We start from the raw sequence: 51080 nt of genomic DNA on the forward strand, positions 1-51080 counted from the left end.
CAACCTGCAGCCCTCCTCTAGCAGCTTGGGCCTACAACTCCCAGAATGCCTGTCCATCGAAGAAGCCGGTGAGGACTTCTGGGAGTTGGAGGCCTACACCGGTAGAGGAGGGCTGCAGCCACTGGATCCTCATCAAGGGTCCCCGGAAGCTGAATAAACGGGGGGGGGGGGGAAGAGAGTATGACAGTATTCCGACGCGGCCGTGTTCTGCGGGCATCCTCTTCGCGGGGCATCCCAGGCGAGCGGCAGGTGCCACAGGCAAGAATGCTGTCACTCCGGCGCCGCAGCCAATGATTATCTCTCAGGGGCGGGGCTTAGGAAAGCTGGCTCCCTGATTGGCGGTGCGCCGGACCGCCGCAGTAGCAGTAGTCTCATCATCAGTGAGGGGAAGAAGCAGGAGCATCTTCCCGTTGCGCCCTCGCCGCCGCTCTACCTTCCTCCCTCCCTCCCTTCCTCACTCACACCGGAGGCCGCGATGCTGGAGATCCACCTGGACGATGGGGTGGGGGGCGTCGTGGGCGGGGTGGGGGGCGCCGCCTACGCGGGCGACGACTACTGCTCGGGCTCGGTGATGTCGGAGCGCGTCTCGGGCCTGGCCAACAGCATCTACCGCGAGTTCGAGCGCCTCATCCGCTGCTACGACGAGGAGGTGGTCAAGGAGCTGATGCCGCTGGTGGTGACCGTGCTGGAGAACCTGGACTCCGTCCTCACCGACAACCAGGAGCACGAGGTGGAGCTGGAGCTGCTGCGCGAGGACAACGAGCAGCTCCTCACCCAGTACGAGCGCGAGAAGGCCCTCCGCAAGCAGGCCGAGGAGGTCAGTGGGCCTCGCCGGGAGGGAGGGAGGGAGGAGGTTGGCGGGCCTACCCTCAAGGGGCTTCGGAGGGAAAAGAGACCAGCCAGGGCCTACCTCCGAGGGAGGGAGCTTTGATGTATCATGGACTCCAGGCAGGGACTCTCCTTCGAAGGAAGCCCAGGCCTACCTCTGAAGGACCTTTAAGGACGAGGGAGTCCAGTCAAGGCCTGCCTCTGAGGAAAAAGGGGGCCTCTCCTTCAGGGGAAATATCAGAGGGACCTTTGATGGAGGGTGGGCCTACCTCTGAGGGACTTCAGAGGAACCTTTTATGGATCATGGACTCCAAACAGGGCCTCTCCTTCAGAGGAAGCTGAGGCCTACCTCCGAAGGACCTTTAAGGACAAGGGAGTCCAGTCAAGGCCTGCCTCTGAGGGAAAAGGGGGCCTCTCCTTCAGGGGAAATCTTTAAGAAACCTTTTATGAGGGTGGACCTACCTCTGAGGGACATTTTTATGGATAATGGAGTCCAGATAGGGCCTTTCTTTTGGGGGAAGCCAGGGCCTACCTCTGAGGGACATTTAAGGATGAGGGAGTCCAGTCAAGGCATGCCTCTGAGGGAAAAGGGGGCCTCTCCTTCAGGGGAAATCTCTGGGGAACCTTTTATGAGGGTGGACCTACCTCTGAGGGACATTTTTATGGATAATGGAGTCCAGATAGAGCCTTTCTTTTGGGGGAAGTCAGGGCCTACCTCTGAGGGACCTTTAAGGATGAGGGAGTCCAGTCAAGGCATGCCTCTGAGGGAAAAGGGGGCCTCTCCTTCAAGGGAAATCTCTGGGGAACCTTTTATGAGGGTGGACCTACCTCTGAGGGACATTTTTATGGATAATGGAGTCCAGATAGAGCCTTTCTTTTGGGGGAAGTCAGGGCTTACCTCTGAGGGACCTTTAAGGATGAGGGAGTCCAGTCAAGGCATGCCTCTGAGGGAAAAGGGGGCCTCTCCTTCAGGGGAAATCTCTGGGGAACCTTTTATGAGGGTGGACCTACCTCTGAGGGACATTTTTATGGATAATGGAGTCCAGATAGGGCCTTTCTTTTGGGGGAAGCCAGGGCCTACCTCTGAGGGACCTTTAAGGATGAGGGAGTCCAGTCAAGGCATGCCTCTGAGGGAAAAGGGGGCCTCTCCTTCAGGGAAATCTCTGAGGGATCTTTTATGCCTCTGAGGAAAAAGGAGGTCCGGTCAGTGGCCCTTTATGGACCATAGGCCTACCTATGAGGGACTTCTGAGGGACCTTTTATGGCTAATGGAGTCCAGCCAGGGCCTTCCCTTCAGAGAAAACCCAGGGGCCTACCTCTGAGGGACCGTTTATGGAGGATGGAATCCAGTCAGGACCTGTCTTTCAGGGGAAACCTCTGAGGGACCATTTAAAAAGGATGGGCCTGCCTCTGAGGGACTTCTTAGGGAAAAGGGGGGGGGGTCCAGTCAGGGCCTCTCCTTCAAGGGAAACCCAGGGGCCTACCTCTGAGGGACCTTTAAAGATGAGGGAGTCCAGTCAATGCCTCTCCTTCAGGGGAAGCAGGGCCTTCCTCCGAGGGACCTTTTAGAAAGGCCCAGCCCTTGCCTTGGGACACCTGCCTCCACAAAGGCAGACCTGGGCCCTCCTCTGCTGGACACAAGGGCCACCTGCCTAGGTTTCCACCTCCTCTTCTTGAGGTTCCTCTGTCCAACGCCTGCTCCCTGAATTGCCTACAAGGCTCGCTGCAGGGCCAGCCCTCCCTCTCTCCCTCCCTCCCTCCTCAGCCATTTGCTTCTGCATTTGTTTTCTAAAGAAACACAAACCATCATCATCATAAATAATGCATTTAAACACATACACCAAACACAGGTTCAGAAATCAACATTTAGCAGCAATAAAATGCAAAAAAAAAACCTTACGCTTGGAAGCTGATGGGTGGAGGCTGCCAGAAGAGAAAGGTCTTCATTTGGGTTTTAAGAAGGATGGGGGTCCTAACTATCACCATCCACTCGGGCCCCATTTGCACTTCTGTATACAGACAGTCCCCACATTACAAACAAGTCAGAATGTATGTAAGTCAGAACAGGGACATTTTTGAAGTGTCACTTTTGCCCAACCTGCAGCCCTCCAATTGTTTGGGGCTCCAACTCCCAGATGCCCCTATTTCCAGCTTGTCCAGTGGTCAAGAATTATGGGAACTGAAGTCCCAAACACCTGGAGAGCCACCAGTTGGGCAGGCCTGAATTATAGGAAGCCTGTAAAATCCACTGTTCAGTTAATTAGTGGTCAAATAAGGCAAAGCGAAGCAATGTGGTGTATTCACAGCATATGGACAATTTCTGAGCACAAATGTAATTTATTTGCTTACTGTGAGTATTTATAGATTGACAATGTTTTTTTCCAGTCAGGACCTCTTTGCCTCTCCATCATTCTTCCTTGGGTGCACCAAGGAAGATCTGTTGTGGGATCTTAGTCCACTTTGAGACCTCTCTTACTGCTTTATAGTTCTCTGGAGGACCATCACACCCCCTTGAATCCCAGTGCCATCATCTGCTGACCATTACCCAGTTTGCTGATGGGGTCACCTGGGTTTAGGCACATTTTCCCCAATACTCTATTTCTCAGTATTCTCTCCCCCCCCCTTCCTTCTCTGGAATCTCATCTTTCTCCCCCTGCCTTCAGGGTTCCCCTTTCCCAGCCCAGTGAAAAATAAGGGACAATCTATGGTGTGTGGAGCAGCAGATGATGAATGAGCCTCTGCCATGTTTTGTTTCTGTCATTATGTTGTGCAAAGGACACATTTGTAGACATGAAATAAGGAACCACAATATGTCAATGGCAGGATGAACTGAAGGTTTAATCTGCTGGTATACCACCTATCTTTGTATTAATGTTGTATTTATTTGATCAGCTCCAGGAGAGTGGTGGAGGAGATTTTTCCTTGTTGAGGATGTTGTTATAGGTTGTTGTTGATTCTTTTCATTGGACTTGGATTACTCTTTGCCTTGAATTGATTTCTGGTCCTTTGTGCCAGTTACTTGGTATTGCAGCACAGGATGAGCCTCTTAAAATAATTCTGTTAGATATTTCTCTAATTCCTTTATTTTTCTAAATTAAAAACAAATTGGACAATAATTGTTCATGTTTATATTATTGTTATTCTTAATTGTTGCAATCTTGCTTTCTGTTGGAATAGAGATCATAAAATGCTGGTTAGTAAGTCTGGCTTCTAAGTATCTGTAGAACTGTAGGCCTTCAAACGTCTTACTCCCATAATCTCTAAGCATAGCTACATTGATAATGGGAACTGTAAGCATAGCCACAGGGAGAAATTGAATTGTAGCCCAACCATACATGTTCCCCATCCCTCTGTTAAATCATCTGTGGGGAAAGGTGCAAGTTTATGCCCCTAAGAGCAGAAATAATTCCCACCATCTTTAGTGGAACTTACAAGTTTCATGGCTCACCCAAATTCTAAACATGCAAACTGTGTTGCCATATTGGCAGAATCTGGACCTTCTACCTGCAAATTGGTTCCTTTACTATTGAATTAGGACCCTTTGTCAAGCAGGGGTATGTATTTTGCCTGGCCAGGGAAAGGTTGTCCACTGCTGAGATTCCCACAGGAAAGTAGACATTTGCCTTGCAGAGATTATGATGTGAGAGAAAATAATCCCCTTCTAGTTCTTAAAGACTGTCGTTTTGCAAGTGGCCAAAACCATGGGATTTTTCCATTTTGAAATATTGCTTGTATGTATCAATTCTTGTAAGTATCACAGATGGCGATAATAGTGTCTCTTTACATCTACATTATTTATTTATACATCACTCATCTTGCCAAGATATTGCTTGCTGGCTTTGCTGGCTTTGCTTTCTGTCTGTTCAGAAGTGTTTTGGATGGGAGTGCAAGGGCAATAGGCTTCTCCTCCCCATCTGAAAAAGGAACTTACACAAGCTGCATTCATATACACAAGTCACTAATATGATGCTGGCAATCTATTCTTCTTCAGTCTGAAGCCAGTAAGTGGAACTCTCTGAGAAACTAATGCAAGCAGTGAAGGCGGTTTGAAATTAAACAAAATGTTGTGATGCTGTGATGGAGTCTGCAGAATTGCCTCAAGCAACTACAAGTCTTGTAGTTCCTTGAGGCAATTCTGCAAATTCCATCACAGAACTTATCAGACCAACAAGTGGACTTTAAGTTCTTGATGCAATTTGTATTGTTTACGTGGGTCTTAAAGGGTGCCTTACAGAGTAAATTTGTAACTACTACAGGCAGTCCCTGAGTTACAAGCATCCAACTTACAAATGACTGATAGTTCCAAATGAGGATAAGAAAACAGGAAGTGAGAGAAATCTCCCTCTCGGAAAGGAAATTAACTCCTGGAAGAGATATTATCGGGGGAAAAGGGGTCTCCACTGAAGCTTTATGTCTAATCCTTGTTTCCATAACAAGCCAAAAATTTCAAAATCCAATTATGACAGGGACAGAAAGTGAGATGAAAGCCTCCAAACAGGGGTACAGATAGCAAAACAAACACCATTGGGAGGTTAACACTTCCATATGCTATCTATCTATCTTATCTATCTGCCTATCTATCCGTCTGGAGTTTCACTTAAAATGTACCTGTTCCGACTTACAATTTAAACTTATGAACAAACCTACAGAATCTATCTTGTTCATAACCGTCTGTACTTTCCTCACGCAGAAATGTATGGGTTTCATTAAATCATAAAGGAGAGTGGTTTTGCAAAAGCAGTCATCATAATAAAGAGCGCAGGAAATGGTGCAAGAACCTGTTGTGTGCCTTCAAGTTGTTTCCGACTTATGGTGACTGCTAGGTGAAACTACCATGGAATTTTTCTTGGCAAGATTTGTTTGGGGGGCATTTGCTTTTGCCTTTCTCTGAGGTTGAGAAAGTGTGACTTGCTCAAGGTCACCCAGTAGGAAGCCCTGTCCAAACTCTGTCAAGTCAAATGCTGTGGCTTTTGAATGTTTATACCCAGTTTCTTTGCTTATTGTTTCCCATGTTAGAAGTTCATTGAATTTGAAGATGCACTGGAGCAGGAGAAAAAAGAATTGCAGATACAGGTTGAGCACCTTGAATTTCAGACACGGCAGCTGGAGTTGAAGGCCAAGAATTATTCAGACCAGAGTAAGTGTACATAGTCATGTACAAATTGTGTTCAGTTCAGTGGATCTCACCTGTGTGTAAAATGGAGAGCCAAGGATGTGTAATTAATAGAGAATAGGATGTCTATTCATAAACATAAATTTCAGTTTCAGAGAGAAGCTTTAGTTAAAGGATACATTTATTGTTATATTCTCAGCCTGTGAACCAAAGATTTGGTATGAATTATGAAAAATCTTCTGGAGGAAATAATATGCCGTGGCTAGAGAATTTTATGTTGCTTGTTAAATAAAAATGGTTACATTGTGGCGCTATTCAGTGTTGTTAATACTGTAACATAATAAAATAGAACATTGCCCTTTCAACAAACTCATCAAAGAAAAAAAAACAATGCAACAAAATCGTCAAAGAAAAAACCGGTAGAAAGTCTGACTTGTTACACCAGTGGACACATTTTGTTATGATACTTTGTGACACTTTTGTAATAGAAATGCCTTTTGCTCATTTTACCAAGAAAAAAAAGATGAGTCACTGGAAGTAAAACATGTAGCATTTCCGTGGTTAAATTATTTTTTAATTCCTCTAGCTAGAAATTGACACAGTGTTGTACTTTTTTGGCATTCTTGGGCAATGGAAATATATTTTACTAGCTTTACCCGTCACGCGTTGCTGTGGCCAGCCTTCTCTCCCTCTTTCTTTGCTTCTTTCACTCCTTCCTTCATTCCGTTTTCTTCTTTCCTTTCTTCCTTCTCTACCTGTTTACTTCCTTCCTTAGCTGTTTGCTTTCATCCTTCCTTCTCCTTATTTATTTCCTTCCCTGCGTCTTTCTCTCCTTCTTTCTCTTTTTCCTTTGCTGCGTCTTTCCTCCCTTCCCTTTTTTCTTTCCTTCTCTCCTCCTTCCTTCTGTACCTCTTTCCTTCCTCCTCCCTTTTTCTTTTCCTTCCTCTTTGTCTCCTTTCTTCCCTCTCTTTCTCTTTCCTTCCTTCCTTCGCTCTGTAGTTCCATACTTCCTTTTCTTTCTTTCTTTCCTTCCCCCCCTTTCTCTTCTTCATTTGCTTTCTTTCCTCCCTTCCCTTTTCTTCTGTCCTTTCTTCCTTCCTTTCCTTCGTTCCTACACCTTCCCTTCCGCTCCTTTCTTCTTCCTTCCTTCCTTCCTTCCTTTCTCCCTTCTTTCCCATGCTCCTACTCTCTCTTTCTTCTTTCTTTCCTACCTTTCTTCCCTCATATACTTTCCCAACTTCTCCTTCCTTCCTTTTTTCATACACCTTCCCTTCCCCTTCCCTCCTTTTGTTTATTTCCTACCTTTCTTCTCTGATATAACTGCCTTCCTTCTTTCCTTCCTTCCTTCCTTCCTTTCTATTTACACCCCTTCCCCTCATTTCCGTCCTTCCTTCCCTCACCTGCTTCCTTCCCTCCTTCCTCATTGTCCCCGATGGCGGCGTCCTTCCTTCCCTGGAGCCAGACGCCAGTGTGTGGGGGTGGTCTGGGCCGGGCGTGGCGGAGGCCGAAGGGCTGTCCTCAGGAGAGGCGGGTCGCAGCCTCTCCCGGGTGGGCCATGAAGGCGCGCAGCGGGGGCCTCCTGGGCAGCCTCTGCTGGTACAGCCCCGGGAAGGCCACCAGCTGTCCGGGCCCATGGAAGGTGGACAGCCCCCCGCGCTGCACGTGCACCAGGCCGGCTCCCAGCGCGCACAGGCGGGCGAGCTCCCACTCCCAGGCTGGGACTTCAGCGTCACGCGTAGGCCGTGCTCGATTTGGCATGGGGGAAGGGGCGGGGTGGCGATGGGAGGGGGTGTGGCTTGCGCAGAGGGGGCATGGTACGGGCATATGTGCGCGCCGGGCGACTCGCGCCGGGACTCCTCTGCGCATGCTCCGTTTGGTTGTGTAATTGCGAGTTTGTTGTTATGTTTTTTTGAGTTGTGATGAGTGTTCTGCATACCTTGTAGTTTGAAGTATGCGTACGCCAAGTTTGGTGATTTTTCATCTGGGGGTTTTCGCGTTTTGCGGCCCCTAACGACGCCCTTTTGGATTTTATATATATAGATTAGATACAGCACTAATGTAAAGTATATCTTGCTTGTCCAGCCGCCATTCACATAATAGGCCTTACTGACAGATTTGGATCTTTAATGTCCTTGGTCTGATGTACATCTGTGTCAGCTCTTAGTTTATAGTTGCTGAGAGCTTATACCTTTCATTTTCAATATGCATTTTCAGTTTCTGGCTATTTTCATTAGGTACCAATGCCTTTTGTTCCGGAAGTGTTTTTTTTCTTCTTCCTTGAAAGAACACAGCTTCTGCAAAATATTGAAATGTATTTGCCTGGGTAGTGATGTGATAGCTAGGCTGCCATTCAGCAAAGGAGCCAAGTCTGTGCTTTGTTGCTCCAGAGACCAGAACACAAGTGAATGAGGTTCCTGCAATGGCAGAAGGTTGACTGCGTGATCCTCCTTGTCCTTTTCTTTTAAATGATTCTACAATTCAATGAAGTAAATTTGCTACTTTTCATTACATTACTTTTAAAGTTTGACTTGCATCATCATACAAGTAGTAACTCAAAAAAGAAGTTAAGTACTGGAAAGTGTATCATATAGACCTTATTAATTCCAAGTTCTGTTCTCAATAGTGAAAGTTACATTTTGATTGTGTAAGTTCACTTCACATACAGAGGATTCCGAGTTCCAGTTGTGGAGTTTATTTGTTTTGTTTTTTTAAACCAATTGAAAAAATTGAAAAATGAGTTATAGGTGGCAGCACATTGTTGGCTAGGAGTAGAATATTCTATACAGACCAAAACTATCAAAATGTATCAGATCACTTCAGTACAGGGTTTGGAAAATTGCATTTTATAGCAAAATAATGCATAGCTTTAGCAATTTTTTCAATTTCTGTAAAATCTGATCAGTTAGATTTGAGACCTTTCGGAAACAAAGCTTCAGAACGACAGACTCTCTAAACAGGACTTGGAAAAGCTTCTATCTGAAATTCTGAAGACCATTGTCAGTCCATCCTGAAATAAATGTCAAATGTTCTAACTTTTGCCAGTGGTCTTTGCTGAGCCTAACTGGAAATGTTAGAGATTGGACCTTTCTGCATATAATAAGCAATGATTTCTAAAAGCAAAATGGAACTGTTCCACTCTTTTGCTATTGTTCGTGAGTACGAGGGGAGTACTAGGGGATAGTAGTTAATCAGACTGATTAATCTCATGTTCTCTCAAGTCTTTTGGATGATCACTTGTTGCTGCTGTTACTGTTGTTTTTCTTCTGGGATTTATAGATCAGATTCTCCTTCTCTAATTCCCCCTCTTCTTCCCTTTTTCCTCAATGAACAGTTTCCCGGTTGGAGGAACGTGAATCTGAAATGAAGAAAGAGTATAATGCTCTTCACCAGCGACACACAGAGGTATTTAATTTTATCTTTCCTAGGTGCAGGCAGCTATTTTCACTCCAGATGTGTTGTACAATAACTCATATAATCCCTAAATACCAGATGTGCTGGTTGAGGCTGATGTGCATTGGAGTCCAACAGCATCCATAATACTTCAGGTCCTAAAAAGGAACTGCATCATTCACAGCTTTGTGTTCTCAATGGAAATAAATTGCTTTAAGAAAATTGGGTGACCAGAACACTAAGCAATGGATTGTTTTAAATTCTGTGGTACAAGGAGGATCTGAGCTGACCATTGCATTTCTCTCTTTCTTTTGCAGATGATCCAGACCTACGTGGAACACATTGAGCGGTCCAAACTGCAGCAAGTTGCTGCTGGAAACAGTCAAAATGACAGTGGCCTACCTGGGAGGAGGTAGGGCTGTACCCTGATTTTCCCCAGAAAGAGCTTGTGAGTGATTTCCAAATAGGTTGAGCAAAGTTGCACATTAAGAACCATGGAGATTCTGGGAGCTGTAGAAAAAGGCTATCCAGTCCAACCCCTGCTTTGCAGAAATAAACAAATGAAAGAATTCCCAACATGTGGTTATCCATCCTCTACTTAAAAATCCCCAGATGACATCCTTTTCAAATATGTAAATATTATTCTTATCTCTCTCTTCTCCATAGTTATAATATACCCAGCTCCCTAAACCACTCCTTATTAATGGCTTTCAGACCATTTACCGTTTTGGTAGCCCTTCTCCTGAAACATTTCAGTTTGTCAGTATCATTCTTGAATTGGGCACAGTATTCTAAGTGAGGTCTGGTCAAAGCAGAATAGAGAGATATTATTACTTCCATCAATTTAGACGCTCCTGTTGAATCAGCTTAAAATTGCATTGGCTTTTTTAGCTGCCTCATACTGTAGAGTAGAATCTTCCTTAGTATTCACATCAGGGTGAGTCCTGGTGTTTTTTTGTTTTGTTTTTTTAAATGGAACAACATTTTTTTCTTCTCCAGTCTGCTGGACTTTCTCCTGTTCTCCATGAATTCTCAAAGAAAATTGACAGTGGGTCTGAAAGTACTTCTGCTAGCTCTTTTAAAATCCTGGATGCCATCCATCTGTTTCTGGAAAGTTGAATTCATTTAGTTTAGCTAGATATTCCTGTGCTGCCTCTTTACCTACTCTGGGCTGCATTTTCCCTACTGTATCTGCTCCATTTCCCTCAGGTTGAACACTATTTTACTTTTGGGAGAACACTGAGGGAAAGAAGGTGTTGAGTAGTTCTATAGTTTTTTCCTGCCCTCTGTTAGCATTGGCCATGTTTTCCATGCAGTGGGCCTGCCCTTTCCTTTGTTCTTCAGGTGATACTAAATGGTCATGCTTAAGATGATAAGGTTGGAAAATTTACTTCTACAAAGCTATACATATGTTAATTGGCATCTATTACAATTTTAATAGAAGTATCTGTATCAGTATAGTACAGTGGTTCCAAACCTTTGGGCTTCCAGGTGTTTTGGACTTCAGCTCCCACAGTTCCTAACAGCTGGTAATCTGGCTGGGTTTTCTGGGAGTTGAAGTCCAAAACACCTGGAGGCCCAAAGGTTGGGAACCACTGATATAGTATCTTGTCAGCATCAGCATTTCTGGGCAGTTTTATCGATTATCAGGAACAGCATAACTTGGAGGCTATATTAAACTCTTTTCTTCATATGTAGGAGACTGGCAGAAGCAGTCTGATAGCTATGTCCTCTTGGTTTCTATTATTCTCTTCCATAATCCCCACCCAGCTATCCAAGTACTGCTGGTATACAATCCCAGGACTCCATAGCATTGAATTATGGCATTTAAAGTGGTGCCAGACTGCATTAATTCCATAGTGTATATGTCCCCTGAAATATGGGGGAATCCTCTGCTGAGGACAGCATTGCTTATCCCCTCCTGCCTATGAGACAGAAGATAGGGAGGCAGCACTGGAGGGAATACACCTGTATATAGCTAAATGTGCTTCCTGAGCACTTCTGATCCTTGCAAAGTGTCCTCTATCAATGTACCTTTGAAGAAACAGGCACTATCTTTGATCAGGAGATAGCAACATGATGTTATTTTAAGTATTATTGTCTTCTGGACCCATTGCATGCTTATGAGTCTGCATGTCAACATCTCCATCTCTGCTCAAGTGAGCATTTGGTTGTGAGCACAGGACTACTTGTGTAAGTGTCTTTGCATGATTGTTGCACTCTAATGATTGTTGTTCTCTTGTCTTGCTTCTTGTGCGTGACCTCTCTTGTGTTGGGTGTTTTCTGTTTGTCACGTCAGTCACCGCCAGTCATGGAGGAAAAGGTAATTTGGGGACAGCTGTGTATAGCGGGCTGGGAGGCAGCTGGAGGTGCTGTTGTTGGCTTTGTCTTTCTCTGTCACTATCAGAAGCATTTTCTTTTTCTGTATTGACTTGGGTCAAACTGGTGAATGGAAATGGGGCAATCTGTTTTTTCATTTCTAAAGAGCAGGGATGGACAACATTTTGCTCTCCAAAGTGGGGCAGCTGGTGACTTCCATATCAATCTCTTCCTACATGTGCCTGCCCAGATTCTAAGATCTTCCTGGTACATTTGATAGAAACACAGGAATTGGCTTTCTCAGCAACTCCTGCCCTTGGAAGGCTAGAGAGCCAGTAGGCCTTAAGTTTACATTGATATGGGAATGTTCAGATGCCCCTGAATAGCTTTCATTGTATTCAAAATGACGGGTTGTTTTGATGCATTCTCCATTTTGAGGATTTGCTTCTTTCTCTGACTATTTCCTACCCTTGCTCTCTCCCTCCTTCTCTGCTTTCTTGCTCTAGTGTGAAGAGGCGTCCTAACTCTCTGAACATCCCCCTTACAGATGATATGGTACGTGGGCAGGGTGGGGGCAAGATCATCCCCGCAGTGGACCACTGGCACTTCAGTGACCTCGGCCAGCTGCAGTCCAACTCCAGCTACAAGGTTCCTTTAACACCATCATGGAAATGAGGGCTTTATCCCTACATGTGTCTCTATAACCCTTTGCAGCCAAGATATATTCCCTTCTAAGGGTGGGCAGCTATAGCTGGACACACATTCTTGGAGTGTCACTCACTAAGAGTGTAACTAGGGTCGGAACTGGGAATGTTTCTTTAAAAAGTGACTTGGTCTCTGTTACAAGTGTTATTAGTAGTGTGTTACTCTTATAGTTGCAGTTTTCAATAATAACATTACTGAAATGAACTATTGAACAGTTCATAATGAAATAATTTTAGTTCATTTAATTCAATCAGCCACTCAAATGCTACAGAACCTGTGGGGAACACAGCCCAATATCACTTGATATTTTCCTCTTCCACCATTTCCTGAGCCCACAAAAGAAGAGAGGTTTGAAGAAGCAAGTAATTAGAATATAAAATAATTCATTCCAATTAATTGGGAAGAAGCTAACTATAAGTAACTCATTTCCAATAGATTATTTCCAAGCTGTGGCTAGAGCCAAAGAGAATTACTGTGAAACAACACCTAAAGGGCCTGTAGTGCTTTGAAAGGGGTATCCTTTCTTTTCCTGGTCCAGTGCAGAAGATTTTCACAGTAAATTTTGCACACTTAATACTAGCAAACAGAGTCAAAGATAAGGGAGATCATGATGTTGAGGCATAAAATCACAAAACACAGACTAGATATAGTGGCAAAGAATAACAGAGTTGGAAGGGACTTCAAACATAATCTGTCCTGCCTCCCTGCTGCTGTAGCTCTCCTGCACCTCATCTCTAATGTGTGTTCAGTCAACTTCTGTTTCAAAGCCACTAATGAAAGAAGCCCCACCCATTTATGAAATGGTCTCTTCTGTTGACAAATGTGTGCTGTCAAGAAATGAACTGCACCAATGAATGACACGTGCCTCGAAAGGAAAGGACCTGGGGATCTTAATAAATCACAAACTTCCATTCCAATCATGAGATTTGTTCCAAGATATTTCAGCAATGGCTATGAAATCATATATTTCTTCTCTTAAGATTTCAGGTTTGTCAAGTTTCTTAGTGTCAAGGCATTTAAGACGTGTGGTTATCTCTGGCTGATATTTTTTCCTTTCTTCCTACTATTGGCTTCTTGCACCATTGGCCCAGTATCCCCTGTGTCATTAAGCTATTGTCCATTATACTTGTATCTCCCTGCCCTCTGGAACATCATCTCCCTTCCCCAAGTATCTTCTGATCAGGTTTGTGAGACTCCTAGCAAATGAATTCTTATCAACTGTTGTGAGGTTCAAGCCATGTCTTGCAAGAAGCATGAGGCTCTCTTGTTTCTGTTCCTTTGCCTCATCATCACTGATTAATGGTGATGGTTGATTGTGTAGCTCCAAATTGATTGTGTAGCTCCAAACATCCAATATGGGCCATGTTGTTCAAAGTATCTGCTTCCTGTGCTTGGCAATTGCCCCCTTCCTTACTAGCATCCCCTTTTAGGAGACTTTGCTCCATTCTTTCCAGAATGCTTCATTCTACCAATAATAAACTATAGATACATCACTCTCAAGATCCTGTACCTTTTTTCCAAAAGGGCAAATTATTTGAACTTATTGTGGATCTAGCCTTGTATACGCTACACATGGCATACTTATTTAGACACATATACATGACTTCAAATTCTGTTTTCCTTCAAATCTGGGCATGTTGCCTTTAAGAAATATATGGCTGCAAAGAGTTCAGTAGCTATATTTACATAGTCTTCATCATCATTCTGCTGCTTATGTGTGTTTGTGCCCTGCAAAATTCTAGCAGACATTGCAGTCAGAGAATTATGTACTCAATAATGGATCCTTCAAAAGTTATTTTTTGAAGTATAATATGGAGAATTCTCATTTGTTTGGGAGATTCTGGGAATTCTTCAAAGAAATAACTTTTAATTGGCTGGACAGAAAATAATGATGATTGGGTGTGGATATAGGTGCCACACGTAGCTCAAGAAAAGAGAGTCCCCCTTTTTCCAGGACTAGCCTGTGCCTGCAGTAGCCTTACAGGCGCACACCCACAGTCCTATCAGAAACTACTTGAAGCTGATCATGTAGTTGAAGCATCGTCAGTATTTAGTATTGTTGTAGCTGGATAGGTGGAAACCCACCTTTAATCTCATTAAGAGAAATCATAGTATGGATACCCAATGGGATTTCATAGCAATTGTTGTGGGATAGGGACAGCTCAAACTGTTTTACTGCAATAAGGCAGCCACCGAAACGTGGCACCCCAAATGTGTTGGACTACATAATCCTCAATCAGCATGGCCATGTTTGTTCCATGTGATAAGAGTTGCTAAGCTGATGCAATGAAATGGCAATGGACTGGGAAAAAACCGCTCAGGGGCCCATCTGTTTTGCTGTCTTCTTCATGCCACCATCTGCCAAGATCTGCGTTTTCTCTTTAAGATTCCACCCTGCCATTGTGTTCCTTTTCTACTCTTTTATACAAGCCAACTAGAATAAATTGTGATTTACCCTATTCCCTTTTGTAGAACAAGGTGGAAAGGAGCATGTGTATCTTGAATCTTAGAATTGTCCTGCCTTGGGCCATCCCTCAGAAATGTTCCAATGATAAAGTCCTATTTTCCCTCTCCTTAGGCAGGACCCATGGAGTAATGTTGTAATCTAACTGGGAAAGGATGCTATGGGGTGTGACTGGCAGGGATGATGTTATTAAAATGTCTTACAAGTCATAAGACCCTTGACTAGTGTCCAGATATAACTGAGGTGCCACTTCAGGCCAAGCAGGGGCCAGTATGCCTCAGTGAGTAGGAGTGTTCAGCCCCTTCTAACTGATAGTGCCTCCAGACAACTGTATCTTACCACTACCAAGTTCTACAGTTCTTCTTTCTTTCCTTTCTTCATGATTTTGTGCTTATTGTAAGAACAAAGTGGTAAACTGGTGGGGAAAGTATAAGAATACTACAAAGAGAAGGTGTTTCTTTCTGGGATGCTTTGAGAAAGGGCAATTGGACAACAAAGTATCTGTAAACACTTACTGTGTTTTCTTTAAACCTTACACAATCATAACAGGTGTTCTTCATAACCTACTCAAGCTGCCTTCCCGGGTAGCAGTTCTCTATCTGGTCTTTTGAGGAAGACCTTTCATTTCAGAGAAGGGTAGCTGAGAGAAGTGGAAAATCTGCTTAGCCCAAATCTCCCATGATGCTTTTCTTTCATTTTCCTCAGAAAACTTTAATACTGAAAGGCATAGCTGTGTTAATTTATTTCAATGCAGAAAGGTATAAAAGAATCCCGTAGAACCTTTGAGGCTGAGAAATTTTGTCGACATTGATCCACTTCATCAGAAGCTTATTCTAGACATGGGGAACCTATGAAATTCCAAGTGAGATGAACTTTAATTTCAGTAATTTTTCACTGATGGTCATTCAGAATGGTGAAAGTTGAAATCCAAAACATTTGGAAGAGCATCAGTTCCTTCCCACCAAGTTAGTAATTAGATTTACTAGAAAACTGTTGAGTGAAGTGAATGTTTTAGCAGTGGGAGGAAAGTGGTCTCTTCCATTGTCCAGAATGAACTGCCAACAAAATCCATGGTCACATGAGTTACATTCTCTCTTATATTCAAGTTGGCATCTGTTGGTGGGCAATTTGCACTCTCAGCTGAATTTGGCCGTGGGCATCTTTCAACAGATTGCCAGGTGAATGTAGGATATGATTAGGAGCCTCTCCTTTCCAAGAGGCTGTTGAACTGCAGCTTGCATTGGTCAGCTTTAGCTGTATGGTCAGTGATCAGGAATGATGGGGCATACTTCAACAATATTTGGATGGCCACATGTTCTGTTTATCTCCTCATATTAAGGCAGTTACTTGAGTTGTAGTCCAAAAAAGGATGGAGAAAAAACTCTATCATACTTCATCTCATCCATTTTAATTACATTAGCTTCTAGATTCTAACAGATTTCCCTCGAGGGAATGTAGCCATGAACAGCAAAAAGGTACTCCTTACTGTTGAACAATGCAAAACTGCCCTCCGTTGTTCATTTTGTTGTTGTCATTCCAGTATGCATAGTTTTCATATATCACAATGCTACAAAGCAGCCACTAAGTGAAAAAAAATGACTAATACCTTTGGATGCCTTTTCCTCCTTTCTTCCTATCTTCTCCGTCCTACACCCCTCCAAACAATACTGTACACTAGTGCCCGCCTGATGAAATGTCTGAATCGGGGCAGTCTTCTGCAGCTGCAACACCAAGCACCACTGGAACAAAATCCAATACACCCACCTCATCTGTTCCTTCTGCTGCGGTCACTCCCCTAAATGAGAGTCTTCAGCCCATGAATGACTACGTCACATCAAAGAACAACAAGCGGTCCCGGGAAAAACGGAACAGTCGAAATATGGAGGTCCAGGTGGTCCAGGAGACAAGAAATGTGAGCATAGGTATGCCTGACATGTAGCCCATTTACATGAACCTGTTTCAAAATGCAATAGGCCCCCCACTTTGGTGGGTACCACATTCACAGATTTGATTATTCGTGTGTTGTTTGCTGCCACCTCTGCTGCTGTCCTATCCCATTTTGAATAGGGACTGTAAGTCACGTGATATTGAGGCAGACCACAAACACGCTACAAGTCAAGAGTAGCAGCAGAGGAAAGCGGGGGGGGGGGGGGGGGGAATAGAGAGTATTCCACAAGAATTTGTGGAATACTCTTGACTGAAAAGGCATAATTCTTTATTTTTTGGAAAATCACTTACCTTTCCCTAAAAGCAGAACATAAAAGATAAACTAGGGCTCCAGACTAATAAAATGAAAATGAGAAAAGAAGAGAATTCTACACCTGATGCTTTTTGATCCACTGACATATTCACATTTTCATGCTTTCTCATTGGTCTCATTTCCCTCCTCTGTAAAATTGAGTTCTATATTGGTAGATGCAAGTCAAAAGAAGAAGTGCACTACTTTTCTTTCTAGTTCAAAGAAACCACAACCCCTTTATGGTTCTAGGATGTTAGGGCACAGAGCCAACAAAGTGGTATGGTATGCTATTTGGTTGCTTCTCCATACTGTTTTGCTGTATGATAGTTAACTAAACCCATCACAGCAATTTCCACTTATTCTAGAAGCCAAAACATGTAAGGTGAGAAATTATACTCTTTTTCAACAATAAGCAATGTTTTGGCTGTGTACGAAACAAGCCATAGATCCATGTCTCCACATTCCTTTCCATAGGCTAATGGTGTACACCCCATTGTTCCCAGTATCCTAGATCACTGAACCATAACAGCAGGAACATTCCAGTATCACAGATGTATCCCCTCCCTTTTTTTCGTTGCATCCTACAGGCATGGGAAGCAGTGATGAAGGATCAGATTTCCAAGATATTGACTCTACTCCAGAGTTGGAGACATGCCAGGATCCCAGACTGGAGCGCACAGGAAACAGGTCAGAGAGGTTTTGTTGGAGACATTTTCGTTAGATAAGCTTCCCTGGATTTTGCCGGGCCTGACTATTACGATATCCATTGCTAAGTCAAAGATGGTCTACAAAATCATGGTATGAAGCAGAAAATCAGTAGAAAAAAAGCAGTGATTAGCTTTTCCCCTCTTCTGCCTGTAAGTTCTTATGCTCCCGACTGTCTGCATATTTCCTTCTTGGTCTGTACTAAATGCTGTAGGTCAGATCTACATGTTTGGTTGCTTCCCTGTGGTCATCCTCCTCCATGTTCAGATTTCTCTTCTTCACATTCCTCTAACATGAAAATGGTTTGCTTGGAACACATATAAGGCTCTGTTGTTGTTAGGCTGGGATTTTGAAGAAAACAATGAAAATCTTCCAGTTTTAACACAGACATATTGCTATTGGTGGAGGCTCCTTCTTTGGAAGCTTTTAAACAGAGGCTGGATGGCCATCTGTCAGGGGTGATTTGAATGCAATATTCCTGCTTCTTGGCAGGGGGTTGGACTGGATGGCCCATGAGGTCTCTTCCAACTTTGATTCTATGATTCTAGATAAAAACATTACTGTTGCATTTCTCCAACAGCCCTACCCAGGGGATTGTGAACAAAGCCTTCGGCATCAACACTGACTCGCTTTATACTGAACTTACGGAAGTGGGCTCAGAAGCCATTGGGGATGTGGATGAAGGAGCAGACCTGCTAGGTAAAGGATGCCCGAGAAAGTGGTGCTTTAAAAACTATTATGTTGCTTATTTTCACAACATTCTTTTGAGGTAGCCTAAGCTGAAAGAGAATGATTTTGGTAAAGAGCTGGAGGAGATTCAAGCAGATAAAGTGTCTCTAACCTAATACTTTCTCATTATCATAAAACTATAACTTGAATTGAAGTGTCCCTTCTTTAGAGAGTACAAAGACAAATGGTCTAGATCACTACTTCTTAAACTGTGGGTCCTACCTCCAAATTAAGTCCCCTTAGATCAGTGTTGGGGTCCCAAAAATTTGGCAATGGATAAAGTTTTCTGAACATCACCTAGTGACTGTTTTAGACATTTACATAATGCATTGTGTGGTGTTTACAATAGACTCTGCAGAAGATGCTTCAGCTGTTCTTTATAAACATAAAGATTAGCCTGTTTAGCAAGCTGTAGAAATGCTTTGTTGTCAGTAAATGTTGGATTTGTATACCTATTTTACGTACTTATATGCCCCCAGTCACAATTTATTGAGCAGAAAGGGGTCCCAAGTGGATAAGTTCAAGAAGATCTGATCTAGATCAATTATCCCTAATCTGGCAATTTCAGTTGTGCTAGATGACAATTCCCATCACCATCAGGGTAGCACAACTACTGGTCAAGCTTTTTTTTTGGGGGGGGGGGATATGGGCATTTTAACCCAACTCAGGCTGTCAGGCTGGAAAGACAGCCTGAGTGTGAATTCTAGTTTGGGGGCACTGAAATGAGTGGAATGTGTCACAGAGCAAAAAGAAAAACAAATACATCATTTAAATCTTTGCTTGGCTTAAAATGTGTGACCATCCCTGTACCATTTCATTTTAAATCAAGCTTCCTTGAATTGGTGTCTTCCAGATGTGTTCATCAACTCCCACATCTTCATCCAGTAAATCCACTGACCATGCTGGTTGGTCAGGAGGGAATATATCATCCAATATCATTCTGTCTCAAAAGTACATAGGGAGATGGTTGAAAACTAATCTATTATTCTTTCAACAACTGCTAGAATTGATTGTGACAAGCTAGTGAGATGGCTAAGGGGATATGGGCTAGTGTGGGAAAACAATTACAATTGGCTTAACAATTTGGGGGCCTAAAGGCTTAAGAGGGAATGTTTGGTGACGAGAAGGAACCCAGAGGATGTTTAAGTGGTAAGTATGGCCCTGTCTTTCTTAAAGAAACAGATATTAACTTTAAAGTTTAATATTATGTTGCTAATGCAGACCTATGTGAATTGCAGCCCACTTAGCTATGCACAATTCTCCACTATTGTATGCAGCCAACCAGTGATAATTAATAAACCTTCAAAAGAAAATAATATGGGAGAGTGACAGTAACCCTTTAAAAAGGCACTTGCTTCCCATACAGAAGGTTCTGGGTTCTAAATGTTCTATGCCCTCAGGTTGAAGGGAAATTGGAAAGATGTCTGTGTGAGAACAAATCTTGGGGCCATTTCAACCAAATGTTTAGTTAGCATGGGCACTTGCACAGTAGTCCAGCAGCATAACTATTCTGAAACTTGCATGAGATCTTCATGAGTTGCTGCTCCTCATCAGGACAAACATTCACTGGGTTACATATGTTAACCACTGTACCGGACATAAGACTATTTCCTATGTTTTGGAGATCAGGTACCTGGCTCATAGTTCATCAATGATGAGGTTGTATATACCTTGCTGGGTCTCAAGATCTTCCAGCTTGTTCCCCCATTCTTGATTATTCAGATATCATGCCATAGTGACAGTGGGCTTCTTCTCTGGTTGTTTTGGGCTGCAACCTTTGTTATTCCCAGCCAGAAGAGTTATTCATGCTGGAGGAGAACTCCAGGAGTTTTCATCTAACACATTTGGAAAGTATCAGGTTGGGAAATGCTACACCAAAGAGTTCAATTTAACATCATCGAATGTTGGTTGCAAAATATTGTGTATGTATGTTTTATTAAATAAACTGCTAAGCATATAAAAGCAACTTGAGGAGACAACAGCTTCCAGAATCTGCACCAGCATGACCACTGTTCGAGGGATTTTGGGAACTGTAGTCATAATGTCTCCAAGCTTTAGAACTTGAACTGTGATCAAACTAAACCAGAAATCAACTCTGTAACCTATAGTTTTATTAGAAAGTATCCTGGGAAATATTTTTTAAAGGGTCAACCAGGATTTCTAAAACATGTCTTGGATCCTTACCTCATTATGGAAACCAAACCTCTCCATATCCCTCACTCCCAAGTGTACCCTATGTAGATTCATGCTATTTGCAGTCATGGCAGGTCCTGTTTTTACTATTTCATGCCTTTTGACACTGAAACAGCAAGATCATTGTTAATTTTCTTTTGTTTTATTTAAAAATCCAGATTTTCCCTTATTTTGTTGGTTTCAGTCACTGATGGATTCTTTCTTCCCCCCACACTCCCTCCACCCTCCTCCTGTTTCTCTGTGCTTCGCTGGACATGGCCCTTAGGGGAGTTCTCAGGTGTGTATCTCTCCTCTGTTCAAGCTCCTTATTTGTTTCCTCTTCTTTTCTTCTTTTCCTTGCCCATTTTTTCTAATTTTAAATGGAATGATGTGGGTATACACATGTGATACTCCCCTGCTCTTGTCCAATCACAGTTGGCTTTGCAGACTTGGCCCTACCTTACACTCCAGTTCTGAAACCTGAAGAACATCCTCTGCTTCATGCACACTTCTTCTACATCTCAATAGAGCTTTTGCCTTTGATTTCTGGCCTTTTGCAGCCTCCCTCCACTCTCTCTGCCTTCCCTGTTTGGAAATGGGCGGGAGGTAGGGAAAATGCTGTTAATTTATATAACCTGTGGGATGGAACATTTTTTGGTTTCTGTCTTCCTTTGTTTGCTTAGGGCAGGCAATGCATTGAAAGAATTAAATTAGAATCCTTATTCTGAAGTTAAATTGAAAATTAGAAGTTTCTTGATCTTAGTCTGTTACGTTCCTCAAGGTGACTTTCAGGTATAGCTGAGGGTTTAGATGCAATACTTGCACAAATAGGGACTAAAGATCAGTTCTGACAGGTGACAAGGTGATTTATCGTACAGAATTTTGGGTGAAAATGAATAATGCAGGTCGAAAGAGTACTTTAGGTGGAGTGAAGTAGTGGCAGCCATTTTTAATAAGCTCCTCCTGCATAAGGTTCTCTACAGAGAGATTGAGGCAGCCATTTTAATAGGGTCTTACAGTAAAAGAATGCGAGGAAGTAGGAAGGGCTGCCTTTCTTTCTCTGGTTTGGGCAAGGGAGGGTTGGTGGGGTGGGAGTACTTCTTGTCAATGCCTCTGCACTGGGTACCAACCTTATATTAAACAGACCTCTCCTTCTCTTTAGTTCTTCTTAAGTATGTTCCCTCTGTGCATTTTTAAAAAGACAAGGGGAAATTGTTGTTTCACCCAGAATTTCACTCTCAACTTCAAGTAAAATCCACAATTTTGGTCCCAAAGTATGCCCTCGACTTGTACACGAAATTGACTTCTTAATATATATGGCAACACTGCACTTATAAATATATCTGGGTAACATAACTTTTTCCATCAGCAGTCCTTCTGAAAATCGTAACAGGAAATCTAACAATATCCTCAGAAGGTTGCTGTGAGTTTTCTGGGCTATCCTCAAGCTTTTTTTGTTTTGTCTCCTTCTCTTTATGTCTTCCCACTACATATTCTTTACTCTGTCAGTTTTTGTTACTCCTGTAAAGAACGTTAGGCCGTTGTGTCACCAGAATAATGAAAGAAGATAGAACCAGACCTTGCTCCTTGGGTTGATTGTTTTGAAGCCTTAACGTCTTCTTCCCTGTCCTATCAAGCTGGATTAGGGAGGGCAGACAGAGAATGGCTCTTGCTACACCATAAACTGATTTTGGCACATATACATGCTTTAAGAGAGCACCACCATTTTGCCGTTGACAGATTTGTATTTAATAGCTGCTTTCTCTCTTCTTCCCCTTTTTTTTCTCTTGTCTCCTTCTCTTTCTGAATCTCTGCCCTTCTCTCTTCCTTTTTTTCTCATATGCAATGACTGTCATAGTGCGGGATGATTTCTTTGGTAAGGCGAAGGCCATTTTTAAACATATAGGTGTTTTCCCCCTTTCTGTTCACTCAGCATCTTTTCATCCTTTTTGTTTCATACTTGGTACTTGTTTTGTTCCTGTGATGGCGATGAGATGGCTTTCCTGGAAAGAAGTCGGCCATTCTTCAGTTGTCATTGTCTGGGACACAATCTCCATTCCTTTGAGGATATAGGTGCTTATCCACTTTGATGTTTCAAGCAACTCACAACACTGATGGATGTTATTCCATTCTGTAGAACACATTACTAAAAAACCTGGCACCTTTGTTGGGAAGATTCAATTCAGCTGATCCACTGTGGTCTTCTTCACATGCTATGACATGCAGTGTGAAGATTGTGATTTTAATATTTCAACACCCCCCCCCCCCACCCCGCTTTTAAAGAAATTGCTTGCATTCAAGGTGGCATATCAGGAGAAAGGTTAAGCTACCTTTCCATACTGCTTACTTTCTCCAGATAAGGAGCATTTGTTCATGGTTTCTTTCTGTTCCATATTCTCAAACAGTAGCAGGGAGAGTCTGTGTATTAAATATTTAGATTACACTGGCCAACCCACATGTTGGTGCCTAATATGTTAGCCCTGTTTCTGGGTATATTTGACCTGCTGATTCCAAAATTTGCATTAGTTTTGCCTTCTAACAGTCACCATCTGCTTCCCCATAGAAAATCATGATAACCATATCTAAGAAACAAGAGCTAATGCAGGGTATCCATTGCAATTTTCTGAATCAGTGCTCCATATAACCCTAGAAACAGGCCTAAAAACTAATTGTTTGTCTGGCTGTGTTATCTTTAGTTTTGGTTATATACAATCCTAAAGAAATCTTTGTAAAGTCAAGGTGAACAGAAGATAGTTTTGGGATCTACTGATAGTGTTCTGAATTATTTGCAATGGTTTGGCAAATATTTCCAAGTCTCTGTTGTTTCAAGGAAGCATCCAAACAAAGCATTTTTGTATCTTAATTGGACTGCTAGTTTAAATATAGCTTGCCAGTGTAGCCTAGGTATCATTACACAGAGGTCAGTAAGTGGAGCTTACCAGTTAAGGGTGCAGATGTAGATATAGCTATTTACTACAGAAAGTTCCATCTGCATTTGTGTGCCCCAACCTACAGAGCTAATCTTTCTGCTTTCCTGCGAGACATATTGAACCTTCTTACTGTGCACCTGGCTGTAGTTGGTAGTTATTGGCATCCATATAAAAAGTCAGTGTGTCTTGTGTTTTAAGAAGAAATAAGGATTGCATGCCACAGTGAAGCAAATCCTGTTCCATGAAACCTATTTTGAATTATACAGACTGAATATTTGCATATACTAACTTATTTTGTATAATTTATTTCGTTTCTAATACATAAAAATAGGCAACCTTTGGCCCAGTAGATGCTGATAATTAACATTAGTGTACCCTGCCTGTTGTAGTCCAGCTGCCTACTTAATCCCCTTTTCACCCAAACACCACACAGATCCACAAAAATAAGTTGATTAAGAAAAGAGTACCTAATATTTTTTTAAAAAAGAGTTTTAAAATAGTGTTCAAAATAAGCAGACTAGTCATTCCCTGAAGTACCAGCACAACCCAGTTTGCAAAAGCAGTTTTAAAGTTACATCCAGGAGCTAAATTTCCAGAAACTTAACAAAAAACAATGACCAACTCTGAATACAAATTTCAAAAATTACCGAAGGCAAAAGCAAGAAACTGTAATCCAAGGTTTGTTGCACTTGAACTAGAATTATATCCAAAAGCTTGAAAACATGAACATGACCGTAATCCAAAGGCTTCATACTTGAACCTGACTATAATCCCAAAGGCTTGAAACTTGAAATAAGATTTAGAATCCAAACAGGAGGCATGGAATTTAAACAGGAAAACAAGATGCAGTCCCAAGAACAGAACTCTTAATTCGGAGTTCCCAAGGCAGGCAACTTGACACATGAAAATCTAACGTTTATCTCCCCACCAAACATTGACTCCAATTCCTTAAGAATACTCCCTCTTGCCCATGGCATCACCCTTTCTCACAGCTGGGTTCCTTTTGTTATCTTTCAGCCTCTGTGAACAACGAATTTGTCTATGTTTTGCACTTTCCCTTCTGAGCTTTAAATGCTGGATTATTAGTTATCCTCCTGTCTTCCCCACAATCCTTTCAGAGTCAATCTCTGGACGATTCTCATAAGAATCACTGCCTGTTTCCCTGACAACAGATCTACTCAAAACATTCCCATCGTTTTGTAAACTACTTTCGCTTTCCCACACAGAAACACAGGCTCAAACAGAAAATCACTGTCCTCATCCTCAGAGGTTTCACAGTCCTCAACACTGTCATTGGTCAGGCTGATGGAAACTGGAATCCAGCAAAATCTGGAGGGCCACAGGTTCACCAGGTTTGTGATGGAGCCACAGAATGTGTCACTGCTTTGTCTGCTGGAAATCTATCTGAGGCCTCTTCACCTCAGACTTCTTCACCTACTGTTTTTCATACAGTTTCCAGACAGACTTTACCACCTCAAGGACTAGAATTTTGATGAGGAAGTGAGATGGACTTTTTTAGATTCTGTATGTTGCAGCAACCCCTGCCTACATGAAGAAGCCACTAAGAAGCCTTAAAGCACCAGATCCTGTCTGATCTTGGAAGCTAAGCAGGGTCTGTGCCAGTTAATACTTTCAGTAGAATGAGGAAGGGGTTAACAAACTACATCTGAATAGCCACTGCCTAAGAAAAACCTATGAAATTCATGAGTTGATAGACTTGAAGGCACATACACATACACACATATCCTGTTCCAAACTGAAGGATACTACCCAGTGGTTGATCTCAACATGTCTCGTAGGTTAAATCTGTTTAGGTTATTTTCAAATCAACAATGCTTATTTCAAACATCGCATTGTTGGAATGTACACCTATTATCAAACATTGAGATACTCTTGACCAGGCCCCTCAAAATGTGCCACTAAGGCTATTCCAATTTCCTGGAAAATGGGAATTCAAATATATGTCTGTATTTTTTCCACTCCAGGCCTTGTCATATAAGATTTTTTGAAGTATAGGTCAAGAAGCATAATGTGGGAGTGCAGCCGACATGTATATCTTGGGCAGATGGAACTGATTGTAGCTGCCTTAGTGGCTTTTTCACTTAATCGAGAGTATAATTACGGCATAACTCAAAATGCTACCAATCATTATTATTATTATTATAATTATTATATTATTATTATAACTTTATTTGTACCCCGCTAGCATCTCCCAAGGGATTCGATGCGGCTTACAATAGGCCGGAGCCCAACACAATATAACAACACAATACATATCATGTGGGAAGTGGCCCCTAGTCTGAAGTTTTTAAGCTCTCACTACAAATCCAGTTCTGGTACTTTTGTACAAAGTTCCCTAAAGGACAGTTTGCTGATCACATATAGTGTGAAACATCAGAAGGGATTCACCTCTTTTTGTCCAATTGACTGTTGTAGGTTTTTCTTTTCTCTGACTCTGTCTCTCTCTCTCTTCTTCTTTAAAAATGCATCCACTGCTTCTTTGCCATTCTCATTGGGGGACTTGTCTTTGTTATCATCCCATCTCATCTCATTGTGGGAAGAGGATCTATGTGCTGCCTTGTTGTGTAGTAATGTGTTTTCACTTCTTCTATGCTGCCATGATTCTCCAAACTTTTAATTTGTTCTGAATGTTCTTTCGCCATTGTTCTCAAAATGCAAACTCAACAAAAATCAAGGGAATGTTTTCCTACACGGTGTGAAATGGGAAGTGATTTTGACGTAGAAAGGAACCATGCATAGTAGCCACTGATTCTTGATGAAAAAGGTGTATTACTTTTTGGGATTATGGCTTCCAAAATTTCCCACCTTTTGGTTGGGGAATGCTGAAAGCTATAGACTGAAAAGATTTCCCAATCCTTGATGTGAGGCAAGGTAATTCAGGATATTAGTTACATTCAGTGACAATGCTAGACTATTGAATTCTCAGAATATGGGAGGGAGATTCTACTTAACTTTGGAAGGTCTGTTCTTTGCAGCAGAATGAAAATTCAAGCTCTTGTCAAAGTCCCATATTTTGATCCACTTAAACACAACTGGCTCTTTCCTGTTCTCTGTTCCACATTAACAATTTAATTCAGAAAATAAAAAAGGTCAAGAAAGGTTCCAAAGGCACTTTCCCACTGCAATCATGTGAGTGTTTCAAATAAATTGAAACTCCTCACAAAAGAAAGCACCCAAGCAAGCAATCTGTCCCCAGCAGCAAAGGGATGGGACAAGATGAGACGTGGTAGAAAAACACCTTTATTCCTCTCTCCAAAGTAAGCCTATCTTCAGCCCTGTCCAGCATTAGAAAAACTCGCGCTTTGGATTACAAATCCCAGAATCCACCCAGGGTTTGTGGGAATTGAAATCCAAAAAGATAATCATTCAAGCTCTGGTCCCATTCATCACTGATGTGAGCCCCTCAACAAATTATCCCCAAGCCCTGAAGGATGTTCTTGTAACTGAATGGAGAGACGTACCTGCCTTGTCCAAAATACAGCTTCTGCTCTTCAGCTTCAACAGGGTAGGAACTACTTTTTGCACTGTGCAGCAAAACATGCCCTTTCAAACCAAATTATTTCGTTTCCTAAATAAGAAGAATGGTCTAGTAAAACCTCAGGCTCTGTTTTTACTATGGCTTCTTATCTTACGATTTTGAATTTCCATCTCTCAGGGATGGGCAAAGAAGTGGGGAATCTATTGATGGAGAACACACAGCTGCTGGAAACTAAGTAAGACACCACTATCTATTATGGACATTTTTTCCTGTTTGTCTATAGATATTAAATGTTTAGAACTTTGTTAAAATCTGCATGTTGCTTTTCAGGAAATTCCCTTAAATTCCCCCCTGGACATTGAGAGTCCTAACAGCTCTTGTTTCTGTAAAACTTTGATAAAGTTATATTCATGTAACCTCTCAAATTGCAAAGCTGACTTTTTTTGTCTTGCAATTTTTTGTGATTTTTTTAAAAAAATCTAAAGTCCAACTAAGTCTCATTTTTGAGCCATTTTAAATCATGATTTTGAGAGAAAAGCAAGATATAAATATATATCATCATCATTTAGGCAGTGATTTTTAATTTCCAGACCAACAACTGTGGCAGTCCATTGCCACAAAAACATGTCTTATGACATCCTAAAGCATGGGTTTTGTTGGCTGCTGCCTACTTTATCAGATGCATGTAAAGGTAGCTATCAAGAATTTCAAGAACACTACACTTGGTTGGGGCTGTAGATGAAGATGGTGAGGTCAGAAGGAAATTAAATATAAAATGTAGTTTAAGTGGAAGTATAGAATTTAGTAGTCATTGTTGCAAGGCTTTTTTGCATCTTGAAAAGGAAGGCTGGATGAGACCCAGCACTGTTGCGTAAGTGAAGCTAGGAGATGACGAGTAGCAAGCAACAGGCTTACTGAGTTGTCTCGGAGTCTCTCCATGGTTAAATCCTATTCTCTTGCCTTCTGCTTTTCATTATCTTAAAGAAATGCTTTGAACATAGTGAAGAATGACTTAATTGCAAAGGTAGACCAGCTCACTGGTGAACAGGAGGTGTTGAAAGGTGAGCTTGAAGCCACAAAGCAAGCAAAAGCCAAGATGGAAAGCAGAATCAAAGAACTTGAAGAGGAGCTCAAAAGGTAAGTCATGACTTCTGTCTGAGTAGCTTCTCAGTTGAAAGTTGCTAGTGACAATTCCATTTTTTTCGGGTTTGGGGGCAGAATCTCAGCATAAAACAGATGTGATATGAGAGATCTGTCAAGAGTTACCTGATTTAAAAAAAAACATCTGGGAGGAGCTTCTTTTGACTGAAGCAGTAGCACAAGAATGGTGTTGACATAAGTTATGTTTCTCGATCCCAAGTCCCAAATCTTAACATTCTTCTGGGAATTGTAGTCAAGGATAAACTTTTCCAAGCACTGGGCTCCCCTGTTGAAATGTTTAAACAAGACATTTCTTGCTTTTTAAAAAATGATTTTCCCTTTTCTAGAGTGAAATCAGAAGTGATTGTTGCCAGACGAGAGCCGAAAGAAGAGGTTGAGGATGTAAGCAGCTATCTCTGTACAGAATTGGTATATTACATTATTAAAATGACTAGGGAAGCATGGGTTCTTTTGGCAAGGGGAGGGGGTTCTTCCTCATTTATTGTATTAATATTACCGTACATATGTGAGATTATCCAGTGATGGCTTGTTTGGTTTTACTATCACAATGTTGATGGCATTGCTATCTAAATGCAGTCATATGTGAATTGCAACAGGTCATTATTTGCTTTGTGACTGCAGCAGTTTCTTTCCAAAGCTGAATCCAAAGACATGTTGCTAAGATCTTGAAGATTCAGAATGTTTTTAGTTCCTAAAATTGGTTGTCATTCCAGTCTGGGTGGGCTAGGGTATTGCTTTCAAGTAAGAATTCTACATCACCAATGACAAATTCCTTCAATCTCCCAATTTTTAGCATTGCAAAGAGTAAGGCCCCAAAAATAATATACATAACTCTTGATATTTTCTATATTTTCATTCACTTAGGCATCTTGTCTATTCCATTTCTTTGGATGCTTAGATTTTTCCCCAAAATGTTCAACTAATATTTTAAATTATTTTAATGCAGGAAATTTGAGAGGTGTTGGAAAAATTCATTGTTGAGGGCAAAGAAATCTTATGTGGAGGCCAATGCTCTCATTTTGCCTTCTATCGAGTCACATCCACTGTGGGTAATGTCAATGTCATGGTGTCAGTTGCTGGATCCATGTAACTATAACGGCATATACATTAAAATATACACTAACTACATTAAATATATATAGATTCTGGATTAGTGGCCGCTGATTAACTGATGAATTGTTTTGAATCATGCCATATTTCCCTTAAGAACCTTAAATAAGGTGGGGAGGTGATAGCTGGATTTTTCTTGGCTAGAATTAAAAAGCATTGTTATACAGCAGAGATTACAGAGGGCCAGAGAGAAGCTAACCTTTACTAACACCAGTCCCCTTCCATTTCCCATTGGTTGAAGCCATCCTCCTCCCCACTGCAGGACAACATCCCCATCGCACAACGAAGGCGCTTCACCCGAGTGGAGATGGCCCGAGTCCTCATGGAACGCAATCAATACAAGGAGAGGCTCATGGAGCTGCAGGAGGCCGTCAGATGGACGGAAATGATCAGGTTAGGTTTGGGCTGTTCTTGTTCATCGAAACTTAAGAGTTGGAAGGGACTGCAGGGTCCATCTAATCCAGGCTTATACAACATATGGCCCCTGGCCGAATGTAGTTCACTGCGAACAATATTGACCCTGTACAGCTGTTAAATTGTACAGGCCTGATCTGATCCCACTAATCCAGAAAGCAAAGTAAATTCTAGTCCTGATAGAGATGTAAAGACAAGCTTGAATGTATGTGAGCATCGCCTGGCAAAACTTCCAAACTGCTCCCAGCTTCTTGGGTAATAGTATGCAAGGGCCCTACTTATTCACACACAGAAGCAATGATTTACAAGTAAAGAATTGACTAATTCTGGGATTTATAAGCTAGTAATATGTCATTAAAGGTAGAAATGTGATTATATATTATTTCTAATCTGGATTTTAAAAACATTGAATAGAGAGAAGTCTGTAGATTAGTTAGAGTAGTAGATTAGTATTTAAGATTGTTCATTAGTTTTTGTACATTTTGAGTATAGGTTTAAAACTTAGTTGTTTTGCTAGCTTAAGCAGCTGAGAGGTATAGGTTTAAAACTTAGTTGTTTTGCTAGCTTTAGCAGCTGAGCTAGCTTCGTTGTTTTGCTAGCTTAAGCAGCTGAGGGGGAAAGGAAATGAACCAAGGCTGTTAGGAATTGTGGGAGTTTAAGTCCAAAACACCTGGGGGGCCAAGTTTGCCCATACCTGAATTAGAAGTTACTTTCACAAAATTGGAAAGTACTTGTAGAGTCACCTAGTCCAACTCACTGCTAATTCAGAATCACCATACAAATTGTGCTTAAAACCAACAAATGATAATTTGTCAGTTTCTAAACTATTCCATTGTGAGCCACCAATACTGACTAGTGAATTAGATCTCAAACTATCCAGATGAACCCTTTGCCCATTTAGATGATGGAGCGGAACAACTATCCCCATGTTTAACTGAAGGATTCTGTGTTACGTTTGTCCACAGAGCCTCCCGAGAACACCCTTCTGTGCAAGAGAAGAAGAAATCAACAATTTGGCAATTGTAAGTAATATGTGGCTTGCAAAGAGTAGAAGATGGGCGTCATGAAGGTTTTTCTACACTGTCAGTGAAAAACGCAATCATGTGACCAGTTGATTTTTAGTCAGAAAAGCAATATGATATTACCACTTGATAAAAAAAATTAAGTTGTCCTTGCCACCAGACGAAAGAGGAAGAACATCCACTGGAACATGTCCAGTGTTGCTACTCTAATTAGTTACAAACCATCTTTCAACAGATCCTCTGGAGCATGTTATATTGAATGCTTTAATATACTATGGGAAATATAAAATTTTCCTTCCCAGCTAGCCATCAATATGAAGCCTGTAGCTGGATAGGACGAGAACCCCACCATGACACTACTGAAAACCCTTGCAATTCTGTCCAAAGAGGAGATATGGAAACACTTCAAATGACTTGATGGTTAACAAAGAAAAAGCATCATTGTTGCTGCAATTTATCTTGGATAAATGAGAAGGCCAGGAGTCCTTGGAGCATCTTGCTTCCTAAGCATTAACCCAGGGGTGACCTACATACTCACGGTTGACAAGAAACATACAGTCTTCCCAGGCTTTGATGGCTCCTGACTTTCTCAAATGAATTCCTCCAGAAAATAAATTTGGTCATATAAAGAGAACCCCTATATTAAGAGGAAGACAGGATGAAAATAAATGAGTGGAATATAACTATTTCTTTGTCAAATAATAATATCAATTGCTTTCTCAAATAGTAATCATTCAGAATTGTAATATGCCCGAGTTTCTGTCTTTCTCTCCAGCTTCAGCCGCTTGTTCAGCTCCTCTTCCAGCCCTCCGCCAGCAAAGAGAAGTTATCCTTCCATGAACATCCACTACAAATCCCCCACGACCGCTGGGTTCAGCCAGCGCCGCAGTCACACTATGTGCCAGATCTCGGCTGGGAGTCGCACCTTGGAGTTCTTCCCAGATGAGTACGTTCTTCTCTTCTCTGTCTTGGCTTCTCAATTCAGCTCTTTGGTTGGTCCAGCCACTGGTCTGAAACCCCAACTATGCAGTTGCACCAACTGAAGCCCAGTATCTTGTTTTATATTGCTTTTTTAATTTATTTTTTTGCACACATTACCCTTCCTCCAATTAAACCTAACAGGAATATAGATGGCACAGTAAATGTTTTCAACTAGAATAAGATGGATGCTATATCTTTTTAATACATATTCAGAGACATCTACCAAAACCCACAAACTTCCTTTGTCAAGGAGGACATTACTTTATCAAAGAAGAAAGCAGAAAGAAGACAATACTTTATAATGTTTTAAGGTGGCTTCAATGAACCGTATCTATTTCAGTTGCTTGGACAGTAGTGAATGGAACAGAAATCTGAGCACCCCCCCCCCCCAACTCCCCATTTGCCTCAACTGTTTACTTTGCTCCTGTGTGCTGAGCTTCAGGAACTGGTGCTGTCACTATATAGAGAGCTATATTTAAGAGCGCTGTTTATGAAACATAAATGAATTTCATATTTAGATTTTGGTCCCATTTCCAATCTTATTACGTACAACAATTTTAAAACCTTAAAATACCAAAAATCAAAAAGACTTCTGGTCAAAGCATTTTGGATAAGGGAAATAGAATCTATAACACAAATCTAATTTTGTGCTCTAGAGAGGTCAAGATTTTGCTTTGGTATATTCTTCTCTTCTGATTCCTCACTTGAACACCATAGTTTGCTTTCTTCCTCCCTCTTCATATTTTTGCTGGACTCTCCTCAACCCCACTTCCACAAGAACACTTTCAAGACTCTCTTCCTTTTCTTTCTGAACACAGATTGAAAAGTAAAACTATTGGTTCTCTTTTCAGTGACTGCACATCAACAGCACGTCGCGAGCAGAAGCGTGAGCAGTACCGCCAAGTCCGGGAGCACGTGCGCAATGATGACGGCCGCTTGCAGGCCTGCGGGTGGAGCCTGCCAGCCAAGTACAAGCAGGTAGCAACTCTTTGCGGCAAGAGAAGGAAGGATCAGGTGGCCACAGAAGAGAAACTACCCATGCTAAATAAAAGCCTGGGAAGGAAAGAGAAATGGGACCTAAAGATGTCTTTATAGCTCTTGGGCTGCAATGCAGTTCCTTTTGCCAGTTGCAATCAGCTGATTGCATAAATAGAAGGCAAATGTAATAACTATTACACTTTATCTCACTTCTTGTAAACCCCTCAATACTCAAACACACATGTATGAGGATATGAATATGAATAAGAGAAGTAGGTTATGTGAAATAATTCCTCCTTGCTGGCTACTGGAAACAAAAATTTGGACAAGAGCCACCAGTAGAATTTTTCCTATGTGAAAATAAATGCGTGGCATCACATTCCAGTAGTATGAGCTAGCTGTGTTCTGTTCCTTTTGTCCCAATAGCTGAGTCCCAATGGTGGCCAGGAAGACAACCGGATGAAGAATGTCCCAGTGCCTGTGTACTGCCGCCCTCTTGTAGAAAAAGACCCAACCATGAAGGTGAATGTTATAAATGTGCAAAACTGGGATGGGACTAGGGAGCACTATTCTGCAGGGGATCCCAAACCTTCCCTATGTTTTGAACTGGTGCAAGAATGTAACAAATATCAGCTCCAGTTGGGTCTCCAAAGGGCTTTCCACAAATTGGGTGTTATTTGTTTGGACCACAGTTGTTCTCAGAGTCACCAATCAAAGTGTCCAGTTGCCCGTGGGCTGAGCAATTCTTAAATTTGGTTTTTTTTAAAAAAGACATATTTCTAAGCTCTCCTAGATAATATTTTTGTGGTTTTGCTGAATCTTGATTTGTTGTCACTGCCATAATGAAAATGTACCACCCTCTTTCCATTTAGAAACAATAAATTAATGTTAATTTATTTATTTATTTATTTGGTACGCTTATATACCGCCAACATCTCAGCCTGTGCGGCGACTCGTTGCGGTTTACAGCATGTTAAAATATACAATACACTTTAAGCATATAGATTAAAAATTTAAAAATACATACAAAACATTCATAGTATTGGGCCACCAATACAGATCGGAACATCTCATCGTTTAAATCGTAGTCCAATTCGTTATCCTTGATTGCTAATCCATGGTCAAACAACATCACATCAAAAATCAATTGAAGGCTTGCACGAACATCCAAGTTTTTAGTTAACCAGACATCGTTCTTTGTCTCCTTTTAGTTGTGGTGTGCAGCCGGTGTCAATCTAATGGGTTGGAAGCCTGTGGAACAGGATACTGGAAACGGACAGAAACCAGAACCAGGATGTGACCCCCTAACCTGTGACCGAGTTGGAGCAGAAGAGAGTGCCAAGAGCAGCCACACATCGCCCGAAAAGAAAAAGGTTGGGGCAAAATATCTGGCCTTTCTCTCTCTTTTTTTCTCCAGCTTATACATTTAGATGTGGTTATGTGTACTGTTTTTAAAGAACCAGCTGTAGTACAGCAGTACTGATGAGCTGTACTTAAAGGCATACTTAAAGACATCATGCACTTACCTGTGTTTTTCTGGCAGTGTTTTTCTGGCAGAAAGTTAACTTTTTAAAAAGTTATTTATTTATTTATGGTATTTCTAGCCCGCCTTTCTCAGCCCTAAGGCGTCTCAAGGTGGGTTACAGATTGGCAACAATTTGATGCCACACATTCATTAAAATACAGTTAAAACATTCAGCATAACATTATAAAAACCATATAAAACACCATTAAAAACATATAATCACTAGTGTCATCCTGTTAAACCCATTTTCCAGTAGCATCGCCTAGCCATTCCATGTTCATTCTTCATAGTTTCATGTTTATCTATTACGCTGCATTTCCAAAAGCTTGTTCGAAGAGCCAAGTTTTTACTTTTTTTGGAAATTTGTCCCTATTACTCAAACAAAGATACATTGCTGGACTTTGAGGGTGGAGCTTTGGGAATAAGGATCATCCTCAGATCAGCTTGACATAGAGGAGATGTAGTTCACAGAGAAAAGCCAGTTTTTTAGGCTCCAGTACCAGCAGAAAATTCCCTTTAGGTACAGAGGAGTAAAGGATTGTTCACAAAAGCCATTATTTGTCTTAGTGGTCTGTGAATACAAAAGTGAGTAGTAATCACAGAAAAAATAGTGGCCTGGGTCAGCCATCTTTAGCCACTTTGCAAAATTTTCCCCGGCATTAGAGCTGGATAAATTCAAGAGAAACACCATCCCATTAGCACAACAAATCAATGTAAAATAAGAGTAAAGATTAGGAACCTGCTTAAGACATACTTTTTGTTTCTATTGCTCTGTTAATGGTTTGTGTGAAGTCTGCCAATATATACCCCTAAAACCCATGATAATGAAGACTATATTATTGTTTTGATATCATTAAGGATCTGGTTTTAGTGTACTCTGGCAGTACAACTGTGAGGTTTAGTTATAATTACCTTTTGCTCCCTTCAGGCCAAAGAACTGTATGAAATGGATGCAACATCCAGTAGAGTGTGGATCCTCACAAGCACCTTGTCTACAAGCAAAGTTGTGATCATCGATGCTAACCAACCAGGCACTGTGGTGGACCATTTCACTGTCTGCAATGCTCATGTGCTTTGTATTTCCAGCATTCCAGGCAAGTGAAGATGAGAGAAGATGGGCATCTTTCAGGAGTGCATTACTGCACAGGCATGGGCCAACTTCGACCCTTCCTCCAGGTGTTTTGGACTTCCACAATTCTTGCTTTTAGGAATTGTGGGAGTTGAAGGCCAAAACACCTGGAGGGAGGGCCAAAGTTGGCCCATGCATGTTATAGCAGGTTGGCCTCGATGGCCTTTGCAGCTCTTTGTTCCACCATAACTGAGGATTCTTCCCTTTCTTTCCCTTGTAGCGGCCTGTGATACAGATTATCCTCCTGGAGAAATCTTTTTGGAGGGAGATGTGAATCCCGAAGAGTCATTGGGAACAGATGGAGTCTTGGCAGGCATCACATTAGTGGGCTGTGCAACCCGATGCAACATCCCCAGCAGCAATTGCTCCTCGAGGGGAGACACCCCAGTGCTGGACAAAGGGCAAAGTACGTTTCTGATCACTTGCATGTCATACATTACAACAAGGATGTCCAGACCCAGTGCCCTAAGCCTTCCTCTGGACACATTCCAACTTAGAGTCAATGTCCCTCTTGAATCGCTTTGCCTAGGTCTTTACCTCTTCTAGGTAAAGAGGTCTAAGCAAAGCAGAGAAGGGGCACCATGACTTCCCTTGATCTAGACATTATGCTCGTCCTAGTCGCCAATTATGGCACAAGCCATGTATAATATGTGTTCATCCAAATCAAGCTGAAATCAAACTGGATTTGTGCCAGGAGAGCATTCAGTATCATTTATAAGAGTCAGACCCACAATAATCTAGTAGCTGTAATATTGCTAGATGCAACCAAAACCTTTCAATCGTATTGAGCACAGTGACTTGATTGAGCATCTACAAGAAATGAATATAGGAAATAGGTTTGTAGCAATTATAAAACAGATAGAAACGAAAGATGGCAGTAAGTGTAAATAGTGTAGATTCCTGTGCCTTTGAGGAACCTAACAAGGGTGCCCACTTTCTCCTACTCTTTTTGCTTTAGCAATAAAACTTAATAAGGAAACTCATTGAAATGCAAGGTATAAAATTTAAAAGTAAATTTATTGCAGGTGATTTTTTAAATCGAATCCAAACCAATGTGTAGGGATGCTGTTGTTATTTTCAAGTAAGTTTCAGATACATACAGGATACATACAATATAAAGTATGGTAAATCAAAAATATTAGCTATAAACATGTCTCAGGAAGACCAATTGAATTTAAAAAGAATGTCCAATTTATCAATTAGTTTTTCAGAATTCAGATATATAGGGATTCTGTTAACAAAAAGAACAGCACAACTTCTGTATAGGAATTATAAGGCACTGTTTTCCTATATTTAATAAAAAATTAAAGGTTGACACTACCGCTGACATTATTGGGGAGACTAGTAGTTGTCAAAGCTCTTATTTTACCAATTTTTATTCCTGTTCTCCTCCTTAATTATGGCTACTGCACACTGCACAAAGAAGACATGTTTCACTAGAAAAGACAATAATGTGGAGTAAGGTAGAGGTAGTAGATAAAGAGGAAGTCTGCATTGCAGATGGATGGACTCAGTCAAGGAAGCCATAACCCTGAATCTGGAAGACCTGAGCAAGGCTATTGATCATAACAGTGACTCCCATTCTTAGGGTCACTATAAGCCAAAGTCAGCTGGATGATCTATAACAACAAACATGTCAAAACGAATAGCTGGTTATGCAATAAATGAATGACTTCCCTCTTCCTCCAACTTCATTTTATGTTTTCCCCGCTTTTTAGATGAGGTGTCTTCAGTTAGTAATGGAAAGATCAATCAATCCCAGTCCACCGAGGAGGCAACTGAAGCCACGGAGGTGCCAGAAAATGGTGCAACTGAAATGGAACCAACCCTTGTCCGGACTGGCCCACTTACAGAGCATGTGTTTACAGACCCAACCCCAGCTCAGGTGCCTATGAGGCAGACCAGGTATTTATTTATTTATTTATTTATTTATTTCACAGTTTTCTATACCGAGCTTCTCAACCTCATTGAGGGACTCAGCCCGGTTTCCAGCCATAAAAAACATATACACTCATTAAAATATCATATATCACAATTACAAAAACAACTTTAAAAACACTATATATAAAACTACAGTGGTCAGTCGTCCTATTAAGATGGATCTACATCAACTTCTATCCAGGGTCCTATGATGTTGTCTCATTCATCGAAGGCCTGACTCCACAGCCACCCGTTTCCTAAATGTAAGGATGGATGGGGCAGTTCTGGCCTCCAGAGGGAGAGTTCCAGAGTCGCGGGGCCACCACCGAGAAGGCCCTGTCCCTCATCCCCACCAGGCGCGCTTGCGAGGCCGGTGGGACCGAGAGCAGGGCCTCTCCAGATGATCTTAATAATCTTGATGGTTTGTAGGGGAGAATACATTCGGAGAGGTAAACAGGGCCGGAGTCGTTTAGGGCTTTATAGGTCAACACCAGCACTTTGAATTGTGCTCGGAAGCTAATTGGCAGCCAGTGAAGCTGGCATAACAGCGGAGTGGTGTGCTCCCTGTACCCAGCCCCCGTTAGTAATCTGGCTGCCGCGCGTTGGACTTGCTGCAGCTTCCGGGCAGTCTTCAAAGGCAACCCCACGTAGAGAGCGTAGCAGTAGTCTAAGCGGGATGTAACCAAAGCGTGTACTACCGTGGCCAAGTCAGCCCTCCCAAGGTACGGAGGCAGCTGGCGCACAAGTTTGTAGGAGGATGCTGTTTAAATTTTATTCTAATTTGCTAAGTTATAATGTGTTTTTATATGCTGTAGAGTTTAATTTTTGTTATTATGTGTCTATTAGTTGTTATGTTCAGGCATGGAATGTTTGCCTTTTTTGTGATTGGAATCCACCCTGAGTCCCTTCGGGGAGATAGGGCAGAATATAAATAAAGTTTTTCTTATTATATTAGAGCCTGATCACAGAAGTTCATTCATTTTGTGCTGCCTCTAAAACCATTTTTATCTGGTGCTTAAAATACATTATTATTATTGTTATTATTGACACAAAAGCACAGTATGTCACACCAGAAGCGACTTGCAGTTTCTCAAGTCGCTCCTGACACGACAAAAAACAAAACAGTATGTCACAGCAAACGAGATATATATGCTGGATTTCTTATCACAAAATCACAAGTCGGAACACTTGCCAAGCATCTAGGACTGTGTGATGTATTTTCGAATGATGTGCGCAGATCCAAGTAAGGTGGCTTTTTGCAGTTGACAGATCGTGATTTTGTCAATGTTTATTGTTTCCAAATGCCGTCTGAGATCTTTTGGCACGGCACCCAGTGCGCCAATTACCACTGGGACCACCTATACTGGTTTATGCCAGAGCCTTTGCAGTTCGATTTTGAGGTCTTGATAGCGGCTGAGTTTTTCCTCAATGCGACTGTCACCTGGTATGGCGACATCAATAATAATAATAATAATAATTATTATTATTATTGTTATTATTATTAGATGATGATGATTATGCTCTGGGCCCATCTGGAATGGTATTCTGTTTGTGAAATGCCACAACAGAAAAAGGCACTTTTTCGAAAAGGTCATTCTACCTCCAGTGTTGAGAACACCTGGAGGGAGGGAGGCCTTTCTTGCGCATTTACCAATACTAATAATTGAGAAAAATAGCTTGGTAAATTCTTTATATGTTCTGAAGGTTACAGTTGCTATCTGCCTGATACAGATGCTCCTAATAGACAGAAAAATCAGTGTGATCTTTGTTCATCGGTGAAGAGATTGTATGCTTTGAAGGTATACATTTTCCAGTTGAAAATATCAAGAATTAAGATGAAAGGAAAATGATACTTTTCTTCCTTGTGATGTTGCTGAGCTAGATAATGCAGCACAATTTCTCATTTTCACCACTGAAAAGAATACATTTCCAATGGAGATCAAGATGCACACTGATTTATAAATGGAGGCATGCATTTGTGCGCATGATTCTGTCTAAATAGAATTCCCTGTAGTGGCTGAATTATTTATACTACTTCGATCCAAACCATTGATGTAAGAACCTTTCCTGTATTTCCTTTTTGATAGCGAGAATGGACAAACAAAGACAGAATCAGGCACCACAACACAAGACCAAGAGACAAACAGTGGCACATCTGGAGCTGTCACAAGTGCAGCCCCCACCATGTGGCTTGGAGCACAGACTGGCTGGTAGGACTTTGATCTATGGGGCTGGATTAGGGGGATTAGAGTGTCACACAGACATAAGCAAACTTTGGCCCTCCAGGTGTTCTGTTTCAACTGCTAGGAATTGTGGGAATTGAAGTCCAAAACACCTGGAGGGCCAAAATTGCCCATGCCTGGTGTAACTTTTAAGTCTTTTTTGTTTGGGGGGGGGGGAATATTGGAAACTGTGTCAAAAGAAGCTGGTAGAATAATAAACCAATATTTGGGTCCAGAGAAAAATAAAAGCTGAATTTCAGAGGAGTGTTTTCATCTGCATTCAAAAGGCAAGCAGGGAAAAGGCCTTCTTGGTCTCTCTCTTGGAAGGGCATTTCAGAGTTTGGGAGCAGCCACTAAAAAAGGCCCATGTTCCCACCAAATGTTTTTCAAGAGGGCAATGGGAGAGAGAAGGTCCTCTCCAGATGATTGTAATGTTCTAATAGGTTCAAAGAGAGTGACACAGTCCTTCAAATAACTTGGATCCAAGCTGTGTGGGGCTTTATAGGTGAAAACCAGCATGTTGAATTGGTCCAGAAAACGGTTGACAACCAATGGAGATACTGCAAAAGGAGAGTTGAATGCCCCATGAGGCCAGTTCCAAGAAAGCATGGTTGCTCTGCTCTGTTCTGCGGTGCTCAGGCCATATTTGAAGTAGTGTGCCCTGTTCTAGATGTCACATTTCAGAAAGGACAGTGACAAACTGGAGTACTTCGAGAGAAAATTAGAGTGCCTTGAAACCAAAATCCACCGAGGAATGGATGAAAAGAGGACTATTTTAGTCTAGGGAAGACAAAGTGTCAGGCATGATCAGCCTTTCAATGTCTGAGAAGCTGTTATGAAGATTATGGAGCATAGCTATTGTCCTGTTATTGGAAAATGAAGATGTTTGTTGACCCTGATGAATAGTCAGAAAAAGAGCAATGAAAGCAAGACTGCCAGTTAAAATAAAATATAATATGGGTTACTGTGAGTTTTCTGGGCTGTATGGGTGTGTTCCTGGAACATTCTCTCCTGACATTTAACCCCATCTATAGCAGACATCCTCAGAGGTTGTGAGGTTTGTTTATATATCTGTGGAATGTCCTGGGTGTGAGAAATAACTTTTGTTTGTTTGAGGCAAGTGTGACTGTTGCAATTGATCACCTTGGTTAGCATTGAATAGCCTTGCGATTTCAAGGCTTGGCTGCTTCCTGTCTGGGGGAATCCTTTGTTGGGAGGTGATTAGCTGGCCCTGATTGTTCCTTGTCTGGAATTCCCGTTTTTTGAGTGTTGTTCTTTACTTACTGTCCTGATTTTAGAGGTTTTTAATACTGGTAGCCAGATTTTGTTGGTTTTCATTGTTTCCTCCTTTCTGTTGAAATTGTCCACATGCTTGTGGATTTCAATGGCTTCTCTGTGTAGTCTGACGTGGTTGTTAGAGTGGTCCAGCATTTCTGTGTTCTCAGATAATATTCTGTTTCCAGGTTGGTTCATCTGTGTCCAGGTTGTTCAGATTGTCTTAAGCTATGGCTGAGTTATCTGATTGAATTGGTGCAGTGTCTTTCATGTACCTTGATTCGTGTCTGGGCAATGCTGTGTTTGGTGGCCCTATGTAGACTTGTCCATAGCTGCATGATATATAGTAGACTCTTGCAGAGCATTTGTTAGATTTTCTTACTATTACAAAGCCAACTAAAGGCAATCATGCCGGCCCCATGACCTTGGAGGTGTCTATGGACAACACTGGCTCTTCAGCTTAGAATTGGAGATGAGCACCAACCCCCAGAGTCAGACACAACTAGACTTAATGTCAGGGGACAACCTTTACCTTTACTACAAAGCCAGCTATTAAATTAATAAAGTATATGAACTGAAAATAAAATGTTTGCTACCAGAGGAGACCCTTCTTCTAGCTTTCCCACTTACATATTGAGGAAAACACTGATGCCCACTCTTTCTCTTTTTTATGTTGTTTTGCCCTTATGTTGGCCTTTATGGCTGTTTTTCATGCCTTTCCTTGCTGTGACTGTTGCACTTTCTCTGCTTGCCCTTAATCTCATAGCCACATGGGATATTTTCATTATTTGCCAGCAGATGTGGAAATGTTCTCTTTCTTGTGACACTATTAGCGATGTGGGTTGGCCTCATGGCCAAACTAAATTACCTTTCTTTGGCAGGTTGTATGTGCACTCAGCTGTTTCAAACTGGAAGAAATGCCTACACTCAATCAAGCTGAAGGATTCAGTGCTGAGCCTGGTGTAAGTTCATAGATGTAATTATTACACAGTAAAAAAAGGCCTTGAAGCTTATAGGGAAAAGAAACCCCTTGGTTATTGAACCCCAGGAAATCCAGTCAGCTTCTTTTCCCATCACCACATGCTATTTTAAAAGGCCCTAGTCTCTAGAAATCTGGCTTTTGTGTTTTTGCTTTGTAATTGAAGGACTGGAATCTCAGGCTGACAGATTCAGCACTTAATTACCCATCATTACATGGGAGCATTTTCTCCTTTTTCGTCTGAAATTGATTCCCCCCCCCCCCCCCTTGTGCTTTTAGGCATGTGAAAGGCCGTGTCCTGGTGGCCCTGGCTGATGGGACCCTGGCTATATTCCACCGAGGAGAAGGTGAGATCCTGGCAGCCGGACTGTACAGCTGTGGTCAACCTTTCCTTAGCTCTTGGAAATTTAGTGCTTGTGATGTTTAAAGAGACAAAAGATCTACAAAGTACCGCTATGGGTGGAACCTGGCATTTTGGAGAATCATTTGTTCATTTTATGGTCTGGACCACCCGTTCCTAAACCTCTTGGTTCATGGAACCCTTCAGAAGAGTTTTATTCCCCGTGGAATTCTAATTTTGTCCCTAAGTGTTGTGACTCCACAAGATTATTCCTTCGTTCATTTACTCCTATTGCCTAGGTGTTTTGTATAATGTACTAGGTTTGGAAATAAAGTGTTTTAGATATAACCACAAACCCTTATTTTGGTGCAAAAGAAATGAATATAACCAGAAACATTATTTTGGTGTACAAAATACTGGATGCACGCCTAAAGCAATGAATGAAATTGTTTTGCTTTTCTATTTCAAGTAGTTTTTAAATTGGGCTTTATGCCTGACAACTGGATGTAAATCCAGGGGGGCATCCAACGTGCTCCTAAATTTGTTTTTGGCATAAACTGAAAATCCTGGTTTGCTTCAATAGAGTATTGTTCAGATTGTCTTAAGTTCTGCTCATGACCCATGGAGCTAGTTCCAGGCACAACAGATCTTCTCTTACTTTATCCCTTCTCCTGCTTCCTCAATCTCTTTGTCTCTAGATGGTCAGTGGGACCTCAGCAACTACCATCTCATGGACCTGGGCCACACACACCATTCCATCCGCTGCATGGCGGTGGTCTATGACCGAGTCTGGTGCGGCTACAAGAACAAGATCCATGTCATCCAGCCAAAGACAATGCAGATTGAGGTAAGGCAAGGACATCTTTGGAAAAGAATTGTGGGAGTTGAAGTCCAAAACACGTGTGGGGAGGGGGCAAGTTGGCCCATGCCTGCTGTATTAGTTCACTCAATAGTAACTTTGATTGCATTCCAATCAGACATGTTCCTGTTTTGGCAACATAAATATTCCAGTATATTTAAAAAACAACTACATATTTTGTAATTGGTTGATATTTTTTAGAAGGCAATTTGTGGTTAGTGTTTGGAATCAGAGCGCTAAGAATACAAGTGTCTGATAAGCTGCCATCTTCCCTCCCATCTCCTTTTCCCAGACATCCTTCGATGCCCACCCTCGCCGGGAGAGCCAGATCCGCCAACTGGCATGGATTGGGGATGGCGTTTGGGTTTCCATTCGCCTGGACTCCACGTTGAGGCTCTACCACGCGCACACCCATCAGCACCTCCAGGATGTGGACATTGAGCCCTATGTCAGCAAAATGTTAGGTAAATCAAAATGGTGCCAGAAACCTTCTTGGTTCACTTCTTGGTTCACTTTGGTTCATATTTTCTTCTGAGGAGAAGGCTTTCCATTCACTCTCCCATATATGCCTAACCTTCCTCCTAGAATGCCTCATTGCTGCAGTCTGTATTTTTTTTCCAAATCCTTATGATTTCCATTAAAAACTTGACACAGTCCTTCTGGTAAAAGTTCCAAGATTTTCATCCTCTCATCTGCAATAAGAGCTGGGAGAGAATCCGATCTAAAACTATGGAGTCCTGACAATCACTGTTGATAACATCAAAGCAGCTGTATGTCACAAAAGGCAGCCTACTGTAGTTCCATTTCCTGTGGGACAAATATGTGTGTGTGGAACCAAACCTAACAAGCTTTATTCCCTTAACTTCTCTCTCTCTGATACTGCTCCTATATTGAATTTTAGACTGCAGGGTCCTCAAGCCTCCTGTGTTCTTGTTCTTACATTGATGCTGCCAAATGATTCCATCCTTTCTATCTCTAAGTTCTGTTCTGAGCACTTTGTCTCTTATTTTTATGAATCCATTACTCTGTAGTATGTTACATCATCCTAACCAAGACTGTTTTGCACTTCTTGTTCAGGAACTGGGAAATTGGGTTTCTCGTTTGTGCGGATTACAGCTTTGCTTATCGCTGGCAATCGTCTCTGGGTTGGGACTGGGAACGGCGTCATCATTTCCATCCCTTTGACTGAGAGTAAGTAGCCTTCACTGGATACCCAAATTCATATCCTCTGTACAGAGAATGAACTTCTATGAACTGCTTTCTGCCTCTTCTCTTAGCAAGATAACTTTGCCTTCTGCAATTTCAGCCATGTTCATAGTATCACACAAGTTCCAGATACTAGATTTTTAAAAGCTTGCTCTAATGTCGTTTGAGGACAGTCCGTCCATTAGATAGCCATTGCAAATTATGTAAACATCCCTAGTACTGCTTTGAATACATTCCGGTTTGCATATTAGCAGTAGGGGGATCTAGACCAGGGTTTCTTCACCTTTTATCACCTGTGACTCTTTTCTGTGACCCTTTTCTGATATACTTCCACACCCTACTTCCCTAGGTGTGGAAGTATATCAGAAAGGGTATAAAAACCAAATCTTTATTGCTAATAAATCAGCATTTGCAAGGCTTGCTCAACAAGCTGGTTTTTCTTTTTGTGGAGTACAACTGAAGCATCTTCTGCAGAGTCCAGTGTAACCACAGCAGTTAAGTACTAATAAATTTATGTAAATGGGTGGCATTCAGAAACATTTTAATGTTGCCATTTTTCTCATGACCTCAACATTGAGCTAAGGGGACCCTATTTGGGGTTGGGACTCACAGTTTAAGAAACCCGGATCTAGATCAGTCAGACTTTTCAGAATCACCCATTCCTTATCTGGGTCACTTAATTTGGAGTAAGCAGTTCCTTTTGACTTGCTAGCCCAAGTGCAACTGGCATGGAACACTGTAGGTGGATATGCTACTTGTTATTGAGCACTGGTTGCTGAGACGGTATTCACCATCACATCTGCTTTCTTTCTGGTCTGTACTGTGGTGCCTTCGCTTAAACAAGTATTTGCAAATGCACCAAATATTAAGATACCCCTTTTGCTCTTTTCCCAATAATGGATGTTTTCTTCTATCTGTGGGTTCTTATATATTCATGTTTTCCTTTCCTAGCTGTCGTCCTCCATCGAGGTCAGCTCCTTGGGCTCAGAGGTAAGTTCCACACCTCTTCCTTCCTTCCTTCGACGCTCTAGATGCCGTCCTGTATTTACCCATTGATCTTTCTATTCACCCCCAGTCACTTTGAGCCCACATTTTATATAATGATCAATCAGAGCTAGGGAGACATATAGCAATGTAAGCATTTATGCGAACCTGTATTTGAAACATTGAACAGACTACTTCTGAATGCCACTGGTTCCTTGCATTGAGGGAAGAGGAAACAACATCTGGAGCCCTCCCCAAACTAACACGTGCCCAGACCTGTTGGATTCTTACCATCGCCTCGCCAGTCAATTGGGAGGTGTAGCCCTATACATCTTGAAACCAACATGTTGTGGGAAAATCTCCCTTCATACATCTTGGAATGGCTGGCCCTTATGGTCTTTTCCAACTCTACAAATCTCTGTAGCCACGTCCTTTCCTTCTGTTTTTTAAAAGTCTGCTGCCCTCTTCTTTCTTCGTGGGCTCTGTGTGCAGCAGAATACCATATGTGTGCATTTCACAGATGACCACTCAAAGGAACACAGTTACAGGTAAGCAACCCTTCTTTCTCTTTGATTTCAGCTAATAAGACATCTCCAACATCTGGAGAAGGGAACCGACCTGGTGGAGTCATACATGTATATGGCAGTGATGACAGCAATGACAAGTCTGCCAGCAGCTTCATCCCATACTGCTCCATGGCCCAAGCTCAGCTCTGCTTCCATGGGCACCGGGACGCAGTCAAATTTTTTGTTTCTGTGCCTGGTAAGCAGAGGATGTCAGCGTTTTATAGTCTGATTCTTTCTGCAGAAACTAAAGTTCTGTAGAACATTGTGAGCCTGTTTCTGCCGTTGCTGAACATGCTGAAGATTTTGAGCTTAATTAGCCGAGCTTCTGAAATTGTTCTCCGGACCAGTCATCTGGGAGGTCCACTCAAGTATTCTACTCACTGGCCAACACATATTTCTTTCTAGGTACATTTTACTTGCTGATTTGCAAAAAATGGCACCAGTTATCCTCTATCAGCTCAAGATTTTGAGATACAGAACATATGCTATCTACCAGTCACCATCTGCTCACACATATTAAGACCATAATAACCATGTCTAAGAAACTAGAGCTGATGCAGTCTATCCAATGCAATTTTCTGAATCAGTGCCCCAAATAGCCCCAGGACCAGGCCTAAAAACCAACACACCAAGAATATATTTTCTTTGTTGGACTGTGTTATCTGTAATATATTGATATTTTGATATATTTTTCTTCTCACATTACAGGCAGAGGCCTTTTTGATAAAGGCCAGATTATTAAACAAGCTAAAAATGGTTTGGGTCCCTTGATAGTGATGCTGTTCTGTTTTTTTTTAAAGGGGGAAATATGAATTACATCAGACATGGGCAAACGTTGCCCCTCCCTCTAGGTGTTTTGGACTTTAACTCCCACAATTCCCAACAGCCTAAAGTTAGGAATTGTTGGAGTTGCAAGTCCAAAACAACTGGAGGGAGGGGCAAAGTTTGCCCATGTGACATTCTTAGATTTGTAGAAGTATCTATGAAGTGGTCTGTGGAGACACTCAATTGAACTCAAGTAGCCCAACAACTAGGCAGAGCTGTGCCATTCCTGGTTGAGGTTCAAAGCTTTGATGTCAGGCAGCTCAAATAAACTCTGTCTTTCCAGGGAACGTTCTTGCCACATTGAATGGGAGTGTGCTGGACAGTCCCTCGGAGAACCCCGGCACAGATGCTGCAGAGGCCGAGGAGGGCCAGAAGCTGAAGAATGTCCTGGTACTGAGTGGAGGAGAAGGCTACATTGATTTCCGGATTGGTAAGTTCTTTTATTGAGGCGTGAAATAGCTTTGAGATTTACTGGTAGATTGCTGGACTTATTGCAACCATTTGACCCAAGTTTCTGACTTCCAGTTGTTTAATAAGTCCAAAAATCACAGTTCATCCCAAATGATTAGAATATGTGAGATACTCCTTCGTCCTTAATTGTTAATGCAGATGTACCAAATGTGTGATTTCCAAAGCGGGGAGTGAACCAAAATACATTGATTCTCTGAAATATTTAATTTACCCAAAATTCCAATCATGTTGGAAAAACGAGAAGTTGAACAGAGCTGATGTACCCCTTCCAAGGCACTCCCAATGCAGAGTGCAGTACAGTAATCCTGATAGGATGTAGTCAAGGCATGTATAGTTATGGCCAGATGAAATATTTCCAGCTACAGCTGGCATGCTGGATTTGCCATCACTGAAACCCAGCAGTAGGACAGTTTCTCTCTCCCTCCCTCCCCCCTCCCCCCCCCTCTCTCTCTCACACACACAGCATTGGGGATAAACTGAAGCCTGAGAAATATCACAGAAAAATGGCCAGGATGTAGAACAGGGTTAATGCCTCCCTTCTGAGTATAACCCTCTAGGAAAGACAGAAGCCATTGAGGGAGAAAGTATCTTCAAGACCCATCCCAGCAAAAAAGCACCTATCCACTGAAGTCACCTATCCACTGAAGACAGGGAGCTCTGGCATGGGCTGGTCCATGAGGTCAAAGTATAATTCCTTTATTGCCCTCACTGTCACCGAGAAGGCCTACTACCAACAGGCTCTATATTAGCTCCAGGAAGGTAGACCTTTCCCCTATAAAGATGAAATTGCAGGCAGCTGTGGGCATGCTGTATAAAGACAAAACATTGCCCCAATTTTTCCCATCCAGTCGTACAATATGCTATTGAGCGCCTACAAACATTGGGTAAACGGTATGCGTTTATTAAGTTTCGAAGATCAGTTTCATGCATCTTAAATGAGTAACACTTCCTTGCAGTGCTCCCTCCCATTCATGGTGTGAATTCTCTCCATAGGCGACGGAGAAGACGACGAGACGGAGGAAAGTGCGGGAGACGTAGCCCCTGTCAAGCCCATCCTCTCCAAGGCCGAACGAAGCCACATCATCGTGTGGCAAGTTTCATACATCCCAGAATGAGATCCTCCTTTTCTGACACGATAACTTTTAATTTCCCAATCCCCAATTCCCTAAATGCCAAGATGTATATAATACGGAACTCCTGCATTATAATCCTACTGTTGGAGAAAGCAAACCCCAGGCGGGCAATAAGCACCTGCCCGATGGCGGTTCCCCTCACGTTCTAAGCTCCCAAGCTTTGCATCATCATCCATCTTGGGCTGGCTAGCTTTATGAATCGACTGGGTTCTCCCCAGCTTTCCAAAAGGGGAAAGTGAAGCTTGGCAAATGGGGTGCCAGGATAAACATGGGAAGAACGGGTTTGGCTTGGAAGGGCTGGATGAGATAGATGTTCAAGACACTTCTTTCCTGAATTTATGTGCATGGGGAAAATGAAACGAATTGCTTCTTGCCTTTGCCTTCAAACTTTGCCCCCAGCATTAGGCATGCAATTAGTGTACAAGCCAATATGAAAGAAGTTCTTTCCAATGATTATGTAGAAGCTTTCCCTAGCCTTTCTGTCCTGCTCTGTATCTATGGGATTTGGCCATGGGAGGGTGGGGGGAGGTACATCCAAGACAGCCAGGGAATAAGTTGGAAGCGGGTTCAGGAATCCAGGATGTGTACTTGTAAGGCAGCCATGGGCAAGCTTTGGCTGTCCCTCCAGGTGTTTTGAACTTCAACTCCCATAATTCCTAACAGCCAGTAGGCTGTTAGGAATTGTGGGAGTTGAAGTCCAAAACACTTGGAGGACCAAAGTTTGCCTACGTCTGTTGTAAGGTGTGCAAATGGTGATTACGTTGACAGTAAACGTCTGTACACAAAGCATGGCCACAAAGGCATGCTATGGCTTTTCATTGCCAGAGCTATTTAGACCTAGGCCTGTAAAATACCTGGATGGGAGACCATTGAGATGCTTGTTGATGTTGTTCTGAATGACTTGGAAGAAGGATGGAATTCAAAAGTCACAAATACATCAGTCAATTTCCTAGTTGAAAGGCTAAGAGGCCACATCTAATAGCTTTGAAGGCAATATGATTATCTCCTTGCCATTTAGAGGGGAGAGTGAAGGGGCACACAGCACTGAGTAAATAAGAAGTATCTGAGATGTTCTTTGAAATATGAACAAACCACAAGCCCCGTTTTGTGTTCAGGTCCAGCTTGGGTTCATCTTGTGGTCTTCTGGCAGGGAGCATATGGTGGCGAGCCCTTGCTTGTAACTCTCAGAATCCTCAGTTGTATCTGGCCGATGATTTGGGGAAATAAATCATTTGAAAGAGAGCTTTTGCTCACACTTTTGTAGCAAGCAGAAAAAACATGCTAGGGATCGGAAGATGGAGCGCTGTCATCTGTGGAAAAAGAAGGAGGAAGCAGAAAGGAAGAGCAGGAAGAAGGGGACATAGAAAGAAGAGAATTTTCTTTGCAGATGGGAGAAAGGAGAAAAAGAAATCTGATAGATTTTAGTTCACCCATAATTTGTGCTGGAAAAGTCAGGAGCAGCAGTAACTGCAAGTAGATAGCTATATAAGATAAATTACTCTGGGATTAGGGTCAGAAGGGGTTGCAGCTGATTCAGAGCCTTGTCAAAATCAACATTTTCCAGCTTGAAAACTAGATAAAGAAATAGCAGAAACAATCCAGTTGTGAAGTATGTTGGTAATTGAAATCCCATGGAGCCCTCATGAGTAAACGTCCTATGAATTCCCACCCAGGTTCTTAAAAAATTGATTTCTCAAAAATGTAGGCCATTTCCCAACCTCTCACTTGGGATTTGATCCCCTTCTCCTTGGTTGGGTCAATGCTAAAGCCTCAGAATGGCCTTGCCATTGTAACAAGTGCCAGAGATGGAGTCCAAGGAGGATATTATTTACAGTGCAACTTGAGGTATGATTCATGACAGTATGGGGAGGAGGGACAGAAAGGGATGGAGAGAAGGTTCAATAGGGACAGCGGACAGAGAAGGGCAAAGAAAGGTAGCAGCTTCAATATGAAGTGATGGGAGTGAGCAGAGCCCTCTTCAGAAATGTAGAAACCTGGCAACCAGGAAGACAAATATGCCATGCTTGAAAAGCGAGAAAAAGATCCGCAATGCTAAACTTGCAACTTCTCCTTACCCCCAAGACTGCAATTGCTCCTGCATGGAACAACTCAGATCTTTAAACATGTATAAAACTATGAAGTCCCTTGCAAATCCTGTTTCCAGTCACAAACACTTCGAGTTTGCCTCAACTGGCTAGTTAAGATGCAGAAAACGCCCTTTTGGAGTTTGAAGTGAGCTTTCAATAAAAACATAAGCTGGCAAAAAATATATGATGCTGTGGGTAGAGGAAGATAGAAGGCTGGCAATTGGTAAACAGCAAGTGAAAAAGGGTTTGACTTAACACACATTTTCCCTGCTGCATCTTCACTGTGATGTATGTAAAACTCAAATCAGTATGCTATGAAAAGGTTTTTAAAAAATGTGTTTCAGGGCCTGAATACTCTGGCAATTTGGACTGAAATGTATAAAAGGCTGCTGTGTGGGGGGAAAAACCCATGAACACCTTTATGCTTTGTCCCTTGTATTCTATCATACAAATCAAACTGTATCTGTTCTGTATGTAATAAAACATTGTTAACATCACACAGATTCTGGTGTTCGTGAGTACACCAGAAGGTAGCGTTTCTAAATTTACTCTGCAATGTCATGATGATTCCCTCTTGTGGAGTGTGCCTGTTTAGAGTTGCAGCAAGCCATCTCTTCTCTCCAGAAAAGCCATTCCTTTCACTCTCTCTGGCCTCTATGCCTGCGACAAAATCCGCCATGTTCTGTGGCCACTGAGTGTTCTTAGTCCTCTTTGTGGTCCTTAGTAAAAAAATTTCAAACGATTTCTGGCAAACTTGACAGTTCTCTCGTGTTTCTCAGTAGACATTCTGTCTATGGAGC

At 42.0% G+C, this 51080-nt stretch overlaps 1 protein-coding gene across 17 annotated transcripts; it reads left to right on the plus strand.

The window, feature by feature from the left end:
- Positions 1 to 349: 349 nt before the first annotated feature.
- Positions 350 to 50777, plus strand: MAPK8IP3 (mitogen-activated protein kinase 8 interacting protein 3). Of its 17 annotated transcripts, none has more exons than XM_067460615.1 (33): positions 350 to 817; positions 5845 to 5965; positions 9273 to 9343; positions 9649 to 9743; positions 11631 to 11654; positions 12157 to 12298; positions 16498 to 16741; positions 17646 to 17745; positions 18344 to 18462; positions 20951 to 20962; positions 22523 to 22540; positions 27271 to 27328; positions 28078 to 28230; positions 28581 to 28662; positions 29606 to 29757; positions 30744 to 30800; positions 31576 to 31746; positions 32633 to 32759; positions 33186 to 33281; positions 33971 to 34132; positions 35213 to 35378; positions 35634 to 35819; positions 37132 to 37318; positions 39421 to 39543; positions 41712 to 41792; positions 42089 to 42156; positions 42848 to 42996; positions 43301 to 43472; positions 44086 to 44199; positions 45166 to 45204; positions 45778 to 45960; positions 46873 to 47019; positions 48054 to 50777. In XM_067460615.1, the coding sequence occupies exons 1-33, from the start codon at positions 476 to 478 to the stop codon at positions 48173 to 48175; spliced, it is 4083 nt and encodes a 1360-aa protein (XP_067316716.1). In that variant the 5' UTR covers positions 350 to 475; the 3' UTR covers positions 48176 to 50777. The 17 variants fall into 17 exon arrangements, with proteins under 17 accessions (XP_067316716.1, XP_067316718.1, XP_067316719.1 ...); XM_067460617.1 differs by having other exon boundaries at positions 29627 to 29757; XM_067460618.1 differs by having other exon boundaries at positions 28581 to 28635.
- The last annotated feature ends 303 nt before the right edge of the window (positions 50778 to 51080 follow it).

The sequence above is a fragment of the Anolis sagrei genome, chromosome X, assembly GCF_037176765.1.
Source record: "Anolis sagrei isolate rAnoSag1 chromosome X, rAnoSag1.mat, whole genome shotgun sequence".
In the NCBI taxonomy this organism is placed as follows: domain Eukaryota; kingdom Metazoa; phylum Chordata; class Lepidosauria; order Squamata; family Dactyloidae; genus Anolis; species Anolis sagrei.

What these genes read in the sequence shown, in the direction of transcription:
- MAPK8IP3 (XM_067460615.1), top strand. Translation starts at nt 476, where the DNA reads ATGCTGGAGATCCACCTGGACGATGGGGTGGGGGGCGTCGTGGGCGGG. An exon ending in TTCACCAGCGACACACAGAG is followed by an intron (nt 9,344 to 9,648) that starts GTATTTAATTTT and finishes TTTCTTTTGCAG; the next exon opens with ATGATCCAGACCTACGTGGA. An exon ending in CATCGCCCGAAAAGAAAAAG is followed by an intron (nt 34,133 to 35,212) that starts GTTGGGGCAAAA and finishes TGCTCCCTTCAG; the next exon opens with GCCAAAGAACTGTATGAAAT.